Raw genomic sequence first — 71,527 nt, forward strand, 5'->3', positions numbered from 1 at the left:
ATGATTAATTTACCCTAATGTTATTTTAACATCAAATCAATTATCCTTGTCCAAATTCCTACTCTTCTACGCATGATTATGACTCATCAAATTAGGAAATTTAAATAAGTATCCTCAAAATGTTACAATTTTTGTGGATAAGTGATTTGAATTAATTTTAGTTTTTTTTTTTTTAATACTAGTGATGTTTAGAATATTTATTTAAGGACATAATTTGTGACATATATTGAGTTTTTTTTTTTATATATAAAACTAGCTAAAAATCTTCCACGCTTTGATAATTGGTTGAATATTTGATGTGACTAGTATTAACACCTGTGCTATGCACAGGACATAGAGTTTCAAATAATGAATACAAAATATAATAAATATATAGAAAATATAAATTCTAATCAATATGAAGATTTAAAAAAACAGAAATGTACTTATTTTGTCTAACTCTAAATGAAGAATTTACTACTCTCTAATGAATGAAATATCTATACAATTTTAATTTATAATTTAAATAGAGTAAAAATAATAAAAATTAATGACAAAAAGAAGATGTGTAACTATGTTCAAAGAATATGACTTAATTAGAATAAGATATACGTATAAAGAAAATATGTGTGAGTAAAAATATTTATTGATAGGGATAAGGTAGTCATTAATCCAAATAAAAAGTAAATCAAAATTTAATAGCTTAGTTAAAAAAAAAAAAAAATTGAAAAATTTCTGGAATATTAGACATATCCACATTAAATATATGAATAATTTAAATCATAAAAATTTAAAACTTCTTTGAGAAGTCAAGTTAAAAATGTTGTATTATCCAATAATCACACTTTAATTGATTATTTGTTTATTCTGTTTAACTTCATACCATAGCATAACTTGATATACATGACCAAAGACTAAATGAATTTTTAAAATTAGTAAGAATAAATTTCTTATTTCCTGCCACATATACGTATAAAAAGTAAATTGTTATTTAAAATAACGATAATATTTTATGCATCTTGGTTGTTTTGAATAATGTGACAATTTACACTACTATTTATATTAAGAAGTTATACAAACTTTATAAGTTAGATTTAATTTTAAATATATATAATTTCATCTAATTCCGTAATTATGTACACTAAATTTAAATGTAAATATATTTACATACTATATATCTTTAATATTAAATATAAATAATAAATTTAGTTTTAATATTGCATACAATAATTTTAATATATAAAGGATTATAAAAAAATTTAATAAATCAGTTATTGAATTAAAATAAATTTAATTTTAAAAATACAAATCTTGATAAATTTAACAAATTTATGAAATAAATTTAATTTTATTAAATTTAATAAATTTAATAATTGTTCCAAATCTTGATTGGGAAGCTAGCATTTAATTGGACCAATTTTCTATCCAATGGTTGTCATTTCTCTAAATGACCAAAATGGTAAACAATATAGCTTTATATTTTCCTTCCAAAAAGGGCAATATTGACTTTCCATCCAACTATCCCTTTTAGTAGTATAAATTTTTATTATTTTTTATAATAATACTATTATGTGAAATATTACTATTATAAAATAAAATTTATAAAAAACACAAAATAAATGACAAACTATTATAAAAAAAACAAAAAAACATGAAATTATATGCTAAAAAATAACAAAATATATACTAAAAATAACAAAAAGTGTGCACTTGGCAAATTTTGATAATCCAATAATCACATCTTAGTTGACTAATTATTTTTTATGTTTAATTTCGGACTATAGCACAATTTGATATGCATGGGCAAAGAAAAAATGTATTTTTAGTATAGGAAAAGATAAATTTTATTATTTCCCGCCATAATATACGTATAAAAAGCAAATTGTCACTAAAATAAATAATAACATGTTATCACATAAAATTTATACTACTCTTTATATTATAAGAAGTCATACAAATTTTATAAGTTAGATTTAATTTTAAATATTTAGAATTTAATCTAATTCTGTTTCTGATTTAATTTTAAGTATCTATAATTTCATCTATTTTCGTGATTTATTCTATAAGCTTAATAGTAGCGTTAAGTTAATTGAAGACATTAATTTGGTTTCAATTTTTTCATCATCATTATTATTTCAATACATGATAGTAATATATGTACACATTCCGATATTTTGAGAGTCTAAAAAAATGAGTTAAAATCTTAAACATCAATATATTATTTAATAGAATAAATAAAAGTCAATTCAATACAAACTAAATATATAAATTTAATGACATATCTAGAGTAATAGTACTATATAAATTGTTTGATAATCCCCTTGATAGCTTACAGCCTTACACCATATAATTGCATACAATTACACATGTAAACATTTATACAAAAAATATTATTTCACATAGACATAGAAGTATAAACGTAACATAACAAATTAACGTTAAAAAAATCTACTAATATAAAGAATTTTATTTAAATGTAAATCCACCAACCAACTAATAGCCTTATTTGAATTTTGGCCCATCAAGTATAAACCACTCTAAATTGAATTAAGCCCACTCAATATGAATAGACAACATTAAGCTAATTTAGGTTTTACAGTCTCTAAATGCGCCGATCATCTTCTGAAGTGAAACCACCAACATTAAGCTAATTTACAGTCGTCTTCTTCCTTCCTCTTGAATCACAGCCTTAGCCACCAACCACCACACGTCTCGCTTGTCACCATCCCTCAATTTCTCTCTGCACGTCTTATCGCCGCGCCTTCCTCACAGCCACGCCGCCACCCCTTCGTTGCCTTGGTTCAGCTTCGTCTCCGCCGGCGCATGATTGCCGCGGAGTCTCCACCGACTGCAATAAAAAACTCAGATAATTAGTACTTTTGAAATGCAGATTCAGGTGTGGGTATATATAACCGTGTAATCTTATTTGAGAAGCCACTATTGCTCAATAGGAGCTGCCTTTTTTCTATCCAATAGTTGCTATTTCTCAATATGACTAAAAGGATAAACAAAATAGCTATAAATTTTCCCTCCAAAAAGGACAAAAATGTCTTTTCAATAAACTGTCACTTTAGATTAATATAGATATATTATATGAGTATTAATGACTTAATAGTTTAAATAAAATATCAATTCAATTATTTATTTATTTAAAATTTTAATTTATTTCATATATATTAAAAAGTTATGCAGTTAAAATTTTCTCATTTTCTTTTATGAAAATTAGACCTCATTAACTCAATCCACTATATGCAACAAATTAATAAGTAGTATATTTTAAAGTATTCTACTGCTAACTTATTTCATGATACGGTAAATGCTTTAGAAAAAAATACTACTAAGCATTAACTATACAGATTTAAAATATTAAATGAATGAGTTAAAAATATGTAATTAACTAATTTTTTATTTTTGAAGTTCGACGTACGTTCTAAAAAAGATATTAAAGTTTGAAAAATAGGAAACTAAAATAAAATATTGAAATTCTTATAATGAAAATCATAATTTAAATTTGTACTATGATACCATATATTGTATCAAATTTAAATTTGTAATATGATATACTGGATTGAGTTAAGAATTCTAATATTTATTAATATAAAGATAAAATATTTAAATATATTGCCCTAAAATACTGAATAGATAATTTAAAAACATGTGATTATTTTTCACTATGGTTCGATTGTACCGTTCCATAAATTAAGAATTCATTGGAATTAATATTTTAAAGGATAAAGAATTTAAATCAAAAATATAAAATTTTATAAATCAATATCGTAAACTTATTTAGTATCAATATACTCCATCCGTCTCATGTTATTTGCTCTTTTTTTGGGCCCGTTCATAACTATTTGCACTATTCCTATTTCAAGTAAGTAAAATAAAATTGCAGTGGACGGACAAAAATTGTTTACAAATTTCCGCAAGAGAAAATATTAAATTTATGTTTTTTTAAATTTGTTAAAGCATTTGATTTTATAATATTTTAAAATTATTTATATTATTTTTTTTTCATATTAATGGAAAAATAGCTAAATTTGATAAACTTTTACTTAAACATTCATTAATTTATTTAACCAGCAAATTAAAAAAAATCAACTACGTATAAAAAATAAATCTTCGAACTTATATAGGAATGTATTTGAATATTAATGCATATCTTCCATATATATTTCTCATAATGAAGCCATCTTATTTATATCATACATAATTAATATCCCCTTAGTCAAATTATCCATTTTCAAGATGTAGGGGCAAAAAAGTACCTTTATAAAATACAAGTTTTATTAAAAGTAGAATATAATGTAATATTATGGCTTTGACATTATGTCTCCAAAACATTTTTGTTAATTAAACTAGTATTACTCCCGTGCTATGCATGGCTACTCATTATAGTTATATCAAATTATGAAATATTTATAAGAAATAGTACGAAACATTATACTAATATACGAATCTAAAATTATAAATGTATTAATAATAAATATATACAATAATACATTTGACAAAAGATAGCAAAATTATATCAAGATTTTAATGTTAGCAATAAAAAAAATTATAACTCATCAACTTTTTTCTAGTGGTTCTATTTGAAAATGTGGGTGAAATAAAAAATATAATATCTATATATCATTTTATTTTGATTAAATGTGTGTGAAATATTTTCTCTTTCCTTTTCTTACTTTATCAACTTTGTATTAAAACTTATGTCGCTTCAAAAATTCAGATTTTTATGACAGATAAAGTATATAAGAAAAAAATATTTAATATGTAACCTAATAAAACTACTTGCAAAAGGCACATATAGTAATAGGTATATAATATTTTATTTCTAAAAAAAGTAAATATCCCAAAATGTAACTTTAAAAGATCGAATTTAATATTACAAAAAATATTAAGATCTCTTTCCAAAATCTTTTCATTCCATCACCTCTTCTAAAACCTTTTCACTTCTCTCCATTATTACGCGAACCCACCAAAACCTTTTCACCTCCAAAACCTTTCATTTCTACTTCCCAAAATTAATACTAAACGTTTGATTAGTAGTGGAGTACCACTATTTAACTTCAAAACTTTTAATGGGTGATCAATTTATCTTCAAAAAAAGCTTTTTACTTCCACCTCTCATCAATTTATTTACGAAAACAGTTTCATTTCTACTTCTCATAATTATCACAAAAATAAATAAAACCTTTTCACTACCTTAATTGTAATTAAAAACATAAATGATTTAAATATTGAAATTTATAAAATAATATGGGTTAAATTTATATTACATATTTGATTGAAGTAAAAAAATTAATTATCATCATTATTATTGTGCATTAAATATTACTACTACACAACATTATTATCTATTATTTATAACTTTTGATACAATGGAATAGACTCGATCATGCAACAATATGAGTATAAATAATGATGCATAATTGTATAATACTACTATTATTAATAGAGATTTGATTCATTTATACTAAGGCCGTTATTAAACCTTGAAATTAAGTACATGTAAAATAATAAAATGTAAAACGCATTTTTACAAATTAATTAGTACTACTACAATCTTACCAATTACATTAACTAAATATTAAGGCCAACTTATTCGGTCCATGTCCTTGAATTTCAGCCACCTTTAACTCATAGAACGAATAATAAGTTCGCCTGTGAGTCTCTTCTTCCTCCACACCTCTAGAGTCTCTCTATCTTCTTCGACTTCTTTAGTTTCAGAGTTTTTCTTCTTCCCTTTTATCCAACGTAGGAAATATTTATAGGAAGATTCTATGTGCTCCACTACTCCACTAAACCAACTACATGGAAGTTACATATAATTACTATAATTTATAATTATGAAGTCTTTATTTCATTTTATTTTATTAAATATTTATAATGATAGTTTTGTAAATATCTCCAAAAAAATCCCTTTTTATATATTTATAGATTAAGCTAGCAGCATATACAATTAATTAATGGATATATATAGAATGTCTACACAATGAAGAATGATAGATGAATAAATTGAAACGGAGCCCGGATTATTTACTGCAATATAGATTTGGATAGTAAATCAGTATTAATCAAGATAGGGACACTGATTAATAGTACTCTTTAGAGACTTTAATTAATTAAATTCCTCTAATTTAACGGCAAAAGTCTATTAGGATAAGGTCTATCCAAATATTCCCGGGCCATTAGTGAAACAAATTAAAACTGTTATATTTGAAATAAGTTGTTGCGCGTTCAGCTTGAACAAGTACTATAACTACCCACAACTGCAATGATATTAGAATTGGTAGTAAGGTATCGAACCTACAAGAAACGGTAGTTCTCAATTACCATTCTCAACACTTAGGAATTTGGCAATGCTACTACCACGCTTTAAGACTTTAAGTTGAAACACACTACTTCAACTAAATTTAGACTTATTTTCTATTAGCTCACATAATCCATCGCATACATGTGCCACTTACAATAATGATTCGATGGATGGTCAACTTGCAAAGCTCACAGTATCTGTTCTAGATTATCACATCAAAATGGATAGAATTGACGATGCCAACTCATCTCTGAAAACCAACAATATTTTGTTACTATCTTGTTAATAATATTCTGTATATATATTCTTTAGTTAGTTAGTGTCTTTGTTTTAGTGATTGATAATATCTAGATCCTTCCTAAGCTATGTATAGCTAATTATGTAGTCCTTGTATACAGCGGCGTATACACGCTGGAACAAGGGTGTACAATTGTACCCCCAAAATTTTGTGTACTAATAAAATATTTATTCCTACTTTCACAAATCCATTGATGGCTAAGTGGTAAGTTGGGTCTACTTTCAAGCCAGAGGCCCGAGTTCAAAACCTCTCGAGACATGCTTAATTTTTCTTAAACTTTCTCTTCTCCAAATTAACTTTGTTTTAATCTATATTACCTCCAATTCAATTCTATTTTGTTCTCATTTCATATTTAAGTTTCATTAATTATTTTGTTTTTAACAAATACATTTATTAGTTTAACCCCTAACTTGCTCTTTTATAAGTTAATTTTGTATTCTTTCATTAGTTTCATATTCAATTTTCATTAACTATTTTTTAATAGATACTATGGCTAATATAAAGTATATTTTTGTCGTTTAAAAAAAAACTCCATATTTATAAAACTAACCTCCTCATTATATTCATATATATATATTATATATTGCTAATTAACAAAATATGGATATTTATATTTCAAACGTATGATTTACGTGATACTATAAAATAATTTATTTTTATTTAAAATAAAGTCTTTTAAAAATAAATAACGATAAAGATTTTATTTAAAAAAATAAATTACTGAAAAAACAAAACAACGAAACAAAAAAATTAGAAACATTTTGAAATTTAAGTTAATTATTTTTTTCACCCCCCAAATTGAAAATCCTGGATACGCCATCATCTTTTTGAGCAATACAACAATGAAATTTCTCCCATATTTCTTTCATATTTCCTTTCATTTTCAAACTCTAAATATGCACCAAATTATAAAACAGTCTAATGCGAAAATAAACTGGCCAAATGACCAGGTCTTAAAACAGTGAAGAACTACACTTAATGGTCACCTTTTGTAAAAGAGTAGAGGTCAAATATGGTCCCTATGACCGTTTTATCAATTTGGTCCTTAACACTATCATTTTGATTATTTGGTCCCTCACAAATAAACTCGGACCCGAATCGGTCCCCACTTAACAGAACCGTCAAAAAAAGACGGTGATTGCAATTTGACTATATTAAATTGCTAATGATAATTAATTATACCTAATTATAATTCTTAATTTCTATTAAATTACAAATTATTCATTTCATTTTGCAACGGATACTATCTTTTTTCCAATTTTGCTAATAGGAAAAGAATTATAATTAGGTATAATTAATTACCATTAGTAAATTAATATAGTCAAATTGCGGTCATCGTCTATTTTTTGACGGTTCTGTTAAGTGAGGACCGATTCGGATCCGAGTTTATTTGTGAGGGACCAAATAATCAAAAAGATAATGTTAAGGACCAAATTGATAAAACGGTCATATGTTAGGGACCATATTTGGCCTTTACTCTTTGTAAAATAACTAACTAACGATTCTGGACTCATGCAGAACAGAAGAAAAGAAACTAACTCCATTTTTCATAAACAAACTCGTGAATGCAAAAAGCGAAATAAAATTATGGTTACTTTAGAGCATCTCCAATGGTTGGCTAGCGACCGGCTAGCCGATTCGCGTCGCTGGCCGATCGGCTAGCCGAACCATTGGAGCCGGCTAGCCGGAAATCGGCGAGCCGATCGGCGTGGGCTGGCCGATGCGCTGGCCGCCATTGTGGCGGCCCGATCGGCTAGCGACCGGCCAGCGCCCGAATTTAATTTTTTTTTTATTTTTAAGAAACCTATATAAACGCGATTTTCGTTTCATTTTCCTTTGCACCACTTGTTTTAACGAGTTTTCTCTCTCTCTAACTTTCTGTACAAGAACATCATCGAGCGATGGATCACAACAACGAGTCCAGTCCAGTGACGAGTGGATCTCAGACTCCCACGGTACCTGTGGGATCTGGATGGGGCGGGCAGATGGGCCCAGGGCTTAACGTCCCTTGGGAGCAGTTGATGGGGATGATGGTCGGTGCGCCGGGGGGATTGCAGGGGGGGAACCATGGGGGTATGCCGGGCGGGGGGCAGGGGAGCGGCGGGTGGGGAGGTATGCCCCGGATGCAGCAGCAGATGCTGCAGCAGATGATGGGGATGATGTGGCAGGGAGGGATGCAGGGGTCACCGGGGGGGGGGGGGGGGACACGGTCTATCGTCCCTCTATGGATTTTTTGACGGCTTCGTCCCACACGTTGACCCCAGTGGAGACGCAGTTCACTGGCGATGACCTTTTGTCATTGCATGACATGGGGATCGATCTCGGCGATCCGGACACTCCCGTTCCAGCGGGGCGGGCCGCGGCGAAGAAGAAGAAGACGAGGGGGAAGGCCAAGGCGGTCGGCGACTCGTCGCAGCCCGTTGTTGACGACACCCCCAGCCGGAGGAAGTGGACGGAGGATGAGTACGCTGGGGTGGCCATGGGGTGGTTGGAGGTGTGCGACGATCCGCTGGTTGCGAACAACCAGCGGGTCGTCAACATGTGGGCGAAGATTAGAGCTGCCTACAGGAGGCATTGCCCGCACGGGAAGGACTTCAGCGGGGAGGAGGTCAGGAAGGGGTGGGAGCGCATCAGGGCCGCGGTCGGCCGTTTTTCGGCGTTGTACGCCAACGCCCTCCGTCAGCTCACTAGTGGGCAGAATGAGGAGGACGCCCGGAGGATAGCCGAGAGTCAGTTCCCCTTGGCGGGGACGTACAAGGAGTTCCACTTCTGGGAGTGCTTTTTGTTGCTGAAGGACTCCGAGAAGTTCCGTGCGGGGTGCGATGCTGAGTGGCCGAAGAAGCAGAGACTGAACTATACCGGCGACTACAGCGGCAGCAGCGGCGGATCCCACGACCTCCCCCCGGATGCTGAGGAGTTTTCATCCCCTCCTTCATTTGCTGGTCGCCCTCGCCCGATTGGACAGAAGCAGGCGCAACGGGCTGCGAGGGGCGGATCCCCCCTATCGCCCCGCGAGGTCCAGTCCTCCACCCTCCCACCCGCCGCCCCACTCGAGTACACTCTCCATTCGCGTATATGTGTCGTAAATTTAATTCCGTAATTTAATCGTAATTTTAATTCCGTAAATGTAGTACATTTTGAATTATTTTTATTGCGGCTGGCCTATGACTGACCTAAATCTGATGTGGCAGGTAGATTTTTTAGTGCTGCTGACGTGGCAGAAGAGAGAATGGCTAGCCTATTGCTGGCCTATTGCTGACCTATGTAGCATTGGAGATGCTCTTACTCGAACTACTTAATCACTTTTAGAAACTGAAAAAGTAATATGCAGCCACAGGCAAGTACTAAAATGTAAAAGTGGCAGACAATAAAACAAAATGCAATTAGAACCCTACTTTCTTCTTCCCCAAACAATTAACATAAAATTCCCCGCAAACTCCATTAACATCCATAGTTTCGAAAGCTTGAAAATAAGTTAAAATAGAATTTGCAACTAAGACGAAACCTATAATTACTAAATCTAACTAAAATTACTGGAGGCTCCAAAAACTTGTACGAACATTTTTACGTGCACAAAAGATGAACGAAAACAAATTAAATCTTTTCCAAATATATCTTTAAACCTAAATAAACTAAAATCTCAACACAAACACCAACAACTTCCACATGTGAGATTAACCTGTGGACTCACGCGATTTTTAACTAAAAATACGAACCAAGACTAAAACTGAAACATTTTATCTCGAAATCCATTTTGTCAATTTAGTTCTAAAACTGAAACTCAAATGTAAACATGAAAGTTAAATAGAAACCAACGAACTCATGCGAAGGAAAAAAAACATATAAAGATCGAACACAAACAAACACATTACCATTTTCTTCCAAAATATAGTTCCAATAACATCCAAAAGATCAAGACAATATCCTTAAGCTAACAAAAACCAGCCCACATAAGCAAAATAAACTAGGAATGGAATTTGAAACCCGAAAGCGAAATAAAACAAAGTGAAACAATTGTTTTTGGTGGCAACTCTCAATCCATGGTGATTGATGATTGTTTGAACTCTGAGTGATGAAAAGATGATTGTTCCCCTGCATGTTTCCAAGAGTGAAAGTCGAGAGAACAAAGTGAGTGAAGTGAACGTAAATGAACATTTCTCTTTCTTCCCTTAGTTTTTATAGGTCGGCTTGGGCAACTTCTTGATTCCTTGCTCCTATTGGATTACTTCTAGAAGTCAACTCCTTCTTGGATTCAGGTATGGCAACTCTGCCCTCGCCCAACGATGTGTGTAGACTTTGTCAATCAGGTGCTTCATTTTCTCCATCATTTAATCACTTCCATCTGTCATTCCCTTGTTCGTTCCAAGTTCCCATTCCTGCACACTTCAAATGCACATTATATCATGCAAAACAAGTGAATTATCCCACTATTCCAATGCAATAAACGGATCTTATCACCTAATCAAGCTCATTAAATACTCTTTAAATGTGGAGGATAGATCAACATAGTACATGTATATAGGTATACTGGATATGCAATTTACATGAAAATTCAGAGCTATACACGAAAATAAAATAATGGAATAAATCTATCTCCATATATGGGATGAGATTTTCGAGATGGAATCAAATTTTACAATGCTCAAACATTAGTTCTCCGAACTTCTTAGGTTGTCATATTTTCTTTTTCACATTTAGGATTTACGCCATATATTATTCAAACTCATGATTAAAAGTAATTGACTTGAAGATTTGAGGTCGAATCTAAGAGTGGCGGCAGTAGTAGACCCTACTCTATAAAAAGAATATCACATATTAAAGACATTCCGGAATCCATAGAAATGTGCATAGGATCCGTTTATATACCCATAGAAATAAGCCATATTTCATTTTTTGATATATACTACTATTCAACAATTACAAAGGTAAATGTAGAAATATATATATGAGGTGAATAAAAATGGGGATATGCATAGTGGAGTAGTGAATTTGTGTCCGTTTTACTGCAAAAAAATTAAATACATTCTCTTAATATATTTGAAAGTTGAAGATACTGTAATAGATAAGGTATAGTTTATACTGAAACAAATTTTTTATGTTTTGTGGAAATAAAAGTTTACACAAACAATAAAATATTAATAAAAAATTTAATATGCACAAAACATTACAACACTATACTTCGCCAATTAATAGCATCTATATCTATCTATATATAGCTAACCGTTGAACAAGAATAACTGACAACCCATAATCAAACATAAGTATAAGACCTATTACAAGAATAACTGACAACCCATAGTCAAACATAATAAGACCAATTCAACACCATCAACATAAAACACACTTCTCCAACAAACAAAATATCACAACAATCCTGAAAACTAGTACACTACATTTAATCTCTATTTCCCACTTGTCACGCAACCCAAACCTATATATATGATTCAAATATAGACATCCATAAAAAAAATTGGAAGAAAAAATGGTTGGACCAGGACAAGAAAATGCTAAAGGACATCCGCCAGCGGGGGATGGATACCAGGGCAGGCCGCGGCCAGTCTCGGCCACCCAACATACGCCCGAGGTGCTCCACCAGCAGAAGAAGCTACCCATGTGTCCGGCAAAGGCTGCAATAGGTGGCTTCGCGATTGTGGCCGGGATCGGCTACTTGACGCTCTATTCTAAGAAAAAGCCGGAGGCCTCCGCCCTTGACGTCGCCAAGGTCAGCTCCGGCACTGCCACCCCTCAAAACACTCGCCCCCGGAACTAGACCAACCGCGCCCGCGGTAACGGTTATGTTGTTAATGTTATGTTCATGTGTTTTTTGTTGTTGCAGTTGACAATGCTTGTTTAAATTATTGTTATGTGTTTTTTAAGGCCATGTGTGGGCCTTTATTCTAGTTTGATGACATTGAGTAAATCGTCAAAATGACTCATAGTCATGAATTCCACATATAGCTTTTCCTACAACTTTGGTGAGAAATCATTAATTAATTAATTAAATACATAAGCAGTCAATATTTAATTAATATATTATCACTTTTGGCAATTAATATCGCTGTAATAACAAGGGGTAAAAAAGTAATGTGAATTCTTAATATTATCTCACTAATCAAAATATGCTTAAAGAAAATTATTCGAAAAGAGGTGAAAATTATTCGAAAATACTATATAGTTATTTTTTGCTATTTTGGTCCATCCTCTACGAAATTATTGCACTTTTATAATTGAAACAATTTTTAACTCTACGAAATTATCTACTAACATTACTTTAACTATAATGTGTTATTATCTCCTTTATTTTACAATCTCTTGTTAAAATTATGTTGTTTAGTGTAACAGTCACACTAATACGAATATTAGTAAATTTTTAAAAGAGTAATACTAGTTATATTTTGAGTTGAGAAATGGACTAATGTGAGTGGAGAAATGACCTAGTAAAAAAGTACTAGTACTACTACATTTTTGCTAGGGCAAATAAAAAAATTTCATACAAGGTGGTCCAAAGAGAACAGTTATAAATAGACATTGATATTTTAATTTATAATTAACTATACTCTACAAATGCAATTTTTTAAAATTTATAATAATGAATAAATAAATTAAAAATACATGAGAATTTAAAACAAAATTACACAAAGGTATTGGTTTTTAAAATTTTTAACACAAATACTACCTCCTTTTTTAAAAATAGCAGCTCTTTCCTTTTAAGTCCGTTTCTTAAAAATAACAACTTTCAAACTTTCCATTTTAGAAAAATTTTACACACTTAATAAAGTGGACCTCATCATCCACTAACATTAATTTTATTACTCTCTCTCTCTCTCTCCCCCCTCTCTCTCTCTCTCTTATTTTACCAAATTGTGCATTAAAACCCGTATTGTTTCAAGCCTTCCTATTTTAAAAAAACGGAGGTATTATTAAGAAGAGTAAACTACATAAATGGTACACGATCTTTCACTTTCGCACATAAATGGTACTTAATCTTTATTTTATATCGTTTTGGGAACCTATAAATCACATTTTTGGTACCTGATGCAATTTTCACTCCAAAATACCCTCTAAACAAATTCATTTTCCATTTATGTCATAAAGGATATTTAGGGTATTGACAAAACTAGTACCAAAAGTGATATTATGATATCTGCTCTCATTCTCCTCACTCTTTATACTATTATTATTAATCAATATTAATATTATTATTTTAATATTATAAATTAATAATTCATTTATTTTCTAATATCATTTAAATATACTTAATCATAATTATACTTATAATTATATTTAATTACTATAATAATATTATTGTTATAAGAGTAAAAACTAGTACCCTCTCCGTCCCATAATAGATGGCATACATGGAAAACGGCACGTTATTTTAAGAGATGTTGTTTTGTGTGTTGAGTGGCGAGAGAAAATAGTATTTTTATATTAATGTGAGAGGGAACTTTTTTCAAAAAAAGAAATGTGACATCTTTTATGAGACAAACTAAAAAGGTTGTGACATCAACTATGGGACGGAGGGAGTAATAATTAATAAATAATTATTATTATTTTATATTAATTTAATAACTAATCAATATAGTCTTAATCAAAATTTAAAATTGTGAATTATATTCATAATGATAAAGAGTTGAATATTTTTAGTTAGGTGTTTCAACCCTAAAATGAGTATAAATAATTTAATTAAAAATATTCAATTAATTTAATTACTTTAAATAATTAATAATAAATGTTTTGTTATTGATTTATATCATGAATGCAATTAAATGTATTTATAAAACACTAAAAAGAAATAAGAAAAAGAAAGAAAAGAAAAAAGAGGAAATATAAACTAAGGAGAAAAAAGGAAAAAAGAAAAAGGAAAGAAGAAAGAAAAAATACTAAAAAGAAAAATGAAAAAAAAAAAGAATAAAACTAAAGAAGAAAAAAAGAAATAAAAAAAGAAGAAAAAATATTACATATTTGGTTCTATTTAATTGAAATATTTAAAAATACTATCATTCATTAAAAAAAAGAATTACTATAATTATTTTTGTTACGGAGTATCAAATGATATAAAATAAAGATGTACAGTGAAAGATCAAGTAGCATAGCAGATACCATTCATGTGGTTCACCCTGTTAAGAATGCAATTTTCAAATCACGAATCTCGATGCAAATCCCCAAATTGAAAAATAGAAATTCATCATCCTACTCTATCTCCAACAGAAGACTCAGTTTCAGAAGATGTGATCATACATACTCGACAAATTAAGCAAAACAGATGGAATTATCAACTCATTTCAGCGGTTCGAGTTTTCACTCATCATTTTCGCGTTCACATAATCATCACTGTGAGTTCTCCTCTACCGCATCCTGTATTTCTCCTCCCCCCCCCCCCCCCCCCTCTCTCTACATATACCCTGTTTATAGGATATGGATGTTGTGTGTGGGGATTAGAGTTTATGCATCGATGTTATGTAATGTATTTGTATTTTCTAGGCTTTCTAATTTTGTTTTGGGTAATTACTGATTTTGCAGTTGCAGGTAAGAAGGGTCAATCGGTATTTGTTGGGGCTTGCAGTGGAATGGTAATTAAATCACTCACGCGCTCTAGACACGATGAATCAGAGAGATACTCCGTATGAGTTTTTGTTATTGAAGTATGATTATGCTTCTGATTGCTCCTATTTTTGCTTGTTGACTTGTTTACACTGCCGTTGTTTATGTTTAACTAATCTAAAGTATACTTGCCGAGAAACAGGACTTGGGTATGGTGAATTTGATAAATCTTGATGGAACGTAATTGAAGAGTTGTATTAACTGATATTGCAAGTTTGGTTGTTTGAACGTAGTTGCAATCGTACAAATTTGAAACTGAATTCAAATATGTACTCCATATTTGTGCATGCGAAACTATTTTTTAAAGCTTTATAATTCATTTTGCTTACACTCAACTTTCCTGCTACCCATTTTCATCTTGTGAAGCGAAGAATGGAATTGAGAGAAGGCAGGAATAGTGTTAAGTATTGGTATTTGAGTTGATGAATGCAAACCCCTCTTAAAAACCTTGCTCTATGCATCGGAAAACTTCCACTTGATATACAGTGTCTATCGTACTTATCAGTGCTTAAGCCTTCTCATACAGACCCGTAGTTTAGAGAATAATCTAAAGTGGATTACTAAGATTTATCAATATAATGTAAAACATTGATGGTAAACTGAAATTTAGCAATTATAAGCATGTCTGCTTATAGGAACGTATATAGTGCTAATTTGTTCATAGAAATTAGATTTTAGCCTGGTTTATCAGGTCTAGATGATACACTTTGCATCCTGGAAAGTTTTTCTGCCAATCCGATACAATGACCATTCTGTTTCTGAACATTGATTTGAGCAGTTGGCTTCTTCTCATGGATTCCAGTTTAGCTGTGTTGTACTTAAACAGAACACTCAAAGATATTCAGAGACATGTGAGTGAACCTCCTTTATGCATTTAGAGTTAACCCTTGAAATGTTTTATTCAACTTGGTGTGTGTATTTGATTGCAAAGAGCAGATTTTATATTCTGAACTAGAATCGTTCAATATGAAATGCATTCTCAATAAATTTCACATTTAGAAAAGCGTGTGGGTTTCTCCCTGTACACTTCTCTCCTCTTCTCTGCCAGTTCCTTTATTTTCTTGCCGTTGGATGTTATTGCTTCCAAAACTGATCTGCCACATTTGATGGAGATTTTTTCCTTTGATCTATTATCTTATTCCAGTTAAGAGAACTTACCTAATGTTCTTATAAGGTCAATTTTGGAAGTTTTACTATATTGCTTTTAAGTACTATCTGCTAGGCTACATGTGATAATCTTAGTGCTATTAATTGCTCTTAATTGGTTTTCTTTTTGCTTATGTAGATGTCCACACACACGAAACAATATGTGGTTTGAGGAAAAAACATTATCCTTTTCAGAGCTTTTTGAGCCATGCAGACGAGCTGCACAGAACATATAATGGTTGTGGATGTCGTAGAAGGAGAAAAGTTTTAAGAGACTTGGTTGTTAGATCTGAACTTGCAGATGCCGGGACTGCTGGAGCTTCATATCCATCATCAGGTGTGCTTTTAGTCCGGTCTATTTCTTTTTAAGTTGGAAATCTTCTTAGTCCCACCACTCACTTTTCTTATCCTCATTGCAGAAATTTGGTTCAATTCAAAGCTAAGAGGAATTTGCTTCTATATTGTAACATCTCTTGCTGCCATCACTTTATTCGTGCCAATGGTTCTACAGCATCCATTTGTCCTAATGTTTGATCGATATAGAAGAAAAGCCCAGTATCTTATAGCTAAAGGCTGGGCCTTTTTGACAGTGTCTCCTTTCTTCAAGATTGAGTACGAGGGATTGGAAAATCTCCCTCGAACTGATACCCCCGCCATGTATGTGTCCAACCACCAAAGCTTTTTAGACATACATACTCTTCTGACTCTGGGGATAAGCTTTAAATTCATTAGCAAGACATCAATTTTTCTTTATCCAATTATTGGATGGGCTATGTTTCTACTGGGTGTTATCCCTTTAAGGCGCACAGACAGCAGAAGCCAATTGGTATGCGATACCTCCTTTGATATTATGTCATACTAAAGTAAGTTTGTTGTTCAATCATAGACTCGTATTCCAACTAGATAAACTAAGGAACATGAAATAGGTTTTTCCATCTAGTTAGGGGATTAACTTGTATATTGAATAGAAACTACTTTAAATGTAGGAATGCCTTAAGCAGTGCATTTCCCTGATCAAGAAGGGTGCATCGGTCTTTTTCTTCCCAGAGGGCACTCGAAGTAGAGATGGAAAATTGGGTACTTTTAAGGTATGTTTTTTTATTTTTTTTGCATATTAAATACTACTCCAGCATTTATTGCTGCTTAAATTAAGCTGCAAATTTTCTTTGATTGGTAGTCATAATTGTACCCCGATGTGGGTAGGATGTTGAGGTTTGTGCATCCTTTAAAGTCCCTTTCCTCTCGAGGGATGCTGACAGATGTTGATTTGAAATTGCATAAACACTGATAAATCATTAACTATTAGCCTTTTAAGAATCTCTTACCTCAATAAACATATTGAATACATGATGCAAGGAAACTTTGTCTAGTATGTTCAGAAAATCCAGACTGATTTAGTCAACATGTAGGGACGGTGTACCTGAGCAATATATGTTGGAATAACCTGTCACCTTTGCTTATGTGAACTCCCCACATACTACGCTGTATATTTCCATTCCATAAATTACTCTTGATCGATGGTTGATTAATTTGTAGAAAGGAGCGTTTACTATTGCTGCGAAGACTGGGGTACCTGTTGTTCCAATTACTCTGATTGGAACAGGCAAAATCATGCCTCCTGGAATGGAACGAGAAGTGAATCCAGGATCTGTGAAAGTTATCGTTCATCCATATATAGTAGGAAATAATCCGGATGAACTCTGCAAGAAGGCTAGAAATATTATTGCCCAGGAACTTATTCGTCAAGGCTAGGTGACCTTAACAATTTTGTCTCTCTCTCTCTAGAAAGTAAGATTTAGAGGAGCACTGAGATAATATGAGATGAGAGCTTTTGCTCATCTGCCTTCTGTTCCTGTGTATCTACTGGTTTTAGCTTGAGTCAAGAAATGAGTTCACTTTGCGATAACCTTTTTTAGTAGGTCCTTTGTGGAACTGTCTCACAGATTAGGAGTCGTCAAATGGTATGATCTAAGTAATACTTTTGCAAGTATTATTTGGATTTTTTTTGTTCCACGAGATTTTGTTTGTAATTTTTTACTTACATATTAAACCAAATGTTCGATTCTTTGTGGTTGTGGTTGTGGAAGTTGAGAATTCTGGTGGGGGCAGGGGCTGGTGGTGGAGAGTATCGGTGATGCTAGCAGGTGGTGGTTCTGGGGGAGGCATTGTTGAGCTTATTGTTTATTACTCTCAGTTTTATTCAAGATGACTACTTTCTGGGAGAGGAATGTCTGAAGACAAAGGTCTTGAGGTTAAGCGCTTCGTGTCGTGGTCTTTAAATTTTTATTCATTTACCCAGAAAAAAAAAAGAAAAAAAGAAGAGAGAGAAAAGATGTGGTTAAATATTTTTAATGAAAAGAGAAAACAAAAATTTATTCCAGAAGTAGAAACTGTCATCTTGAATGAGAATTTGTTTTTATTGGGTAATACTCCCTTCGTCACACATAATTTGACTTAGTATTCCAATTTGAGCCGTCCCACATAATTTAACAAACTTCACTTTTATCATTTTTGGTAGTGGATTCCATATTCCACTAATTCCAGAGGTCGCCAAACCGAATCGGCCCGGAACATTCACCGGCGGTTCGGAACCGTGAACCGGAACCGCGGTGACGGTTCGGAACCGGATAAGGTTCGGCGGTTTCGACGGGCCGGTTCAGATTCTCATGAAACGAAGAATCGTAACCGGCGGTTTGCCGGTTCCGGCAGGCTTTTTCAGGCGGCAGGCGTAGGGTGCAGAAATCGGCGACGAAACCAGCGGTTTGATCGGAAACCGGCCAGAAACCGTCGGTTCCGGAAGCTTTTTCAGGCGGTCAGGCGTAGGGTTGCAGAACGGGCAGAAACCGGCGACCAAACCGCCGGTTTAGTCGGAAACCGGCCAGAAACCGCCATTTCCGGCGGTAAACCGGCCGTTTTCAAAATTTTGAAATTTAATTTTTTTTTATTTTTTTTTTTATTTTTTTTTTATTAAATCTGATTTTTTCTCCTATAAATACCCCTTCTCCCCTTCATTTCTACTCACCCCATTCTTGTGTTAACAAAGATTTCTCTTTTCAATCTCACAATTTCTATCATCTCTATCTCCATTCTGTCTAATTGCTCAAGTTGTTTACTACTCCCTCCGTCCCATGTTACTTGCACTTTTGCTTTTCGGCACGTCACAAACTCCTTAAATTTTTTATAGTTTAAGTTAGAATTAATGCATTTAATTAATATGTTAGAGCACTCCCAATGCTCTCCCTAAAAACTCTCTTATTTCTCCCTAACTCCTGCCACATCAGCGCCACATCAACACCAAAATTTATCCCCAGTTTTTAGCCAACTTTTAGCCAACTGCTCCAATAGTTTCTCCCTTATTTCTCCCTTATTTCTCCCTAACTCAACATTTCATTTTTACATCATTACTAATTTAATTGTTTTATTTTTGTATATAATAAAGCTAGCTAATATATAAGACAAGACAAATAACAGTAATAAAGTTCGTTGTATTAAACACGAGTAAAAAATTACAACGACGAAAATTAAAAAAAAATAGGGGGGAAATTATTTTAAATTAATTATTAAATTTTAAATTTATAGGGGGGGAAATTAAAAAAAAAAAAAAAAAAACTATTTTTATCGCCGGATTATCGCCCACAGTGGTCGGCGATAATCCGGCGAATTTTTGGGATTCGGCGTTAATTCGGTAGAATTAACGCCGGATTATCGCCGATTCCTCCCCATTGCCGGTGAATTTTCGGCGATAATCGGCGATAAAACGCCGGATTTAACGCCGAGTGCATTGGGAGTGCTCTTAGTTTAAGTTAAGAGGTCCTTTATTAAGTGACGTCTCATTACACTTAAAATTCTAACTTAATTACACAAAAAAATCAATCTTAAATTTACGGCCTAAAATGAAAAGTGCGAGTAGCATGGGACGGAGGGAGTATAATATTTGTGCAAATTGTTCTTATAATTTACTTCAATTGTCTATCATAATAATATCATCCCTCACTACTCTAGTTATACTCTCTCTTTATTTTTTAATTTGAAAATAATGTCTTCATCTCGTCGTGGTGGTGATCGGGGCAAGGGAATTGCCCAAGACCAAGATCAAAGTGGTCGTCGGAAATCAAGGCGCCCTAGTCGTCGTGAGGTTATGGATGAGGTTTCCCGACAAACCGCTATGTGTTTGCAAGTAAGTTGTTCGAATATTAATTTTACAAATTCTTTTTAAATTCACAAGTCACAACTATATATAATATATAAATATATTCTTGTTTTTGGTACTATACATTATTTATACCGTTTGTATATAATATTTGTAGGCCGAAGAAGATCATAGGGCTGCCATGGTACTTAGCCACATGAGTGGCGGCGCCGGCGGCGAAGGTTACGAGTCTTATCACTCTTATAGCAACGTGAATTTATCATCCGACGACGACGATGGTAATGGTGGAACTGGAGGTGGAGGATCTGAACAATATCCTCCGACGAGCGCCGGACAAGTTGGTGAAAATGATGAAGCGGTTCCTCCTCCTGAAACTCAAACCGGTCGGGGTAAGACTAATAAGAAGGCGTTGAAATCGGATATTTTTATTAAACATTATAAAAAAGTCCCGGTACTAGATGCAACCACTCAACAAGAGACCAATGAATTTGTCGCATATTGTAACTATTGCGATAAATTCTACCCTTTTTTGTCGGTGGGGGCTATGGTACTCTCCATCGTCATTTAAAGGCAAAGCATCCGATCGAATATGGGACCGCCAAATCCCAAACCCAACTAAACTTCCCGTCCAGTGCGTCTGAAACAACAGGTACGCCTCTTTTTAAATATGGTCATAAAGTCGCTCAAGATGCTATGGTTAGATGGGTTGCAATGAAGCATTTGCCTTTCAATTTTTTTGATAACAAAAAATATGAAGTTACTATGCAAACCGCTTTTAATGTCGGTGCTAAGAATACCCGCAACTTCACATCAAAGATCTAACAACAGACAATTTTTTGAGAAGCAAAGAGAAGTAACCCGTTTTTTATCCACTTTGGGTCACAAAGTAAACATTTGCTCTGATGTGTGGACTGATGCTTTTCAAAGAAATTCTTATATGGGCATTACATGTCATTTTGTGGACAATAGTTGGACGTTGCACAAGCGTTTGATTGGTTTTAGATAATTTCCTACGCCACACACCGCACCCGCAATTGCTGCTTTAATTATTCAAGTTTTGAATGAATATAGATTGTGCAATAAGGTCTTTTCTGTTGGTTTTGATAATGCAACCGCTAACACTGCAAGTATTGCCGACTTAATTGCGGCTTGTGCCCTGGTTATAAATGGAAAGTATTTTCATCAAAGATGCATTTGTCATATTTTAAATTTATGTGTACAAGATGCTCTTTCTTTGTGGCAAAAGCATGTTGATTCTATTAGAACTGCCTTAAATTTAATCCATTGGAAGCCTCAGATTGGTAAGAATTGGAAGAAATATTGTCATCAAAAGAAAATCAGGTAAACAAATTTTTCTATTGATGTGTCTACTAGATGGAACTCCACATATGATTGTTTGAACTCTACTTTGGAGCATATAGATTATTTGATTGATTTTTTTAGGACTTATCCCGTTGATGATTTATATCTATCGCATGCATGTTGGGAGCAAAGCATGAGTTTGTTTAAATTGTTCAAAGGTTTCAAAAATGCGACTGTTGAGTTATCGGGTGTTTATTATTGCACATCTGTTCGTGTTTTAGAACATTGCATGTATATATCACTTGGTTTTAAGACGACTATGAAAAATTCCGTTACAAATCCTGAGTTGATGTGTGTTTTATATTATATGATTGACAAATGGCTTAAGTATTTCAGTGAGATTCCAACGGTGTTTTTGATTGCAAAGGTTTTGGATCCGAAATGGAAATTAGTCGGTACCTTGAAGATTTTAGAATTTTATTACAACAATTTGAGTTCTATTGACCTTCAACCACTTCAGTCTTTGCAATCGGACACTAATGAGGACTACAACATAAATTTGTCCGAAACATTCCAAATAAACCTCCCCAATCTCTCCGTCATCAAACATGCATTTGAGTTTGAGTTGTGAACTCTCTTTGCCGAATACGAAGCCAAGTACAACAGTACCCACCAAGTGAGACAACGACCCACCCCTCATCAACAACACAATTTTGGGTTCTTTCAAGTTGATGACCCCGATGTACAATCTCAATTGGCCGACCTATACGGTTACACCACCAGCGGCAGTTCGTCGGCAAGGACGGTAAGTGAGTTAGATTTATATTTTGACTCACGTTTTTCTTTGAATGAAGATGAAGGTCCCGTTTCCAACCAAATCGACGTCCTCGATTGGTGGGGAACACATGAGAAAGATTTTCCCATACTTGCATCAATGGCCAAAGAGATTTTTTCAATTCCGGCTTCCACTGTCGCCGTCGAGTCCGCTTTTAGTGTTGGAGGCAACGTCTTGGACGGATAGAAGAAGTAGACTATCCGGCCAAAATATGGAAGCAACCATGTTACTTGACGATTGGTGTTCGGCTGACATTAGAGACCAAGAGCTAGATTGGAACACCCAAGTACAAACCGACCAAGACTACTACCCCAACGAAGAAGAACAACAACAACAACAATGAGGTGGAGTGGGAGGTCTAACGCCGATTGCCGAATAGGTAAGTAAGGTAAGAGAACTACGTGGACTTTGATTCCTTAATGTAATTGGGCTCAAGTCCTTTTCCTTTATTTCTTTTTTTTCAATTGTTTCAACTTTAAAATATACAAATACAATTATATAATTGTATTTGTATATACTCTAATCGGTGAAGAAGACTTCTCTATAAGACTAAATCCAGGAGACTTTTGACAATTCTACCATGATTGTTGATGGTTAAATTAAACTCAACAATTAAGGTTGAATTGCTAAAAGTATCATCAATTTAGTTATCTAGAAACATCTCCTTCGCCGACTAAGAGTATATATATATATATACTATCTATTTACATTTATAATTTATTGTTTTTTACTTCAAGTTTTTTTATTTAAATTGTTATACAAGTTAACAAGCATGTATTATGTTATGTATTAAGTCTTTTGACTCTTTTGTAATTTCAATTTTCAACATTTGTATTTGTAATATCGACATATCGTTCAAATTTGTATTAATTTGTATCAATAAAATTCCAATTGTCCAACTCCAATGTCGACTTCTACTCTATTTGTCAATTGAATTGTCATTCTCGTTTTATTTATTTATTCGATAGTAAAAGACTACAACTACAAGGTGTAATTTGTAATTAGTACTATAAATGAATAAATTAAAAAAAAAACGAACTTGAACCGACGGTCCAAACCGGAACCGGCCCGGAACTGTCTGGAAACCGTCGGTCTTGAACCGGCTATGAACCGTGTACGAACCGGTTCAAGAACCGGAACCGCTGGAACCTAGGCGGGCCGGTTCAGGTTCGGCATTTTTTCAAACATGAACCGCCGGTTCCGAACTGGGAACCGGCAGTTCTTGAACCGTGGTGATCTCTAACTAATTCATTCTTACTCACATTTTATTATAAAACTAATGCTTTAAAAATAGGACCCAAATCCCACTAACTTTTTCAACTCACTTTCCATTAAATTTCTTAAAATTCGTGTCGGGTCAAAGTGTCCCAAATCATGTGAGCCGGGGGAGTATGTTAATAGAATTACACCTAAATACCAATGATTGGAGCTGAATTTTAATATTTGGACAGTTATATAAAATCTGAACCACTGCTCTCAATCAAATTGCTAACTGGTCCGATCGAGTGGAATTATTTATAAAATGATGCATAATTTAACCAATATTTTTTCTGCAATAAACTAAATTCAACAACTAATCATATTTAAGCAACACTACTGGTTTAATGATGCAAGAAAAAACAGTAAACAATAGTATTACATCATGGATATAATAATAGAATAATGGTAAATCTCAAAAAAACACGGGGGACAGACAATGTCATGTTGAAACTAGTTTAGATATTATTATTGGTTCACTATATAGGATCCTCTCATTAATTCACATATTGGCCATCAAATAAGTCGTGATACATCGAGGATTACTGGATTACAAACAAATTACTGGTATTAAATATTGTACCAATACCTTAATATTTCCGTCTAAATTCTGGAGATTATCGAAATGAGAAATCTAATTAAAAATGACTTCAAATAGAGCGTATATTACTATTTTCTGACTAAATCTTGGAATTAATTTAAAACAAAAATCCCTGTCAGTATCGAGGACATATGCGTCATTTTCTAAATTGTGCTCCTCCACTTCCTGCATTACTTTTGACTTCCTGCAATTCTTCTCTCTTCCCTACATCTCCCTCTCTCTCATGCTGCTGACAGAAACGCGGATTAATAGCTAAATATATTTGGAATTTTGCTGTGATTCTCTCCTTTTGATCTAGTTGTCAATACTTAGGCATCTGAATTCAATATCTCCTTCATTTGTTGCCTGTGATTTACTTTGCTTCTCTCCATCTCTCTCTCTGTTAATGAATTTCATTGTTAGATTCTTTACACTTGTGTTCTGCAATTTCCTCAAGACTTGATAAGGTTTCCGCAAATTTCGATGGTTTCCGAGCTGACTATATTCAGAAGATGAATTTACAGCTGTAGTCGATTTATCCTTTTCAGGTATGATGGAGAAGCAGTTATGTTTGTGTTGTAGGCTTAATTGAAACGCTTGTTATGTTAATCGGGAGAATTTGTGGGATACTGAATGTTGAGGTACTTAATACGCAGGGGACAAAAACTCTTAGGAGAATTGGCTGTAGGCGAAATTGATGTCCTTAGTGATATGGATTCTCTCGACCGAGACAAATTGTTTTCTTAGTTCAATTGGCTAGATTTCGGGAGTTTTCTTTATAGCAAACTTTGGGGGTGGAGTGTTTTGGAAATTGATTTTTTTTAATGAATTTTGTGATGGACATTTGTGTCGATTAGGAAGATTACCGGTGGTGGAATGTGGAGTCAGTTTTATAGTTTGGACTTCCTTGCGGTAACTGAGTTAAAAAACACTCCTCTGGTACGCGTATCTCTTAATTTGATCTTGGATTTGGGAAGATATGGAGTTGATGAGGGAATAGTAGTGCATTGTTGCATGCTCCAATCAGTTTTTGACTTTTTGGATTGTTAATCACATCAGGAGTTTTTTACTATCACACTGAGCTATTTCATTTAATTTATGGAGTAATGCTCGATTACGAAATGAGCTTGGTCATAATTGCCTTCTTATGTGCAATAGAAAAAAGTTAAAATGTTATTCATTCCTATAGCACATCAGAGTTTTTTGAGCATGTAATACCTTATTCAGACTTCTTGTGTCTATCTATTCTGCTTGCAGTCAAATTTGACTTAATTGTACAAAATGTTCGATTGTGGGCCGAAGACTCAATACATCACTGGGCAGCGGGACAAGTTTGTAAGGTATCCTATTCACTTGCTTATAGTATTATTCTTGAATTGTAAAAGTAATCTGATTTGCTGGCTTCATGTTAGACTGCTTATGCTAGAGATGCTTTCCTGAGAAAGTGGAGGTTTGAGTAAATTTTATCTTTAAATTTCTTGCAATGGTGGACGCTTCTTTCAATCATGAATGTACAATAACTACATGCTCTCATCAATGCACTTGGGACTAACTACTAGATGTTGTTTCACTGTCTTTTACCAGGCAAGTGTTTAAGAATGTTTTTTCTTTCTTATTTTTTATATCAGATTGGATGACTTGGATTCCAGAGCTTCATCCCCGTCTACTTCAGTTGCTGCAAACAAATGCGGCTTGAGTATCGATGGTTTGGGACGTGGTAATCATAGAACTCCTGCGCCATCAAAGTCCTTTAAGAGAGGAATGAAGAAAGGATCTCAAGGTCTAAAATCTATTGGTCGGTCCCTTGGTTTTGGTGTCTCTCGAGCAGTTTTCCCGGAGGACCTCAAGGTGTCAGAGAAGAGGATTTTTGACCCCCAAGACAAACTCCTAACCCTTTGGAACAAGCTTTTTGTGATGTCATGTATTCTGGGAGTATCTATTGATCCTCTGTTTTTCTTTCTCCCAGTTTTTAATAAATCAGAAAAATGTCTGGACATAGATAGGAAATTGGCCATCACGGCTACAACACTGCGCACAATTGTTGATGCTTTCTATCTTATTCACATGGTTCTCCAATTCCGGACTGCTTACATTGCCCCATCATCCCGTGTGTTTGGGCGAGGTGAACTTGTAATTGATCCTGGACAAATTGCTAAGCGGTACTTGAAGTGCTATTTCATCATTGATTTCCTTGCAGTGCTTCCCCTTCCACAGGTTAGAGATTGCATTCTTATTGTCTTTTGAATTGTGCTACCGTATCTTTTGTCTTAATCCTTCCTAAAACATAAAATGGCCTTTTATTTACTGATCAGTTGGTGGAATTTTGAACAGTTAGATTATACTAATTAGGTTTCAGAATAGCTATAATCTAACTAGAACAGAATGCCTTTGAAACACAATATTCTGAACAGTGCTACCAATGTGGGGTGATAATATACAATGTTTGCTGCTTTTCTTCGGCTTATTTCTCCTTTTAATTTTCCTAGTTTTTTTTAGTAAGACATCTTTTAATTAGATGCATGAATCGTATATGCTGGCTGTAGCTTTTTCAGCCATGGAATCAGGGGAGTATAAGATCTCCATTTATTTCTAAACATCATTTTCTTGGATATATGCAGATTGTTGTCTGGAGATTTCTGCAGAGGTCAAATGGATCAGATGTACTGGCTACAAAGCAAGCATTATTTTTCATCATTTTGCTCCAATATATTCCTAGATTCGCCCGAATTATGCCGCTCACTTCAGAACTAAAAAGAACTTCTGGTGTCTTTGCTGAAACTGCATGGGCTGGTGCAGTGTCCTACTTGCTGCTGTACATGCTTGCCAGTCACGTAAGCATTCTTATAAACCGTTGTATGGCATCTCATATAACCATCTGGTGTGATGGGCTTTAATGTTTCTAATTAAGTCATTCTTGCAGCAATACACACCATCTGGTGTGATGGCTTTAATGTTTCTAATTAAGTCATTCTTGCAGCAATACAATGTTATGATTTCCAAAATATCCGTCTTGGACATCCATATTTTTGAACTTTGCATTAGGATGTAGTGACTCCTCAAGCACGAAACTTTAGACTGGTTATCATGGCCTAGCATCCACGAAGATTTTTAGTCTCACCATGTGATGTTATGTTCATAATCTGCAGTGCATATAACTGTCTCCTCCTTGTTGCCTGTCAGTGAGTGCCCACTTGAGTCTGGATCCAATCCAAAACGAGAACTGTGATTCTCCAAAGTGTTATTCTGCATGATTTTTTTGGAGATGTTCTATTCTTTGCACAGGATACATTTAATTCTTTAACGATCAATTGTTACGATATATTTTTACATCGGATTCGGGTCTGTTTAATCTCAATATCATCCATGGATTGTGGAAATCTAGCACATTTGGCGAAGATTTGTCTGAAATTACTGCTCTTAACATTTGCTACAAGTCTAATTGGTCGAAATCTTTTGCTCTCTATATTCTAATATAGTTATATTCAACAAGCCTACCATTCTCCTACAGAATTAACTGTATACAGACCAATCATGCTATGCTGGTAATGGTATACACAATATGATAGATTCTGTCTTTTCATGGGAAATAGTAATAAGAGAACATATTCTGTCTTGTATTCTTTGCAGATAGTCGGGGCTTTCTGGTACCTGTTATCTGTGGAGCGTAATGATACATGCTGGCAAAAAGCTTGCAAACGTAAAGAAAACAACTGTACCACTGATTTCTTATATTGTGGAAATCAAGATATGGCTAATTATAATATCTGGAGGAACATTAGTGAGGGAGTTTTGAGCTCAGCGTGCCCTGTGGGTGATGAAACCAATCCCCCATTTGATTTTGGTATTTTCAGGCAGGCTTTGGCTTCTGAGATAGTTTCATCGAGAAAGTTCTTATCAAAATATTGTTACTGTTTATGGTGGGGGCTGCAGAATCTGAGGTAAACAAACTTCTTTATCAGGTCACCTGATTATATATGTGAATGGTATAACCCATCATCTTCAAGTACATCAAAGTTATACTGACACATCATTTTTGCATTTTCACACTTGATTTTATTACCATTTTACTTTCTTTTTCACTACTACCATTTCGGGATTAATGTTGGGTCACCACTACATGCTTATCAGATATGGAACATCTAGAGGGCCTTTGTAATTAACAATTTGGCTTTACCAATTAAGAGTTTTCTTACTCTTCTGCCTACTCTTCTTTCCAATAAGTTGCTTGAAGCTTTTCTACATGCACCCTGCGCATGTCACTGATAATATTATGTCATGGATATTTGAAATCAAAATAATACGGTCAGATAATCAAGGTATCCTCAAATGTGGTGCTTAAGCAATTTAAAGACATGAATCTTCGTCTTACCTGCAGTACTCTTGGACAAGGACTACAAACCAGCACTTACCCTGGAGAGTCTATATTCAGCATTGCACTAGCCATCTTCGGACTCATTCTTTTTGCACTTTTGATTGGGAATATGCAGGTAAATGGCGATATGTTACAAATGCGAGTATTTTCCTCACCCTCCTCTGTCCAACTTGTTATTGATGTAACAATCTTCTTCTTCTCCTTGGTGTTAAGTGAAATAACACATAACTCCCTCCATCCCATTACTCATGATACATATTCCTTTTTGGGTTGTCCCGTATAACATGACATTTTTCTTTATAAGACACCTTTGTTACTCACATGACTTTAAATAATATATATTCCTCACATTACTTTTCAACTCCTAAATACCTCTGCCTAAATGAAATGTTTTATAAATAATGGGACAGTGGGAATAGTAATTTAGGACATTTGTATGCCGAATTATGAAAACAGATTTAATATCCATGAGTGTCTTTAAGTCCAAGTGGAGGTTATACGATCCTCTGCTGTTTGTGAGTCTTTATTATTGGGTATCTATCATTATTGACTCTTTATTCACTGTACCATTAAAAAATAATAATTTTGTAATCTGTAGATTCTGCACAATGCAAATCTTAGATATGTAAATGTCTCAACTTTTTAGCTGCTTTGCTCTTTCCACAGACATACCTTCAGTCACTCACAATCCGCCTTGAAGAGATGAGAGTTAAAAGGCGTGACTCGGAGCAATGGATGCATCATCGCTTGCTCCCACCAGACCTCAGAGAGCGGGTTAGACGCTATGATCAGTACAAGTGGTTGGAGACACGTGGTGTGGACGAGCATAGCTTGGTCGAGAGTTTACCAAAAGATCTCAGAAGAGACATAAAACGCCATCTTTGTTTGGCATTAGTCAAGAGGGTAAGCTTCTTATTAAAAGTTGCTTCTAAGTGCCTTAGAGTTCTGTAGCTATAAATACTGCCACAATTTTCACAGGTCCCACTGTTTGAGAATATGGATGAGAGATTGCTTGATGCCATCTGTGAGAGGCTGAAACCTTGTCTATACACCGAAAGCACTTACATCGTACGTGAGGGCGATCCAGTCGACGAGATGATATTTCTCATACGCGGCCGCCTCGAGAGCGTTACCACTGATGGTGGAAGAAGTGGGTTTTTCAACCGTAGTTTACTCAAAGAAGGAGATTTCTGTGGCGAGGAGCTTCTGACGTGGGCGCTGGATCCGAAGTCCGGTTCCAACCTGCCGTCCTCCACTCGGACTGTGAAGGCGCTGACCGAAGTGGAGGCTTTCGCACTGACGGCCGACGAGCTGAAATTCGTCGCCAGTCAATTCAGAAGGCTCCACAGCCGACAGGTCCAGCACACCTTCCGTTTCTACTCTCAGCAGTGGCGTACATGGGCAGCCTGCTTCATTCAAGCAGCATGGCGACGCTACTCCAAGAGGAAACTTCTCGAGCTGCAGAGAAAGAAGGAAGAAGAGGAGGCAGGATTAGCCGGGGCGAGCAGCAATGCTGGCAGTGGCTCATACAGCATCGGTGCCACTTTCTTGGCTACCAAGTTCGCTGCAAACGCAATGCGTGGGGTCCACAGAAATCGGAACCTCAAGAGCGCCCGGGAGTTGGTCAAGTTACAAAAGCCACCGGAGCCTGATTTTACTGCCGATGCAGATTAGGTGTGATTTTCTAAGTAAGGTTTTTTTAAAATCGGACTCCTACAGCAATATTAGGGAGTTCCCAAGTGTGTATTTTGTACACTACAATATTTTACTGCTATTGTGAGATGACAAAATTATGTTTACATCAACCATTTCTTAAGGAATGTGTAATTTTATCATTTAGGTAACAAACCGATGCGAATTATTTAGGGAACTCAAAATGCATGGGCTTGAGCCCGTCCATGCAGAATGAGACAGTTGCAAACCACGATGCAGGCCGTCGTCTAGCTGGGCTGGCTAGCACTCATGCCACTCTGGGCCGGCTCGCATATTTAAACAGAACATGTATAAACTTAATTTAGTTTGCAATTAATAACGAAATTCGTTAATAGGAAAAAATATGACTATATACTGCGGCTTTTCATTATGGCTCTGCAGTTTCGACTGCAAATTCTCTGGATCTTACATCTTTTACTCAAATCAATCTTGCTAAAGTATCCACGTAATAAAACTACAAGAATTGCTCCAAAATCATCCAAAAATGAATACACAAACCGAGAATAATATTACAGATTCAATCAACACAGCTAGTATGAAAAACAATGTCGTCAAACTATAATCACTATAATATGAGAAGCCAGAAGAAAGTGATCTAGTCTATCTTGACCGATGAGTAGATGAGTCTCGTGAACCAGAAGCAGGCGTAGAAACCAATCGTACCAGTCAACACGAAGAACGCATATGAACCAATCAACATATAGCCAAAGTACAGGATGCCCGAGACAGGTTTTGTTATGTTGAGCTTTGTGAAGAAGTAGAACGCCGCATAGAGGAATAGGTATAAAGCTGAGGAACCTGACGTAAGGTAAGATCTCCACCACCACAAGTAGTCCTCGCTGCACAGTTGGAAATAGCATAGCACGACAGTGATCTCAGCACAGGTCACAATCAAGATGAGGAACACGAGGAAAAGGAAACCAAAAATGTAGTAAAACTGCTGCAGCCATATAGAGGTCAGGATGAAGAACAGCTCGATGAATACTGCACCAAACGGGAGGATGCCTCCAATTAAGATAGAGAAGAATGGGTTCATGTACCAGGCCTGCTCGGGTATCTGCCTTGGAATTTTATTGGTTTTCACTGGAGCCTCAATGGCTGGCTTTCTAAAGCCTATGTAGCTACCTACAAACACAAGTGGAACTGAAATTCCAAACCACATGAGCACCAATACAAACATAGTACCAAATGGCACAGCTCCTGAGGATTTCTCGCCCCAAATCAGCGTATTCAGAACGAAGAAAATAGCAAAGACAATTCCAGGGAACATAAAAGCCGTTTGCAGAGTAATTTTCTTCCACTCTGCTCCTTTGAACATCTTGTAGAGACGGGCAGAGGTATATCCTGCAAAAATTCCCATTAACACCCAAAGAAGAAGCATCGCTGTCATCAGCCCTCCTCGGTTAGAGGGGGATAGGAAGCCCAGTGCTGCAAAAATCATTGTCACCAGTATCATCCCGAGAAACTGAACCCCAGTACCAACATAAACACAGAGCAAATCTGATTTCGTTGGAGGCCTGAAAACATCTCCATGAACTAATTTCCACCCAGTCTCTTCTTGAGCTTCTTCTTGAGTCTCCAACTGGTTGTACCTAGAGATGTCACGATAAAGAGTCCGCAGCATAATCATAGCCACCATTCCCGAGAGAAAGAGAACAATCATCAAAGAATTGACAATAGAGAACCAATGGATTTGATCATCAGCCATGTAAAGATAGGTATCCCATCTAGAAGCCCACTTGACTTCACTTTCCTATAACAAGGAGCACGCGAAGCAATGCATCAGGCAATCAATTCCTACTTACCGGCAAAGGAGTATTCCATCCACAGCGAGAAAGAAAGGTTTACCTGAAACTCCACATCATAAGTAAATATGATTTCCTTATCGTCAACCACATGTGGAGTGTTGGAGTTAGTTACTGTGTGTTTTGCATGAGGATCACATGTTGTCAGTCGTGTTTTACTGTCATCCCATTTACCATCATATCCATGCTTAATACTGAACACAATCCAAGATTAATAATGTTAGAAAATAAGCAGAAAGATACTGTAACCTTGAAAATCAGTAATATATTACCTAAAATGTTGGGCTTCAAAACCCACAATTCTTGCAGCATCAGTTTCTTCATCCTTATGATACCTCACTGTAAATGCCAAGTGATTGTAGATAAAATACCTCTCATCTTTACTCTGGTAATACAGGGAAAATACAAGAAATCAAAATCTAACTTGCCATTTGAAAAGGAAGTTCTACTTAACAAAATCGATCTATACTTACTCCAGCATATTGTGCTTTAAAACCAACTGGAAAACCATGCTGATAAACCAGGGCACCCGTATCAGGTCTTGTAAAAGGTACAACAAGGGGGAGATTATCCAAAATCCTACAAAAGAAACCCCAGAAACCGATAGTTATTTTGTATGACGTGATATGGAATGACAAAAAAATCTTTGAAGATTGACTTACATGTTCACTCGATATTCATCATCAATCTTTTCTTTGAACTCTTTTACGTCTTTGTCGTTAAGTGTAACACGACAAACGACATTGCACATCTTTGGTTCTCGCATTTTAAACTACACGAATGAAATCAATAAGTAGTTGAATCACAAAAAAATAACTAAACGATAGGATTACACTTGGAATGAATAAAATACAATAATTTCAAAAGAGGCCAAAAGAAACACAAACCTCATAAGGAGAGTTCTCAATGCGATCACCACGAAGGACTTCCCCAAGATTCTCAGCACTGTCTTCAATTTTCTTTGGTTTACAGTAAGGAAGGGAATAGTAGGCATAAGGAAGTTGAGTTTTTACAGAGGCCAATTTATTCACTTTCACCTTCAGAAGATCGCCCTGCACAAAAGAGAAACCACATCATACAAATTACACTATATCAAAAGGCAAAAGTATTAGTTAGATAGTATAGTATAGGGGTGTGATCAATTGCTAACTTTCTTAAGTTGCTAACTTGTTAACTCATCAATGCACTGTAATAAAAATGTCAACACGATGACATTAAAATGTCAACACATATTTTTGTTGAACTTCAATATAATATAATGTGTTGATATTTTGATGTAACCATGTTGACATTTTTAATACACTATATTAGCAGAGTTAGCAATTTAAATAATTAGCATCTCGTATTATGTATAGTATATAAGGAAATGTTCAGTAACATGGTGCAGGAATATATGATGGTTAATATGCCACACGTCACATAGGTTGTTTAAATTATCAAGGTACGCCATAACTGGAATAATAGTGATTGGAAAATAGTGACTGGGAGAGGGTTAGTTGTCAGTAGAAGGTGAGGCAGAAGAGAGAGAACTTTTAATAAATATCCTTGTTCATTTCCAGCTATATTAGTGCACTCTGTCCAACTGCAATAAATCGTAGGAAATTCTTGCACTTCAACATATCTAACTAATACTCCGTATGATTGAGTCTGTTAAACCCCAACTACATGAAATGCTTCTAGTACTAATGGATGTTTATAGACACTTCATAGCGACTCTAAATCAAATAAAACACCCCAAGTTTTGAATCAGAACGCATCAGCACATAATCATAAAAAATAACAAACGATGAGCTTCTTTATTACAAATAAGAGGATCTAAATCCTAACGCGCTTAATCAACCAAAACCTAACTCTACAGTAATCTAGCAGAACTGAATCAGAAAAAAACTCACAATTCTTCACACGCCAATCATCTCTCTATCTCTACTCTCAATTTATAAGTACTCCTACATCATAATTCATAACTATACATGGATATCGAAGTATCATCAACACCAAAAAATCAAACACAAACGGGCAATTAACGGAATTAAGTGACCTTCTGAAAATCCTGGGGAGCGACGCCGGGGAGGTAGAAGGACTGGGCGGCGTTGAGGAGGAGCGCGAAGCACATCCTAATCAAAATCGCGTCCACCCCCATCTTTCTCTCAAAATCTCAGATAGCCCAGATCCACTGCGCCTCCTCAGCAAATAAATCTCTCTCAAGGATTGAATTGCACGGCAGCAACCAAAATGAGAATCCAATTGTTGAGAGAGATTACACTCTGTGTGGCTCACAGCCGTTGGATTCAGATCTAAAGGGTGATATTATTCCAGACAAATTAATAACATTGAGATTTTATCTTAATTAATTGAATTGTTTTTTTAATTATGACGTGTATTAGTGTTGTCGTCTTACCATCTGTTTAGTGACTATAGTCAGCCTGCAGTCTTGGTTTATAAATAACTTTCACTATTATGATCGTAATTTTTTGTGAATTACGATCAGGCCCGCCACTCCAAGCCGCACTGCAATCAGGCCCGGCCTCCGACTGCGAGCGGGGGTGGCGAACGAGCCACAGATCCGACTTCACCCACCCCCAATGCCGCCCGACCCCGCCCAAGCATCAGACACGGCACGGCTGTTACCAGAGTAACCTTGACATTGAATATTGAAGAGCTACAAATATAATAATGAGATACTTAAGGGGAACAAAAGATTTTATGCTCACATTCAGAAAATCTAATCAATTAAAGATGATTGAATTTTCCAATTCAGATTATGTTGGATGTGTTGACTCTAGGAAATCAACTTTTGATTACATTTTTCTTATGATTGGAGAGTCATGTCATGCAAAAGAGTAAATTAAAGTTTTAATTCACCATCTATCATGAAGACTGAATTTGTAGCTTGCTTTGAAGCATTAATAGTTGCAAAAAAAAAATAAAATTCAGACCCTAGTATTGTCTCCTCAATATCCGAGCCCTTGAAATTGTATTATGATAATAGTGCAGCCGTATCTTTATCTAAGAATGACATGTATTCAAAATGAGTTAACAGACATGGTTTTCAAGTTTCTTATCGTGAAAGATGAAGTTCGGGACAAAGGATATTTATAGAATATATAAGCACACAGCTTATAGTTTCTGATCCATTGACTAAGGCCTTACCACCTAAGACTAAGTTAACTGAATTGGTCTTAGATATGGAAATGTCTAATTTTTATGTTTCAATGTTGGTTCAGAAACTTATGCTATAGATATTTTGAATTCAATAAATGTTGTTATACTTTTCTTGCTTAAACTTATTATTGATATGCATACATACGTTTTTAGTATTAATGCAGAAGGTCTCGAAATAAGACAATTATGTGTGTTGTGTCAATTAAAGATTAATTTAGTGCGGTTATTGGTGATGTGGTACATGGAAGGAACTGTATCGACTAAATGATATACGTCCGCTATGACCCATATCAGTAGTTTCTCTAATATGATACTTATGTTTGCCAATGATGAAAGTATTTGTAAAGTCGAATATTATGCACCCCTTATGTTTATTTTTTTGTTTTACCGTGGCTCCGTCAAGTGTGGTAAGTGGGAGATCGAAAACTATGTGTCTCACATGTTCGTCAAGTGAGAGAATATAAGTTTTATGTCTCACATATGTGACAAGTGATAGAATCCTATGTATAATTGGATTTTAAATATATAACACATTAACTTGGTATAAGACATTTTTTTTCCTAATTAATTAGCTATCAATTGAATATATTGATTTAAATGGGGCGTTTCGTAAATAGTCATTAGTCGTTGACTAATATATAGTACTCCGCCCATCTGCGAATAGGAGTCTCATTTCCTTCCGGCACGGATTTTAAGAAATGTTAAGAAAAGTATGTGGAAGAACGTTAGTGGAAAATGCCCACTTGTATATACTATTACTTATAAATGATATGTGAGTGGAAGGAGTTAGTAGAATGTGACTTTACCATTTATGATAATTATGAACCGAGACTCCTATTCGCAGACGGACCCTAAACTCATATTCGTGGACGATTGCAATATATATGTTCTATTATATTTTAATGTCTTGATTAGCATTAATTTAGTCAAGAATATATATATGGTTATGATTGCTATGTATTTGACATTAATTATGTCATTGACTAATAAATCAAATCAAATTATTGTGATTAATTATTTAATTTGATTTTGGTATTATTCGGTAAAAATGAAATGTCCTAATTAAATAGTCACTTTAATGAAAAGACATTAATTGTTTATTGTATTAGGGTTTGTCCTCTCTTTAATTTGCCTATAAATAAAGTGTGATGCTCTCATCAAATCACACATATTACAGAATACACATAAAGGAGGGAGAGAGAGAAACAAATCCTTATAGTTGGAGTTGTGCCACTACATCGAAGAAAGTTCAAGGAAGTCTTCTTTTTCTTCCCCAATAGCTTCCGCTATAGATCATCAAGATAAGTTTCGATCCATTATGTTTATGGTTAATTACGTTAAATACATGATATTCAAAGATCTTGCATTATTTATATTCAATTATGTATTCTTGAATATATGACGATAAATAATTTTCAGTAACCAATGCATAAAATGTGTCTTATCAGATATCGTTGATGCTCTACCGTGTAGAACATTGTTGAAGATATTAGAGTGGTTGAGCATGGTGATATCGTTGTTAGATCTGGAGATCCCAAAATATCTATGCGAAATCCATAGACGATAGCCATCAACCGTCTCAAGCACAATCATTTTGTGAGTGTCTTTGTGACCGCTTATGCATGCCTCCCTTCATGCCGTGAGACAATTATTTAATTTTTAATGTATGCAGTCAATACTGTCAAGAATTTCAAGAAAATTAAAAATACTAGCTTACAAAGAAAAAATGAATTATAGCTGACTTTTAACGTTTATTTTTTGGTTCTTATCGTGGATGCTAGAGAAGTATTGAGTATTTTTATCCATATCATCCCGTTACGGAGTAATTGTGCTACACTTCTTGAAAATAAGGTCTTAGCTCTAGGCGTCCGAGCTGACATTATTTTCGACCACTTTATGTCAGTTACTTTTGTGTACTTAATATACACTCCTTCATAGCTTCTGCCCTATCTATAATAACAAGACAAAATTCAGTCCACAATCAATATTCCCCATCCAAATATCAACCACTTATTATGTTATACACAAATTATACATAATGGAAAGAGACAATGTAATGTCATGATTGGACTTTACCATGACATATTTCTGGGTCTTTTCAGTCAAAAAGAAGAATTTATATCTTTGCTACCAATTTATTTATTTATTATTTTTTTTTACAAGTATCCTAATTTTTTATTTTTATTTATATCTTGGTTGGGTGGATTGATTTAATTTGTAAACACAGGCAGTCATAACTCATTAAGTCATAACCGTATGTCAATATAGTAGTATTAGATTTAGACATCAAATTACTCTCCTTCCTCTACTTTTATAGTTCACTTTATGTTGGCACGAACTTTTAGAAAAATAAAATAAATGAATTTAAAAAATTGAATAAAATGTGGATCTCATTTTTATATATAAGTATTTATTTAATAAAATATAAGTGAAATGAGTTAATGGAACGTATGACTTACTTATTATTTATAGATAAAAAAAATTAAGTAAACAATAAATGGAGGAAGAACTAATATGACAAAAGATGACAAAAAATAGGGGAGGGAGGGAGCACTATATATGTACTCAGTACTCCCTCCATTCCATAGTAATAGAGTTATTTTGTCATTTTGGTACGTTCCATAGTAATAGAGTCGTTTCCATTTTTAGTAAAAGTCAACACATTTTTCCATACTTACTTTACTTTCTCTTACTTTTTTCTCTCTTAATCTTTCTACCTTTTTCATTTTCCACTTTATTCTCCCTTTACTTAACTCACCTAACACAATTTTTCTTAAAAGAAACGCCTCCTTTACTATGTAACGGAGGGAGTATTAATTAATTTAATCTAATTTCGGTCATGGTTCCAACTAGGCCTGTCAAATTGGATACCCGCGGATACCCGATCCGAAATTTTCGGGTACCCGATCCCGAAATTCCAAAAATCCAATACCCGATACCCGACCCGAATTTGATTTCGGGTACCCGGATACCCGACTCGGGTATCCAGTCCCGAAAAATCGGGTATCCAGTCCCAATTGTGATTTTGAATTTATTTTATTTTACTTTTGAAAATTAACTACAAACTTTTAGAATTTATTTAATATTATTTTAATTCAAATTTAATACAAAGTTGAAGTACTAGTATTCAAGTAAAAATAACTACAAACTTTTAGAAATACAAAATTCTTATAGTAGCTCGAATTTAAGAGAAAATAACTACAAATTTTTAGAAATACAAAATTCTTGTAGTAGTTCGAATTTAAAAGAAAATAACTAAAAACATTGAAAAATACAAAATTCATAAGTTATAACCATATTAACATCTTTTATCCATCCACAATAAGTCAATAACCGTCAAAATTCATAAGTTCAAACATTCATCCTTTATAAATACACAATTCAATAATTCATAAGAATCAAGATCTAACAATAATATCATCAAAAATTCAAAATATCACAAGTCAATGAAATTAAAATATAATTAAAAAAATTAAATTACATATCTTATATGCTAACTATTAAGTATTAATTAAATTATATTTAATTATAATAAAAATATAATTTATTAATTTTAGAAAATAAATCGGATAAATCGGGTAATTCGGGTATACCCGATCGGATATCGGGTAACCCGATACCCGATAATCCAAAATTCTCACTACCGATCCCGATCCGCTATCCGAAAAATCGGATTTCGGGTATCCAATTATCCGACTTTTTCGGGTTTGGATATCGGGTATCCAATACCCGATATCCATTTTGACAGGCCTAGTTCCAACTATTTATACTTCTGCAAACTAGTGGATGTTGTGGATCTCATTTTTATATATCAATATTTATTTAATAAAATATGAGTGAAATGAATTAATGGGACGTGACCTACTTATTATTTATAGGTAAAAAAATAAGTAAATAATAAATGGAGGAAGGACAAAAATGACAAAAGATGACAAAAAATAGGGGAAGGAGGGAGCACTATATACATACTTAACATTAATTAATTTAATATAATTTCAGTTATGGTTCCAGCTATTTATACATCCGCCGTCTCATGCTGGTGGATGCAAGTAGCTTGGGACAGAGGAAGTATATATATTATCTAATTTGTTGCGAATGCGTTTATGGTTCACCAAATCATTGTGTTATTGATCTAACGCACGCCACATGGCTCCTGCCATTATAATTGAACAAAAGTCGAAAAAGTGAAAATAATAATTTTAAGAGTTTATAAGAAATTTAACTATAGTCTTCAAGTTGAATTAGTGTATCCATCTTTCCAGAAGACAGAATATGCTTGAGCCAGTGCTCACGGATTGATGTTGAAAATAATTTGATTTCAACATCAATTTATTTTACTCCATTTATCTCTTACTTTTTTTTCTTACTTTATGCTGCTTTTTTTCCTACTTTGTTTTACAATTTAATTTACAAAGCACCACCATCTTACTTTATTCTTGGGCTAAAACGGCTCATTTAGATTGGACAGAGATAGTACTTAAATTTCACTGCTTCTCGACTATCCTACTTTGATTACATGTTTCTTTTAAATATATCCACGAATCATTTCCTTATTATTACTAGAACCTTTTATTTTCTTAATCCACCTCATATCAATGAAATACAAAATTTTGGCCAATACAAATCTACACTCCATTTAAAATAAATCCACAAAAAAATCATACCTGGCTTTCGTTGTCTTTCACTAGAAACTTGCATTTAATAGAGCATTTCTGACGATTCACAATGATAATATCAATGGTAAGAAATACACAAATTGATGTCTTCTGTAGATCAAATTTAACTCTTGACAATGGATTCTTAGTACATTCAAACACTTATTTCATTACTAAATAAATTTTAGAATTGGTCCTAATGTAAATTTGAATAGTTAACATCCAGTGCAAAATCATTTTCATGGGAGAAATGTCGAATCTGGTACAAGGATCGAAGAGGGAGTGAGAAAATGACAAAAACAAAGTTCGAGCAAAGATTCCATTATTCCAATAGGCAAAACCTAACCAGCGAGTTGTTGAGTTTGCACACCTTGTAATCCCAACAAGCCGTTGGAATGCAGACGGACTCTAGATGAGCGTCAACGAGTCGATAAGTTTCGCACACCTTGCAAACCTAGTGAGTTGGACTCTAGGATTTTGAATTATTTTTGTGAGACCTTCTCCATTCTATCTCCTCCATCTATAAATAGGGTTTTTTAGTTGCTTTTGACATGAAGAGTTAGTTTTAGAAATTAGTGTTGAGGGTGTTCCTCCTCTTGTTAATATTGGGTGAGATAAATGGTCAAAAATCCATAGTCCGGCTATAGTTGCCTTGTGGCTTAGTCCAGGGTTAATCACTTGGTAGAAGTACGCTCTGGTGTGATGTGACTAATGGTAGAGCTTAACGTAAATGATTATATAGATGAAAGTAGTCAATGATTGTCATTATTTGTTTAGCGGAGGTCCTTGATATTCAAGAGTTCATTTATTCTCCCACTATTTCTTTCATTCATATATCTCTCATTAATTCTACATTTTGTTTAATTTTTTATAATGTAACCCTATCATTTTTATTTTAATGTTGTTTTACAAGAACAAATCTTGAGTTAATTTTTATTGATTAGGAGATTATCATGCTCTATATCTTGATGATAATGATATATCTCTACTTGTAGTTAGTCACAATTATGATTGATTTCCTCCATCAAATAATAATATCTATCCATGCTTGATTGCCTTCTTTATCTGACAATGTTACTATTTCAACACAATTCACACTACATAACACACAAGCCTTGAAACTCGAAAACACACACCCACACACACACCATTTTGGGCCCCTCATTTTGTGCGTCTCTATCTCCCTTTTTTGTTTTTGCATAGTTTATTTGTCTCCAAATATTTGCGATTTTCCTTCCATTGCACTTTTGAAGTAGTACTCCACCAAAACATGTCAACTTCATCTTCATCCCCCTCCACTCAAGGAGGAGACAGCGACTATGAAGGCCCCTCATCTTCCCGAAGTAGAATGAGATCAAGCAATGGAGTCTGGCCCGAGCCATTCCTCGAAGCTCTCGCATTCCAAGTTGCCGTTGATGCCTCTCGCACCATTGGCCGCCTTGCCGCTGCTCAAGCTCTCTCCAACATCTTCCAGGTACCATATATAGCTTCATTGTGTATATCATGTTTATTTATTTATATAGTACTACTATATATATATAGTTCTTCATTTTTCTCATCTAATGTGCTTGTGTGAAAGGGAGAGAATGTGGAAAAATTGGAAGTTGGAAAGTAGTATAGTGACAAAGCATTAGAAAAAATGGTTAATATAAATATACCCTATTATGTTGTAAGGTCTAGATGTGTAAGTAAAAAAAAAAAACAAGACAAAATTCCCATTTTTGGATATTAAAAGGATGGTTTGGAGGTTTGTTTTACTTCCTTGGCAGAAGCAGCCCCCACCCAGCCTTTAGAGGTTTTTGAGCTCATTTGACCAAATTCCAAATCCAACAAAAGATTGAATCTGCAAAAGATATTTTCCTTTTGTTGGTGCAATATCTATTGGGTAAGATGGAGAAGTTTGAATTTTATTAAAAGTAACAAAAAAAATGCATGGTGTGTCAGATCTCAGATAGCTGTGAAATTGAACTAAAGCTCCACTGTTTTTTATGCTGTAGTGTACTTAGCTAAGCTAGCTTATCTTCTTAACCTGAATGATCACATTTAAGAGGAAGGAAGGGGTGTCAGTTTTTTATTGGGAAATTACAAGTAAGAGACATATCCAAAGCTGTATGGGACAGCTCGAATAATACAAGACATGCATTTCCCTAGTACCCTACTTTATTTAGTCTGCTCCCATGACAACTCTTCTTCTCTCTCTCTCCTCCTCCTCCTAGCCCTTTGCTTTACACGGCTTTACCGGTGTGTTTTTATTTCAAGAATTTATGAATGAACATATATATATAGATTCTGTCTGTGTGTGTCATTTTGCAGTTGGATTCGCATATTGTTTGTTTGTTTGTTTTCTCTCTCACGCAGACATTGAACGAGAAACACACAGTAGAAGTCGTCTAGGTTGTCAGCTGGTTGTAATAGTTATTGATAAAGTGATTCTTGTATCTCACTGCAGTTTCCATGCACAGTTTTCATTTAATATTTAAATTCAGCTTTTTCAATGCAGTAGTGAGAGAGGGCATGCCTGCATATAAATTCTTGGATTTCTGCCCATCACTCTTTTTCTGCTCCCCCTCATTTCATTTTTATTTCTCCAATTTTTATTAATTTGTCTGGATCCAAGCATGGGTTCAAAAAGAGAGCTACTTTCCAATGCCGGCATCCATTTTCAGGACTTGAGCTTTCAATTTTAATACTCCTATTTATAATTAGGCCACTATTTAGATATAGGGATTAAGGGGAGTGTTATATTGCTAACTCAATGCTTAATTGCTAACTACAACTCAATGATAACCATTACATATTCAAATTAAAGGCCTAGATCATCAACCATAAAGTGTCAATACGATCAACAAAAACGTCAATAAGGCTATAGGATTAATTCTAATAAATATCAATAGGGGTATTAATGTCAAGTTAGTTATAACTAACTTTTAAAAGAAATCCCAAAACTTTAAATTCATATAACATATATCAAATTAAAGATAATTTTATAAGGATTCTAACGATATACTACATGCATATGTTCCGACGTCAAAATTTGAAAAAAATTTAATTTTTTTTTTAATTTTTCGTATTTTTTACGAACAGATTTATGTCAATACACCTCACATAATATGTCAATATTATGCTTGTAAAATGTCAATATGAAATTGTGTTGACATTATTATGTCTTCGTGTTGATGTATTTCATACACTGTATTGACATTATATTTCTAAACCCTAAATTTGATACTTGCTATTATCTTTTTAATATTAAAAAATAAAAAACGAAATTACACATGGCAAATTGTAGATCACAAGATTTCTAAAATCTTATGGTCTTAAATTAGTTGTAGTTAGCAACTAAGGGATGAGTTAGCAATTGATCACTCCCCTAGGGATTAATTAGTAGGGTAATTTCCAAAATGAATATTGACATTTCAATTCAAATGACAAATTAGAAAGAAAATTGGAGGTCATCATAATAATAATAATGACAGGTGTGCTCCACGTGGCGAGCCATATCGCGGTCGGATCTTCTGTGGCAAAACCTGGCGCGAAGCATCTGGAGCGCCGGCGAGCTCCTTGCGCGCGAGTCGTGGCGGGAGGAGTACATCTACCGCCACCGTACCTCCGTTAACTTCCGTTCGCGGAGGTACGAGCACGCCACGCTCCACTTCATCCCGACGGACAACAACAACAACGACGACGACGGCCTCAGCTGCCGCCGCCTCGCCCTCTCCGATCACCACCTCGCCGCGGGGTTCTCCGACGGCGCCGTCCACCTCTTCCACATCCCCACCCGCCTCCACCTCTCCACCTTCTACCCGCAGCACCGCGACCGCCTCGGCCGCTTCTCCAGCGCCGTCTCCGGGATCATCCTCTCCGACGCCCGCCTCGTCTTCGCCACCCTCGACGGCGACATCCACATGGCCGCCGTCAACACCGCCGCCCCGCTGCGCCGGGCCCACTTGGGCGACGTCGTCAACGACGGCGCCCTCGTCGACTTCGCCGGCTGCCACCGCTGGTGGGTCGGTCTCTACGCCGGTAGGATTTTTCTTTTCTTATTTTTTTTATTTAATAAATTATCGTAAATCTGAAACCTTTGACTTCAGACATTATTTACAACTTTGCCACTGGAACAACTCATACAGACTAGTTTTTATAATCTGTAGGTGTTCCAGGGCGAGCATTTCACATATGGAATGGGGAAACAGAGGAGCTGCTTTTCATCGGTGGCACGATGACCGATCCGGAGGCGGTGATGGGGTGGCATCTGCTGACTGAGATGACCGGAATCATAGGCCGGATCCGGGTGGTGAGAGGGGACATGGCGGTGGCGTGTACCGGGCTTAGGGCTATGGTGTTCCACTTGCTAAACCAAGGGGTGGTGGTGTGGGAGGAGGAGTTTCGGAGGGGGATCAATATTGTGGGCACCTTTGATGCCTACGGCGACACGGCCATGATACCGGATGCGCGGCGCGTGGCGGCCGTGCGTCGGGTGGGTGGCATGGAGGAGGTGTGTAGGTTCACAATGAGAGAGGGGGTTTCATTTGGGTGCATGAATGGTGGGTATGGAGTGACATGGGGTGGAGGGGTGATTAGGGTTTGGGAGATTGAGCATGGTCACTATTTGTATAATTTTAGAGAGAGAATTGAAGATTGCAATGCCCTAATTGCAGATGAGAGGTTTGTGGCTGCATGCAGTGATGATGCTACCATTCATTTGTGGGATTTTGGGGCTCAATAATGGAGTATTTTTAAAGAATAGGGCTTCATAATTTTTCCATGCATCAAAATGTTAGGGTTTTTAGCTTAGTTGGCGTAGGGAAATTGATATTCACTTTGTGTGGGACCCTCGATTTTCTATAAGTCATTTTCTGTGATTTAGGGTTTTAGGGAGAGAATGAAGTAGTTCTAATTTGGATATTTGCTGATTCCATTAACCTCCAAAAAAATGTGATCTTTTGTATCTTCTACTCATTATTTATTGAATGTAGAGACATCTCACCTTTAATTCGGTTGTAAAACTCTATGTTAAATTGCTAGTAGTATATTTTTTAGTCAAGAAATTTCATTCCAAAATATCACATGGATCATGGCAAACTCCGACAAAATAACGGCTCCAAAAAGTTACTCCCTCCATCATTAATTAGTCAATACAAAATTTTACTACTATAAGTTAGTTGGTTAATATATTTAATTCGAAAAATAAAAGTTACTCCCTCCATCATTAATTAGTCGATACAAAATTTTACAGTTAGTTGGTTAATATATTTAATTCGAAAAATAAAATATAGATGTAAATATTAAATAATGAGATAAAAATAATTGGATGTTTAATTGGAATATTAGAGTTGTTAGGTGTATTAAATGGAGAGAGAGTTTTATTTCCATAAACACAAATGTGTATTCTTATTTGAAAAAAATTAAAATGAAAATAATGTCTTCTTAGTTGGGCGAAAAAAATACTTATTTAATTTATATTTATCATAAGAGTAAATGTCAATTTTGGTCCTAAATATATGTTCAAAATACCAACTTGGTCCAAAACATTCACTTTTTGAAAAACGAGTCCTAAACATTTGAAATCGTTAACGAAGTGGTCCTAATTTGACAGAACCGTTAATTTCTGACGGTCAGCACCCAATTAACGATTTTTTGACTTAATTAGTATAATGATGCACAATAATTCAATAAAATAAAATTAAAATATTAAAAAAAAATAGAAATTCTCACATCTCTCTTCCTCTCCTTCCTCTCTCATCGGCGACACTCAATTCATCACTCTCCCTCATCAATTCTAAAGGGTTGGTTACCTCTTGCAAAATCAACTCCTCCATCTCCACATCCAATTCTCATTCCCACCCGTGTTTTAAAAACCGGTTTGGACCGGCCGGTCGGACCAGTTCGGCAGCAAACCGGTGACCTCTCCGGTCTGATTCACCATATAAAACCAGTTGAGCATTGAACCATTTTGGACCGGGTGAACCGGCCGATTGGACCGAAAATTGGAAACCGGGAACCGGTCAAACCGGTTACCAAATTTTTTTATTTTTAGAAATGAATTAAAAATCAATTTAAAAAAAATTTACACTGCACTTTCATTTCATATTAACCCATACTTGTATTGGGCCTATGAATTTATAAAAACTAGCTTAAAAATCATTTGTGTCTTTCTTTTATAGAAGTATTCCACAAGATTGTTCTTTCATTTTTCAATGTGGGATGAAAAGCTTATTTTATAGTCATCTTTTACAATCTTTTGCCTTTACTTTTTCAATGTGGGATGTAGTTTGTTTTGTTAATATGTACTATTTCATATTTTTATCAACTATCAACTATATACTAATTGTATATTTATAATTAAAGGCTATATACATATTTTATATCATAACTAAATTAATAAATCTTAATTAACTTTCAAATAAAGTTTTAATTACTAATGCTTAGATTGAAAATAAAATAACAAGAATATATAATGGGAGAAGTGTTCGTAACATGAAAATTAATACATAGTATAATAAACATATGAATATGTATTTTTACATTACTAGTATTACTCGTTAACAATTGGTATATATATGTTTTATCTATGCGTATATATCTCTATATTATTTAAAATTAAATTATATATTGCATTAATGCTTGTTTATTTACATGTTTTGAAACCAAGTGTTTTATAATAAATATGTACTTAATTATATACTCATATATATATAAATGCTACAGTAAAACGGTTTGACCGATGGTTCGACCGGTTGGACTAGTTGAACCGTGAACCAGTAGCCTCGCCGGTTCGCTAGCCAGTTCGGTTTTTAAAACATTGTTCCCACCCCATCAAAATCCAAGAATTCACCTACGATACTAGGGCTCCGGCGCCCAGGGATGCGAGGTGTGGGGAATATGGTGTCGGCGAAATGCGTGAGGTCGTGCAGAGAGAGGAGGTTGTCGATGAAGGAGGTGGCAAGGTGTTTGGGTGAGCTGCTGAATTCGTGGAATGGATTATCGAATCCTTGCATCATGGGGAAGGTTGTGAAAATCGTTGAAACGCCATTCAAGAATCAACAACTAGAGTTGGGGGTTCGAAGCAATTTGATGGAATCAATGGTTTAGGCCTACAACTACAAATCTCAGATTTTAGAATTGATGAGGGAGAGTGATGTATTGGGTGTTGCCGGAGAGAGAGGGGGAGAGGAAGAGAGATGTGAGAGAGATTTTATTTTAGAAATTTTTTTAAATTTAATTTAATTTAATTTTAATTAATTACTAATCTGGTAAAAAATTTTGCTAATTCACGGTTGACCGTCAGAAAATTGACGGAATCGTCAAAAAATGACCAAATCGACAACGTTTTCGTATGTTTAGGACCAAACCGACAACATTTTCATATGTTATGGACCCGTTTTTCAAAAAGTGAATGTTTTGGATCAAATTGATATTTTGAGCATATGTTTAGGACCAAAATTGACCTTTACTCTTATCATAATTATCCACATAAAGATTAAATCTATTAGTTTACAATTTGGATGAATAATATCAAATAAATATTTTTTTTAATACGTTAATTTCACAGTCTAATACTACCTCCGTCCACCAATAAATATTTCATTTTGTCATTTTCGTCTGTCCACCAATAAATGTCTCATTTACTTTTTACTATTCTTGATAATGAACTTTACATTTCACTAACTTTATCTCACTTATATTTCATTATGAAATATAAGCATAATTACCATTTTTGGCCGTCCACAAAAAGTTTTCAACAAATAATAACCCTACGCATCATTTCACTAACGCTACTTCTCACTTACTTTTTCTCATTCTCTCTTACTTATTTCGTTTGTCTCTTACTTTACCAATTCTACATTAAAACCCGTGCCATACACAAATTGCTCTATTTTTTATGGACGGAGGGAGTATACAAAAATAAGATCCACTTTCTACTAACATTTTTAGTCACTACAGAGTATATTTCTTAAAATTTATGTCAATGTCAAATGTAGACTTGTAATAATGGATGGAGGGAGCTTGTGTTAACCTCTACTATGTTTTTTACCACGGCAGAGGATCTATTTCCACTATGCAAGTGCAGATTATTTATTAAAAAGGGCGAACTACAAAACCTAGTACCCAGAAAATTGAGTTTGCACCTTTTTAGTACCAAATATTTACAAAATCAATTTTCAGTAAAAAATTCCATAAATCCCAACTTCAGTCCTGATTTTTACTATTCTACCCTTCCACCCTTGAAGGGTGTATTTGTCCATTTAGCTATTTGAGGAGGGCACCAAACTTGTGATTTTTTAATATTTATGTACTTCTATTGTGATTTTTTAAGGACCAAAAATATTTGTAGTATTATTAATTTTTTGTATACTTTTATAAAAATAAAATATTTAAATCTTTGTTCTGTCGTCTGAAAATTAAACTATTTAAATATTTGTAGTATTATTTAAATTATTGCATTACAATCGTGAAATTAATAGTATGTATTCGTAGTATTATTTAGACAATATTGAACAGTTTTTTTTAAAGCATTCGTTTTTACTTTAATGCTTGATTGTGACAATAATTTAAATAAAGTTATTTAAATAAAATAAACTACCACTCAATTCAATTTAAGTCAAAATAAATTACAACTTGATTTTTGAAAAAAAATCGGTATCTAAAAAATTATAATTTATTGTTGCAATCCAACATTAAACTAAAAATGAGTGATTAAAAAAAATCATTTAATATTTTCTAAATAATACTCCTTCCGTCATATCTCAAGTGATTGACTGCTTTTCGGCACGTGTTTAAGGAAAATGATACTAATAAATAGTTAAAGTGGAGAAAAAATAAAGTAAGAGAGATAATAATGTAGATGGTTTACATTATTCTCTCTTTTACTTACTTTCTCTCCACTTTAACTGTTTATTATCATGTTCTAAAAATAAAGCCAAAAAGAAATCAATCACTTGAGATGAGACAGAGGGAGTACTACAAATACATATTAATTTCCCGATTGTAATGCAATAATTTAAATAATACTACCAAGATTTAAATAATTCATGTTTAGATAACAGTACAAAGATTTATATAATTTTTTTTGAGATAATATACAATTATTTATTTAAATCACAAATATCTTTTGTCATTAAAAATCATAACAGAAGCACATAAACATTCAAAAATCACAACAGAAGTACATAACCATTCAAAAATCACAAGTTTGGTGCCCTCCTCAAATAGCTAAATGGACAGATACATCCCTCAAGGGCTGAAGGGTTGAATAGCAAAAATTGGGACGAATTTGGGATTTATAGAAATTTTTACCTAAAAATGATATTCTATAAATATTGGATATTAAAAAGGTGCCAACCTCATTTTTTGGTACTAGTTTTGTAGTTCACTCTTAAAAAAATTAAATTGAAATAAGACATTCAATGGTGAAAATTCTAAGGTGATAGAATATATGACATTTAATGGCAAACCAAAGAAGTTTTATTATTTGTCACATACTCACATACTTGAGAAATTATTTCCATCTTTCCATGGTTTATCTAAAAACAAGACAAAATAGTTTCATTTTTCCATTTCCAGGTGTCCACAAAAATTTTGTTCATTTAAAACTAGAAAATTTCGTCAAATTATTAAGTTATCTATTTTTGCTCTTTTCTCTCATATATTTATCCTCGTTTTCTCATTATCTAGCATAATTTTCCACATTTTTTCATTCTCTCCTTTACCACTACCTCATTTAAGCCCGTACGTTTACTTGTAATGAATAAAGAGAGTATATATTACTATTCCATAATTCTAAGAAGTTATTTTTTTTTTAGTTAACTTATCTCTAATAAATTTTTTTAAGAGAATTACTATATCACATTATTATTGTAAATGAAAATAAAGATATTTTGAAATAGAGACGTTAAAAATAACATCATTGTCGGTACATGATGCAGTACAAATTTTGTGAGTCTTAAACTTCACAGTAGTACTTCATAATCATAGGTACTCTCTGCCCCTAAAATCATTAAACTATTAGGTTATCTTCAATTTACATTAATACCAGGAAAAAATTAAGTTAATTATATTGGCTTCACGATAGATTCACACATGTACGACCGCATTAACATATTCTACAGATTCCATCATTTATTCATTCCCCACATTGAAGGCACATTGAACTGGAAAAGGTTTTAAAAGATAAAAAATTAAAATAACACCCTTCAATTCAATCTTCATGCTCAAATACAAGGATTCAAATAACAACCATTTTCACAGAATTCGACTCCTTCTTTCAATTATTATGTGGTGCTGTCAATACAGAAAATGTTCAGAACAATGCAAAACAAGAACATGAGAAGAACTTCACACCATTTCAATCAAAATCTTCTGCACAAATTATTTCACAAAAATAAGAGCTTAGCTTTGATCTTGAGTAGGTGTCTCCGTCAGCCTCACTGAGCGTGGAAGCATAAACTCAGCAAATATAGGATAGTGGGACGAAGGGTAGTAGCCATCGACGTTGTCACTCACCACCTCACACGAGACGGGGATCAACGACCTGCCTCTGAAGAGAATCCAGTCAACGTGCAGGTCTTGAGTCTGGCGATCCCAGCACAGACAAAGAGCTCGAAATATCAGCTTCAAGAATTCAAGAGCTCCCTGTTTATCACCTAATAGAATAGAAAAATGAAGAACATAAGCTTAGAGAAACCAAGTTTCTCAGAGTATAAATGATAATATTAGATTGTGATAATGTGCACCTTTGAATCCATGGTAAGTGCGAATTAGGGAAACATTTTTCCTCACACGAGCATTGGGCCAAGCGTCCCTCATATCACCAACGACACCATGTTCCCTGCAGCACAAGTAGTGTACACATGGGAATCATGCGAAGTCAAAGCAACACCATGGAAGTGCAACCCACACTATCAAATCTCGACTTAAACTACAAGGTGCAGACATTAAGGCATGCAGTGGCCGTGCCCAAAGACAAAATGCATCATCAAAGGATGATGAAACATCAAGCAAGAAAAAAATTGGCCACAATTAATGGGTAAATGAAGGTTCCATGTAGCTATACGTTGTTTGAGAGATAGATGTCTCGCGCCTAATTTTATTGGTAAATTTTTGTGTACATCTGAATATGGTGCATCCTCCATTAGGAATTACTATTAATCTCTAATGAAGGGTCTATTTTATTTGGTAACATTTTCGTGGAAGAAGCTACACGTCGTCCCAAGCATAAATGGAAGAGAAAATTAGTGCTTGTGTGAGTAACCCTTGCAAAACCTAAAAGTAGTACCTGGATCTTCCAAGAAGAAAACGGCCTGTAGTTGATTCCTTTTGTGTGTTGAACCCTCCACAGTACAAAACAGGCAAGTTCGGAGGCAATGAAGCAATGTGCTGCCAGGTGAGTAAAGCACCGCGTCTGCGAGCGCGAGGACTAAATTCATCCATGTTGGTATTCACAATCTGAAACGAAAAGCCCGGTGGCTCGACACCTTTAAGCTGGAATGTGTACACAATTAGTCAAGGTAAACAACGCATCAAACATTAGTCAACATTTCTGAAATCTAAGATGGCCTTATGAAAAAGCTGAAGGATATAGCCCATGTAGATATACACGGCTCCGTAGAACCCCATGACATGCTCCCGGGAACTGAAGGTGACTCGGACAACCAAAAGGTTCCACCTTCTAGAACCTCGACCTGCATCATGTAGCACAATAAGCAATTTATTTGGCAGCTAGGTAGACATATGAGACAGCACCAAAATGAGGACTTGTAGAAGAATAAAGTGTTTCACCTTTTCCTTTTCGTAAAAGATTGTACAGTGGTGATCAGAAGTATCTTCAGGTCCTTTTCTTGAAATTCCAAATTGTGCATAACCTTTTCAGCATAAGTAAATAACTTGCATTAAGCTTTTAGTTTCAGAACAATAATGTGAAACTGCTGAAAATCAACTATGGTACAGAGCAATTTCATTAGAAATACAGGTAAATGTATGAACATATAGGTACAAGAGGACAAAGCCTGTATCAAGTATCCAAAAATACTCTCCATGAGAATGATCATTCCCGGGCAAGGGCGGATCTACATAAGCTTTAGGTGGGGCATTTGCTCCTCCTCATACTTTTTACTACATGTATATTTTTTGTCATTAAATTTTATTCTTTTAATCTCTCACTAAATGCCCCTCCTCAAGTTCTTAAAATTTCTCCGTATAAAAATTTGCCCCCTTCCCTACAAATTCCTAGCTTCGCCCCTGTTCCCGGGAGAAAGGAAAAGTTCTACTTTCACATATTCATTGGGTTAATATCGGCCCGCAATAGACCAATGGCAGTATTCCAAAATGTCGACTTATTTCCAAAGCAAATAGAGGGAGTTACTTCTGAAGTATAGGAAGATCCCAGAGATAAAGTTTCTGTGATTTTACAATCAACACTCTTTCAAATTAATAATGGAGTATCTCTCTGTCCTGAAAATAGTTTGTTGTATGCAATATATTTGATTCTTCTTGAATTTCAAGTCGAACATGTAAGACATGTATGATCTGATTTGCGGTCCCGTAATCAATTGATTATTGATGTAAGAGAATAGGCAAAAAACTCTCACACACTTAGAACGGTACCATACTATGGAGTATTTAAGTAGTCAAGGGGATGCTTTGCAAAGTAGGTAAGGGCAAAACTCTAAACCAGTGTAGAATGTATATACATAATATATTGTTATCTTGACATATCAATATATAAGATGATTAAGATCCACACCTATATGGTATGATTTTGGAGCTATTTTTCATGAAGCAGCGTGAAAGGTGATACACAATCTTCTGCAATACAAAATTCACTGGCTAATACCAAACCACACGCAACTATAAAATCAGAGTAATCTCCAAGGCAATGCAAACATACTTCCATATGCCACTGTGCAAATCATACGTCACAAGGCTATAATCAAGCTGGAACAGAGTTCCTTCAGAGGCACAATAAGTCAAGTTAGCAATTCTTCAGTGCTGCTAGTATCCCAAGCAAGAACTACCATTATTTAACTAGGTATATAAATTAGATCACCAATGCTTGTCATGTAATCTAAGATCACTCCATTATTTACACATATTAGAAAGAGAGATATCCCTTTCCATCATAAATTAGTATATAAAAGTTATTTATCAAGAACAAATATTAGATGTGCAGACTTAACTACTTCCAACAGATTGAACAAAACTGGGAAATCACAATCACAATCAATTGCATTATTTATCAAGAAATATACCAGGCAAGCATTGTTGCAGGTAGTCCAATTGTGACTTCACCCCTGTAAAACACAAAATGGTCAGAACTCTTGCCAAAGCAGATAAAACCCTACTGGTAAATCCAGATCAATCATGTCAAGAAACACACAATCCCCAAAGACCAAGATTCTAGACCTTGCTGTGTGCAGAGGATGATGGGAGAATAGCTAGTGATGACTGTAACGCACAAATCTTTCCTCTTATCCCATGAATTAGGGCTGTCCTCGGCCTGATCTTCCAGGAGATTAAAGGTCATTACAGTCAATGAAACACTCATCTTTCTTGTTTGCTACGCTTTTTTACTTCATCTTTGACTCAGAATCAACTCGATCACAGAAGAATGAGATATATTTCAGAAACTTTGCAGAAATTACTGCTTGCTTTTCGGGAATTGAAATGGAAATCAACAGATTAATTGGAGTGGGAATTGAAACAATGCGGAAAGTGGAAACGGACATTTCACACAGGGTCATACAAACGGGCCGGTGTCGGGACGGCACGTGAGGCTTTCAAGACAGGCACGTGAGTATTTAAGTCATCAAATTTATTTTTCTTATTTTCTCTATTTTTATGTATTTTGTAGAGCGTATTATTTTTGTTATTTTCTCTATTTAATCTATATACTAGAAGTACTATATTAATTGTTTAGGTAATTTATTCAGTCTACTTCGATTTGTGTACATTTCCTTTTAAATTTTATTTTTATACTTATATCTCACAAAGCATATTCGGGATTTTGGACTAATATTGTTTTGATTTTCTAGAATTATTATGATCGTATTTCATGCTGTTTAGTTTATAGGTGAACGTGCAAATACATATGTACTACTACTATTTATTTCAATGAATAGGTCCAAGGTCAACCAATTTGTTTGTCCATGTATCATGTATCGCAGGTTACTTGATTATCTGTGATTTTGTGTTACGGATTGTTTGGAACCATATATTGAGTTGTTTGCCTATGTATCACACATTGTTTGCATATATATTGCAAATTGCTTGCTTAAATTGTCATTTTAACTATGATGTCACCATATTGCTCTGATTTCATATGCTATTGCTTGGAATCTTATGTTGAGTTGCATACCTATGTATCGCAGATTGTTTACCTATATATCGTAGATTGCATGTTACGTTGTTGTCACGTTGTCACTTTAAGAGTGGTGTCACTCTAACGCACCCCGAATATATCTACTCCCTCCGTCCCACATAATTTGGGACACTTTGACCCGACATGGGTTTTAAGAAATCTATTGGAAGGTGAGTTGAAAAAAGTTGGTGGGATGTGGGTCCTACTTTTAGAGTATTGGTTTTATAATAAAATGTGAGCAGGAATGAGTTAGTGGAATATGAGGTCCACTATAAAAAATGGTAAAAATGAAGTGTGTCAAATTATGTGGGACGACCCAAAATAGAATATTGGGTCAAATTATATGGGACGGAGGGAGTATTATTCTATAAACATATTAGTTATGAAAAGCAATGTCACATCTAGTTAAGAATACTAGTAGTATTAAATTAGAATTGATTATTTCCTAATTAGAGCTGATTTTCTTAACAATAATGTCACTAAAATACTGGAGTATCTTCCTCCGAGAAAATGGAATATCTTTTTTAGTACACATGAGAAAAGGTGGAAGAATGAATTGTATACTTTGGAGTTTGGACTCAAAATTTTACCACGGTTGGCTTTTTTTCTCTCATAAAGGAGGAGACCAACAATATACTAGGCGTGATTAGGTAAGCAAGTATATCTGCATTTTTACTCAATAAATATATCATGGTTCACTTCATTAACGCATTCTGCCATCTCCTAAATGAAATGAAACACACACATTCTGCCAACTCTAAGTTGCAAATTCATTAACAAATTATGATCAATCAGATTACAAGCCACCATTTTATTACTCAATTAATCTCATTCACAAACATGATAGAAGTTGTGCAAAATAGACGATAGATACTAGGCCCGACCAAACCTATGGTGCGTTGTAGAGAATAAAAACCAGCTCACATAAAATCAGTAACCACTTAAAATTAGGCAAGAAAAGGAGTATAGTCCATGAAAAACAACCCCCAATCACATTTCCCACACATCCTTTATTACACATGCTAAGGCATGCTAAATACCCCAATATTCATCCATCATTACTCAGTCGCCTCCTAGGACGAGTTCTTCAGCACCCACTCGACCAGTGTGGATATGCCAAACCCTGTCGCCCCCTTCTTTTTGTCGCTATAAACAGGCCCAGCCATGTCTATATGCATCCACTGCACCTTCTCGTCGACAAACTACAAACACACCATTGTTCATCAGATTACATAGCTACAATGAGAATTGAGTTTAAAATGGCTGATGCTTTTACCTGCTTCAAGAAGAGAGCTGCAGTGATGGACCCGCCTTGGCGGCCGCCAGTATTTACCATATCAGCCACACCTGATTTCATAGATTCCCAATAGCTTTCTTCCAAAGGCATTCTCCAAAGTTTTTCCCCACCAGCCTCTGAGGCGCCTACTACCTCTTTCGCCAACTCATCACTAGGGGTAAATACACCTGTTTTCATGTACTTGTTTGTAAAATGATACGACCAATACTATCGACTTAATACATCATTGTCAATTTGCTTGCTTCTGGATCTCAAATGGGATTTTGCCCCCAATTCATACCAACTTAAGTCAAATGCACCTACCAGCAATAGAAGGTCCAAGAGCAACAATGCAGGCCCCTGTCAGTGTAGCAAGATCAACGATCTGCATATACAAAAAAAGTCTTTCAGAAGTCTACTTCAAAGTGACCCAAGAAACAGTATTTTAGTTTTATTTCTTATGTACATGGGATATTTGTTCCTTTCTATCCCTATTTCATTCTCATAGCAACAGAATTCGTCTTTTTGGATTAAATAAATTGATAAATTTAGCCTTCTTCAAGAATATTAGAACTCAAAGTGAATACATAGGCTATTTCTGAAGAATACACTCTTCAGCCAACAAATTTATAGACTAGCTAATTTCTGGTTGTAATTTCATGTCAGGGTTTTTTCACTCCTTGAGAACAATGCCTCATAAAATTGAAGATGCCAAAGAGCATTAAAACTAAGAGAATGTAATTTGCAAAATAGACAGCTTGGCTTACCTTCCCAACTCCTTGATTGCAAGCATACACCAAAGCATCTGCAAGCGTAAGTCTGCCTTCTGCATCTGTATTGTTTACCTAACATCAAATAACATATGATATCATGAAAAGGCACAAATATCATTCCATACAATTATACAAATATATATGATCACACAAAACTGACAATTTATGGCTTTCAGTTTAGTATTATTTTTCATTTTTAGGATGATTGGTACTAATGTATCAGTTAACTTCAGTTCTAGCTGAAGGCCTTCCATTGGAGAGAGTGATGATTTCTCCCGGTCTCCTATCCCAAACTGATTGTAGTAGAAAAGCTATTTTAGGGAGAATAAATACCTCAATTGTCTTTCCGTTTGAGGCTGTGATGATGTCTCCGGGTCTCATACCCGTTCCACTTATCATATTCTCACAAGCAGCAACTATGAAGTGAACCTGTGTGCACATAAAAATTATTGGATTCACTTCTAGTCCCATGTTGAAATTGTGGAGTAATGACATAAGATTGAATAAAGTGGTGACAACTTAAACACATGACAAGGAGGCAGGCAACACATCCCGCCAGAAAGAAAAATATCCACCTCTACTCCGGCAGGCTTGATTTGGCCAAGAGCTTTTGCTGCACCAAGTACTGCTGCTGCACCCCCCATGTCGACTTTCATGAGTTCAATGGAACATCCGGGTCCAGTCTTGATGTTGTAGCCCCCACTGAAATGTAGACAAGAATTCAAGAATAATAAGATCATCTTCACCAAAAATATTGATTAAATGGACATAAAAAAGGCTCTCTTATGACCTGTCAAAGGTCAAGCCTTTTCCAACTAAGGCCAGCTTGTTTTTTACTTCTCCATTTGGTGGCTTGTAGCATAAATGGATGAAGTGAGGAGGATTAGTCGATGCTGCAGCAACACCTAAGTAGGAACCCATTTTCAACTCTATGCATTGCTCCACATTCAATATCTTTGCTGACAATACATCACTGTGCTCCGAAGCAATCTTCTCGGCTTCCCCGGCAAGCACTCCTGCAATGTATTGAAATCAAGAACGCGCAAGATAAAAAGTTACTACTACACAAACACAATCAAGTAGTAATATGACATAAAGCTATTAAGGCAGTCAGACACTACAGACCAACCTGGAGTGAGAACATTAGCTGGAGCATTTACAAGTTGCTTCCCTAGGATGACGCCGGAACAAACATCTCCGGCATATTTGAGTTTCTTTTCAATCTCAGGTCCGGTACCAAGACCAATGATATCCACCGACTTGAGAGTCGCCTGCTTTGGCTCTGACTTGAACCTAATATCATCGAAGGTGCCCAACACAGCTCCTGCACAATTCAAAAATCAAACCAAAGTCACATTCATATAAGCAAAACAATAATAGTACTAATAATTTAACAGCCAACAAGTGAAGTTTACCTGATGCTATAGCTGAAGCACTGGTGAGCTTCAATTCTGCAGGGATCCCTTCAGGGGAAGCAAGAGTAATGGCAACATTGGTCGCGCGAGCAGACTTGGCAGCCGCAGCAGTGGCCTCGCCAAGGATGCGATACGTTGATGTTGCTGATGCACCTGAGCCGAGTCCAATCAAGCCAACTCTCTTGGCACCAAGACCAGGAAGTCGAAGAACAGTCGACTGGCCAGTCTTTCCAGTGAACTCTTCCTCAGCTGAAGCTTCAGACAACAATCCTTGTAATTTGGAATCTAGTTTCTGAAGAAGTGAGTTCTTGAACTTGGAGTTGTCGTCTCGAACTAAGTCCTTCTCTGTGACACCCACAGCTAGTAAATCCCCCTTCCATTCTACCAAATCAGCATCTTTTGCAGCAAATGAGATCTAAAATCATTCAAATAAACAAATTAGTCTACTTATTAATCCAGCAATCGATCAATCAACCACACTCTTAATTACATAAACATGCAATACAATTAAGAAAACAAGCAGAAAAACATATACTTGCACAATCATCACTCTGAAAACAATCCAACAAATCATTCCGTTTCAGCCGATTTGAATCGTGACAGGTGATCCAAATGAAAATTTCAATCTTTTGCAAACACATAATCCAAAATTGTCACCGAGAAAAAAAAATCAATTTGTTCATGTTGAAAAAGCATGGATTGAAAAGAAGTCCTGGAGAAATGAGAAAAAAAAAAAAAAAAAAAACAGTGAAGTGATGATGGGATTGGGAGTCATAGAAACCTTTGGAGGGTCGATCTTGTTGGGCTGGGTGAGGCCAAGAGTGGCGCGAGCAATTGAGTGCGCCATGCGCTTTGAAGAGAAGGGCGTCAAGGTCAATTTGACGAAAATGGAGGAAGAAGGATCGGCGGCAGTGAGAAGAGTTAAGGAAACGGAAGATACTAGTCTCAGAGTGACCATTGTGGCGTTATATATACATACAGATATACATATATATTTTGATACATACAATGTGAACACGTCAGTAGAGCCGGGCCAGAATGGGCCGAGCTCCATTTTCTTTTGCTTATATTCTTTTCGGTAAATTTCTCAGTTTTTTTTTAGTTGTCATATTTATTTATACTTTTAATAAAATTAGGTAGTTAGGTCTGCTTAAATGGTAAGTATGATTTCTAACCGAACCTGATGACGCCCAATATTGATAATCGAAACGAAAGCTATTTTGCAAACGATTAGTCTTCTAAATGGTCGATTACTCGATTTACCAATTGTAACCGGAGTACTAAAACTATAAACATACAATTTGTTTTTCTAAGAGGATTAACAATAGTTCAATCTACCTCTATCACACTCTCTCGTCCAGCAATAGAAGTCCCATTTTTCCGTTTTTGTCCGTCCGGCAATAGGAGTACCGGTTCTACTTACTATACTTGGACAATTTAATTACCCTCCCCTTCTCAATAATTTACTATATTGCCATTAAAAAACACCCCCCTCCCAAAATTAACTTCTCTCTCTCACTCTATCGATCACTAAAAATCAACAATCCTCTCTCTCTCTCGGTCGCTCACCAAAATTCGCTCTGTCTGTGGAAACCCTAATTCCACGCCGCCTCCTCTTCCTCCTCCCAATCGCCGCCTCCTCCTCTTCCCCACTCTAGCCTAAATGGATTATGTACCCTCTGAAACTCTATCCCCCATCTATGGGCTAGATTCGGCCGATTCGATGTCCACCATAGTTCCTGAAACTCCGATGGTGGAAGTCCCTTCGTGGACCGATTCTTAGCCCTCTATGTTCCTTGAAACCCCAAATCTGGAAGCTATACTCTATTCGGGGCTTATCGTCCCTGATACGCCGGGTTATGAGAGTCCTGACTCCACTGTGGTACCTGAAACTCCGCAGGTGAAGAGGCGGAGGCGTCCTGTTGAGGAAGAGGAGTGGTTCAAGGAGTTCCTCCTGATTCTCTTGCCCGGCATGAAAGATCTCCTCTAATATTGTGAGTTCTGTAAGAATCACCCCCTATCTAGGGTTCGGAGATTCTGACTTGGTATGTATTTAGGGTTACAGTATTTTTTTATGTTGATTTAGCCACCCCCTTTTGGGTTAGGAGGCTTAATCTTGCCCTATATGCTGGAATTAGTAATGTTTGACTGATGGTCCCACTGGAATTTGTTATTGGTTGCTGGAATTTGTGCATTCTACTGCTATATGCTGAAATTTCTGATGTTTGGCCGATTAATCCAATTGTGGTGCTTATTTGTATGCTGAAATGGCTCTGAAGGATGTTTATGATGGTTTATTGTTGATATACTTGGTGCAATCTGTTGTTGGTTGGTGCTGTGGTGAATTGTGGTGCTTATATTGTGTGAAAAGCCACCCCTTGATTAGGTTTGGAGGCTTTTATTGCTTCCCTATGCTGAAATTTTTCTGAGGGATGTTTATGATGGTTTATTGTTGCTATACTTGCTGCAATATGTTGTTGGTTGGTGCTGTGGTGAATTGTGGTGCTTATATTGTGTGAAAAGCCACCCCTTGATTAGGTTTGGAGGCTTTTATTGCTTCCCTATGCTGAAATTTTTCTGAGGGATGTTTATGATGGTTTATTGTTGCTATACTTGCTGCAATCTGTTGTTGGTTGGTGCTATGGTGAATTGTGGTGCTTATATTATGTGAAAAGCCACCCCTTGATTAGGTTTGGAGGCTTGTGTCCATTCCCTATGATGAAATTTTTCTGAGGGTCTTATAGCATCATTCTGCATATGTGCATCACATTAGGTTTGTACTATTCTATACACCAAAAAAACAAAAACATCAGACCCTAACCCAAAAAATAATAGGGGGCTGACCAACACACCAAAAAAATCAGACTACCCTATTCCATAAACACTATGGTCTGACCAACACACCAAAAAGATCAGCCCACCCTATTTCATAACCATCACTTTGGCTTACTTAGAAGCCAAATGCATTTGACAGAGGGCCAATATCATGCATTGACCCATCATTGTTCTCTGGCATTTGTAAGTAATGCAGCACCTCTCTCACAATATCCTCCTCCACTTCCAGCACTTTGGGCAGTCCAACAGTTCTTTGTAGCCTATCCTTGTTGATGTGTGGAACTTTGTAGCCATTTCCACCTCTGCATTGTAGGATTTCAGTGAGGCAAGCCTGCAAGCTTAGGAAAACTTTATTGAGAGTTTGTGGTGAAAGCTCTGCAAAAGAGCTACACACATTTCCCACAAGTTCATCCACAGTGCTGCATGGTTTCTCATACTGCAGTGACTGAATTGCTCTAAAAAAATCCCAAGTCTAAGATGTTAGTGTCAGGGGAATTAGGTGGTAGACAAATCAGTTGGATTTTAAATCCATCTGAGTTGGCAACAGTCTGAAATTCTGGATCCATAGCTGTTATGTGTGGGGTTGCATTATCTTGCTGAATGTAGATGTCTTTGCTTGCCCAAATTGGCCACTTAGCCTTAATTGCAGGTATAATCTGGCATGAATAACAATAACATAGCTAAATGATGATCTTTGTTCAGTTTTTAAGATCTGATCGAATGGAAAAAGTTGCATACCTTGTTGATAAGGCAGTCTCTCATCACTACCTTTGTGACTAAACGTATTGGCTTGGTTTCCATGACCCTCTGGGTCTGTTCTTTGACTTCCTCTGTGCTGGCAGTACTTCAGTGAAGGGAAATATTCCCACCTTACCATCATAAGTTTTCTGCCCATCCATACCAAAATGTGGTCTACTGACAGCACACATAAACATAACTTTGGTGATGAATCTCTTGGATTTGCATGACCTATATGGCTCATCCTCATCCGGCAAGAGGTAGTACCTGTCTGATGCCTTGGTCATATAGAACCATTTTTCATCTATATGCACTACATTGTGCATGCTCTGATATTGAACTCTATCTTGAGTAATTTGTGGCTGAAGTTGACTAAGACTCCATCTAACTCTTGCTAGCTTATTCATATTGGTGAGGGTAGGTTTGATTGCATTTGTATGTGGCCTTAATTTACCTTGCTTCACCCACTGACCTACTGTGCTCTTGCTAACATTCACTATGACAGCCATTTTTCTCAATGAAGCTCTCTCAAGAGTAGATAAGTTTCTAACCTTTTCTTCATCAAGTTGTAATATGTCAGCATGATGGTATCCTTTAATCTTTCCTTCCATGCTTGCAGGTTCTCCCCTTTGCATCTGCTCCTTGGCTGCCTTCCATAGCCTGTACACGATCTTCCTACTGACCTCAAATGTCTCTGCTACCTCCATTACAGCCCCTCTTGCAAGCACTCCATCATGGTTGTGCTTGAGTAGAAACTGCACCACATTGTTCTTGATGTTGCTGTTCAAGTGTTTGGTTTGCCTCTGCCAATTATCCATCCCTATGATGAATTTTCTCTGAGGGATTTAAATTTATATAAACTAAGGGAGTTTTTTTTGGAGTTTCTCAGATTTTGGGGTTGATAAGAGTGTCTTAAATGAGTGTAGGTGGTGTATTTATAGCTGATGTTTGAAGTTGTACTTTTTGGAGTTCAAATTTCCCTCAAACTTTTTGTAGAGGGAAATTTGAACATTTCAGTTCACTCCTTGTATTTTTAGCACTTTTAGAATTGTATTTTGAACAGATTTGAAGTGAATGTGATGAATTAGCATTTGAAAGCATTCTGTTAATATTTGTGTAATTTTTAAATTCAGTTTTTTCTTTCTGTCCGTGAAACTCAAGATATAAAAATGGTTATTCTTATTAATATTATTGAAACTCAGCAGTAACTCAACAAAATTTTTTTGGCAGCTTCTTTAATTTTGGTAGAATAAGCCAAATTTGGCACCTTCATCTCATACCAATGAAACTTCCAGCATGGAAGAAAATATTTTAACACAATTGAGGTGGGTCCCGAATTCCACTATCACACACCATTTATTACACACTCCAAAACTTTCTTAAAACCCGTGCCTTGGAGAAATGGGACTACTATTGCTGGACAGAGGGAGTAACTTATATCTTGTCCTATTAATTAATGGGGATCAATAGGGGCCATACAAGTTGTCATTATATTATGTCTAAACCAAAATGAAAGGACTATAAAACCATCAATGGTCATTTCGACTCTGAATATCTGGACTACGGTGAAGATATTTAGGGTATATAGGTAACAGATGGGGGCCACCTTTGGGAAGGAAGTGTGCGGTGCAACGTCTCGTAGGTGTTAGGCAATTGAAACTAAAAAAAATATATTACAACTATTACACATTGGTGTATAAAGAGAAGTGAAATTACTATGTAAGTCTAATGTGTCACTCCTATCACCAATTGATTTTAGGATGGAACACATGGATTTTTATCATGGTACCAGAGCGGGTCACCGACTGTGGGTTAAATTTAACTGATCTAGGCCGAAACTGAAAAAATAACTGACTCATCAGTATATCTGGACTTCAAATTTGGGCCAAGTGGTCTAACCGATAAAAAAAATTGGGCCAGTTGTCCAATCGATCAGAAAAAAGTCCAACTCCTCCAAGGTTCACCTTGAAGGGTTTGAGGGAGGGTGTTGGCAATTGAAACTAAAAAAATACTTCATCCGGTCCCTCATAGTTGAGTCATTTTTCCATTTCGAGAAGTTCCCTTATAGTTGAGTCATTTCCATATATGGAGTAATTTTTTTCTCTTTCTTAATTTACTCTCTCTTACTTTATTCTTTCTACTTTATTCACTTTTTACTTTATTCTTTCTACCTTTTTCTCTTTCTTACTTTTTTTTATCTATTTATTTAACGCACTCAACATTCCTTTCTTAAACTTCATGCCGAAAAGTTTCGCTTCAACTATGAGGGAACGGAGGGAGTATATTACAACTATTCCACATCGGTGTACAAAGAGAACTGAAATTACTATATAAGTCTAATGTGCCACTCCTCCTATCACCAATTGATTTTAAGATGGAACCTATGAATTTCTATCAGCGGGAATGCGGGCGGTGTGTGCCGCCTGTTGGAGGCGCGACGCTGCACCAACTAGGTGGGGGTGTGGGTAAGGGTACAAATTTTTAATTCTTCAATTCAAATTTTAAACTCTATAAACATAACCACATTTTCATACATTCAACTATTTCTCATTGCTTCTCTTATTGATATGTTTGTTGAGTCCAGGCCACTAATTTAAAGGAAGATACAAGATACAATTGCTCGATAGGGAGCTGTTGCTGTTGCATGTATTCCATGACTAAGTCCATATAATTGCTCAATTGGGAGCAGCTGCTGCTGCACGTATTCCATGACTAAGTCCATACATTCGACTATTGTGCTCGAAGCAATTGCTGACCAACGTCTGCGGATCTAGTATCCATACTTTGGTGTCACTATGTCGAATAATATCTTCAACGTCTTGAACGAATTGCCTTCAAAGAGGTATGCGCGGCAGAGAGCACCAACAGAGTTGGCAACTATTGTGTTTTTGCCTTACCACTATGTAAATAAATATATTGAGCATGATATGTTGATGGTAATACTTGCAAATTAAAATAAGTAAATTTAATTTTTATGAATGCATGATACTATTTTAAAAGTAAGAAAAGAGTTTTTTTATTTGAGGGGTCTTTATTATATGAGTATTTAAAAAAAATAGTTGCATGGTTTCTCACAAGTTGTCATGTACATAGGTCATGTGTATTTTGATCGGGTTCTAATCAAATAGACAATATCAACTTATCAAGACGATTTTTGAAGTTTATATACATAATAAATGGTTGTCATCTTAAATAGTGAAAGCAGGATAGATCAGCTATATATCTAATGTGTATTTTTAAAAATAAAATATACTAATATGTGTTAATATCTCCGGTTCAATAAATAAAACTTTTAGATATTAATGTGAATAAATTTCTTGTTCGAAAGTACGGTATACTTTCTCCGTCCGTCATTTGGATTCTTATTTATGGGCGACACGAGTTTTAAGAAATGTTAAGAAAAATGGGTGAAAAAAAATTAGTGGAATATGTGTCCTACTTGTATATATTAGTTTTAAATGAAATATGAGTAAAATGAATTAGTGAAAGGTGGAGATCCTATTACCATTTATAGTAAAAGTTAATCTGAACTCCTATTTACGGACGGACTAAAATGAAAAAACGGGACTCCTATTCGTGCGATCATATACTATTGCGTACACGTGGCTTAATGCAAGTGAAATTGGTGACATCACTTTAATTGTAAATAAGTACAGTACATGTTTCTTAATTATATCAGCATACAACTAACGTAGATGGACCTTTTGGCTTTTGTCCTTGTTAATTTAGATTAGCTATAAAGATTTCGGCTTTATTTGATTCATTAGTTATAGTTAAAGGATGTCGGACTATGGATTCATTGTCAGCATAATCTAGTTAGTTATTGTCTTTAGATACGTTCAATTTTTATTTATTGCTCTACTAATTGTGTGCTTAAAGATAATTTAGTATTCGAACTGCCTATTGCATCATGAATGTTGTGTTTAATCCCATTTCACATATATGCATGCATATGCATTATACTAGTAATATATAGAAAGGATGTAGAACAATATTTTACTACTCCCTCCGTCCTACAAAATATATCACACTTTCCTTTTTAGTTTGTCTCACAAAAGATGTCACATTTCCTTTTTGGAAACAGTTTTCTCTCACATAAATATAAAAATTATATTTTCTCTTTTCATTTAACACACAAAATAAAACATCCTAAAATTTCATACCGTTCCATAAGTGTCACATCTTTTGTGGGACGGAGTATCATTTTTCAAGAACCACCAATCTGCTACCGCACTATTTAATTTTGCTACATTTTGTCGCTTTATATGGAAGATATATTCATATTGGAATGGCCTGAAAATTATAAAGAAAATGTCAAACTATTTGAGGATAAATGGCATGAAACTAGCAACATATTAGTGGATAATACCAGACGGCCGCTATTACTATACAATAAAATTATTGATGCTTATCATTTCTTAGGTAGTGTGGCGTATGAAACTTGCCTTCCTTTCTGCATATTTATTACAGTATATTCTTTAATAATTTTGGCGTAGCAGCTCCGAAATGATTAATGTAGTTACATTTATGGATTTGAAATCTCATTTATATCAGCTCCTTCAATACAAGCTCATATCTTACTAGTAGTTCTTAGAAGAGACATAGATTTCAAGCCAAACCCATTATTGACTAATCAATCTAGTAGCCTCACTGCTTTTCTCTTTGATCTTACTGCATCTAAGAGAATTTCACAAGTCCATTAAAATTATTAAGCACCTAAATTTGTTTCTTACCAATATGCCTATCAACGATCTAAGTCTTAGTACAAAAATACTACAGCTTTGTAACTAAATCAACATATTACAGGATTGTAGGAGTAACTAATACCATCCATATCCATGCTCTTTGGCAAGAATTAAAAATACTACAACATTGTAATTAAAAATTACATAATTAAAATCCTAAAAATTAAAAATTACATAATTAAATTCATAAAATTAAAAAAACCCACTACTCGTGGCCGAACTTCGCCCAAATGTGTTGGATTATGTCTTCTTGTAGCTCAATGTGGGTTTTGGTATCACACATTGTGTGTCTTGTTTTGATCCTCTCGCGCACCGTCGTATGCACACCTCGGCGTGGGAGAGACCTTGCAGTTGAGCTTCCGGCTTCAACCTCGTCGTAAAAGTTAGCCACCATCGGTCCTTCATCAGCTATAATCATGTTGTGCAAGATAACACACGTGTACATGATGTTGGCAATATTCTTTGTGTACCACAGCCGAGCCAGGTTCTTCACAATGTTGAATCGGGCTTGGGGGACCCCAAAAGCTCTTTCGACGTCTTTCCGAGCAGCCTCTTGACGCTGCGCATGAAGAACCCGTTTCGGGTCTTGCGGATTGTTGAGCGTCTTCACGAAAGTCGGCCACCTTGAGTAGATACCGGTGAGATAGTACCCATGTGGTATGGATTTCCGTTGACGGTGAAGTCGATCACCGGTGCTACACCATTCAAAACATCATTAAAGAGGGGTGAATAATAGAGCACGTTCACGTCGTTGTTGGATCCGACAACACCGAAATATGCATGCTAAATCCATAGGCGGTAGTCGGCGACCGCTTCAAGGATACGCGCCGCCTTTGTAGCCGCTTAAGTATTGCCCCCTCCAAGCATTCGGGCAATTCTTCCACCTTCAATGCATGCTGTCAAGCATACCGGAAAATCCGTGGACTATTTCGTGAAGATGAAGCAACTGTTTACAATCTTTGGTGGTGGGTGCCCGAAGGAATTCCTCACCTAAAGCAGAACGAACGCCGGCGCAAAAATTTTTGAAGTAGGATTCCAGTTGACTCACCCACATGCAAATACTCATGGAAGAGGTCAACTGTTTACCCGGTAGGAAGTTGTCGGAGGGCACAAGTACACTTCTGCAACGCCGAGTGAATTTTCCGACCGGTTGCGTCTCTACGTGATTGGAAGTATTCAACACGGGCGGACAATGTGTTGACAATACGCATAATCAACCGTTTTGACATGCGGAAACAGCGCCGGAAGTAATCTGCCGGAAATCGCGGCTCGTCGAAAAAATAGTCGGCAAGGAGCCTTTCGTGGGCTCTCTCCCTGTCACGAGGGAGGTAGCGACGAATTGATCTCCTTGGTCGAGGAGGAGGGGTGGGGACAGCGGCAGCAACATAGGCTTCATATGCGGCATGATATTGCTGATAGTATTCTTGTTCTTCGCGATCCGCTTCCGCAATGATATCGTTCATATCCATTTTTGAATTTAGAGAGTGTTTTAGTGAGAGAGAAAGATTTAGGTGAGTTGTATGAAAAAATATGAGTGAGAGAGAATTTGATGTGAAAAATGGATGATGAATGTGTGTATTTATAGAGGATTTTGGGATTACAATTTTTTTAAAAAAACTGTAATAAAACGGCTATATTTTTGGGAATCCGATTTTTTTTCAAAAATTTTTTGGTATTATTTTCAAATTTTTTTAAATAAAGAAAAGAAAATATCCAACGGAATTGCCGTTGGCCAATCAAAAACCGCCACGTCACCCTGCTCATCGGCATGGCGGTGGTCGATGGATCGAGCAGGGTCGTGCCGTTGGTAAGAGCACTGCGGCAAGTAGGTGCTCGCCGCGCCGTCGGCACGACGCTTGCTCGATGTATCAAGCACCTATGCAGGTGCTCTAAGAATTAATAGGAATCTAATAAAATCAAAGACTTCTCAAGCTACGTGAAGGATTCGATTCATTAAGTAAGACAATGATTTTACATAACTTACTCCCATTAATATAATCATAGTACATGCTACAACTACAATCAACCTATTATATTACTACTCAGTTCTGCATATAGAAATCACTACATTGGCTGGAACAATCGTAACACTACAACAAATATAGCATACGAGGATGAAAAATATGAGGAAAAGTGAAAAAAAAGAAGAAAACGGAAGTGTCCTCAAATGACAAAACATCCACATGGTCTATATGCCCATGAAAGACCTTAGGTGGTATTCTCTTAGTGAACGCATCTGCAATCATCAAATCTGTTCTTATATGCTCTATAGAAATTTGTCTACTTAGAACCATTTCTTTTACAACTAGGAATTTTATCTCAATATGCTTTGACTTAGCAGAGCTCATATTATTGTTGGAGTACTATACTGCAGAGTTATTGTCACAATACAACTTAAGTGGTCTTTCAACTCCTTGAATAATACGCGGTCCAGTGACAAAATTTCGCAGCAATAACCCATGACAAGATCCCTCATAACAAGCTACGAACTCTGCTGCCATGGTGGAAGGTGCCACAAGTGTCTGCTTAGCACTTCTCCATGAAATGGCTCCTGAAGCTCGCGGTTTTTCTGTTGTGCTAAGTACTGTGTGCACAGAAAGGAATAACAAGTCTCCTAGGTCCAGCGAATCCACTAGATCACAAGGTCTAGGAACTCACGGATCGTTGGAAGATCTCGGCCGTCGGACACACATGATATTGCTTCAAAAACCCTCAACCACTTATACTAAAAATTAGCACAGGGAAGTAGGGATCGATCCCACATAGATGAATGCGTAATTAAACATGCTCAAGGATTTGGGACTATTTTTGGGTTGGCTGCTGCCACGTAATTTTGGGTTGAGGAAATTAAACTAACTTGAGTGAAATTTGCTACGCTAACAGCTAGATCTAGGCATAACAGAAATCATGCATGTAAACTGGAAAACGAGACATTCACTAGATCTAAGAAACTATTTCTAAATTACCTAGACCTGAGAAATAAACTGACGGTGGGGACCATTTGCTGAAAAGGTAAAGTACGGACGAAAAGCTGGAAAACAACTAACTAAAGTACTAACTAACAGCGACATCATCTTCTCCAATCGATTTGCATAAAAATTCAGTAAAAACAGAGATGGAACGTGAATTGGAAATGAAGCAGACTGGATTTAAAGAAATTTAACGAAGAACAATTAAAATCTAAGCAGATCTACGGCTACTAGACGGAGTAAATTGAAAAGAGAGCAAAAGAGTTCAAAATTCATGCACAACTTGATTCCCCTGTTCAGATCCAACCTCGGATGCTAAATCCACTCCGGATCCAAGCATCCGACACAAACTCCGACCAAAAGTATATCCATAGCTTCAGATTCAACAAACAACCACCGATCAACACCAACAATTCAGATCCACAACCTCTTCCCCAGATCAAGCACAGAATTATCCAAAACAGAGATTAACATTTAGCTGCCGAAATAAAACTTCAAACGAAAACCCAAAATCATAAATCAACACAAGATAACACCAACATGACAAAAACTAAATGCATAGATGACCGATAAATAGCAACAACCAAATCCACTTCCAAAACAATGAAGTTCGACGGAATAAAAGTGCGAAAAGCTGAATGAAAAGTAGATTGTTTCTTCGCCCTCCGAGAGGACGGTGTTACACTGACTTTCGCCGAAGATGAACCCCTTAGAAAACCATAAGCTATCCCAGAATTCCCATTTTCCAAGTGTGTGTGTGAGTGTGTGAGTGTGTGAGCTAAGAGCAAAAATCATATATGGCGTGTGATGCATACTCCTTTATTTATAGGCGTCGAAGTGGGTCCAGCGAGGTATGAATAGTCTTTGTTGCCCTAAGCTATTGACTTCCTTCTTCTAGCTATCCTTTTCCCCTCAGTTCTGCTCACTTTTCTTCATTTTCCTCTGCTAGTCCATTGTCTCCAGCTTTCCCTGGATCTAGCGTCTCCTTCACACACCTGGCTTAAAACTGCGTTAGACCCAGCAAAATAAAGTGTTTTCTCACCACATAACCGATGCATGAAATTAGTCTTATCAAACTGCTCACACTTAAACCATACTTGTCCTCAAGTATAAAGACAAGAAAAAGAATAAGGCGGATTTCAAAGCACGTTTTCCCCTGACCGACTCCTTAGACTCTAAACAGACTCCTAGACCTAGACACAACTAAGGCACAGATAACAAACACTTAAAAATAAAAACACATAGACACTTTTAGGCAACCGTCCCCACAAGATTAAGGTTAATTCAACAGGCTGCACTTCTCCAGATTAGCCCCTTCCCTTCCTCTACCTAATCAATCTGTCAGTTCGTCAAGATAGCCTTTTACTTCCCCAATTGTTGGATTCACTTGATCACTCATTCCTCACCAGGGATGTTAGGATCGATTCTCTCATAAGTTATTGCCATACCACTGAAGCGTCGGGTTATGAGAGTTTTCTCCTTTTATACTTCTTTTTCCCCTTTTTTTTACTAGGTCAGGTTACTATTGTTTCCTGCCCTTAGACATATTCCCTCTGGACTTCGTCCAGCTTATACCCCCTTTCTATTTTTTTTAATTTTTTTTCCAGCATTTTTTTCTCTGGACTTTGTCCAGCTTATTCCTCCATTTCCCTCTTCTCTCCTCTGGACTTCGTCCAACTTATAACTCCTTTACCTGGACTTCGTCCAGCTTATACCTTCATAACCCAATTCCCCCTTTTTTTTTCTCCGTCATGACTCTTCTCCCTAAGCATTCAGTGGCGGCCCCTTTACATGTGTTAGCTCAAAGTTATTTAAGGTTTATAACTCACTCTTATAGTGGGGCTTCACAACTAAGTAAGCTAAGACATCCTCTATCGTTCTCACTTCGTCCAGATTGACTTGGCTTATTAACGGAAAAGGCTTCTAAGTTGAAATACATCATATCTTCAATTACTTTCACTAAGGAGATCATGCCATATTATATTCACCAGCTCATGCAACGCAAACAAAACCTAGACCTAACGACTCATAACATGCTGACAACTACACGCATTGACTCCCCTCCCCCTCCCACTTCACTCAAGCTTGTCCCCAAGCCATCGTTGTGAAGGGCGGAAAGGGTAGTCAATTCAACACACAATAAACAATTTATACAAATAAAAACTTCTCACATTTAGACCGAGTATCGGGCTAAGTGGGAGAAGACTCAAATAAAACAAAACATATAAACTTCTCGCACTTAGACCGAG

At 35.6% G+C, this 71,527-nt stretch overlaps 7 protein-coding genes across 12 annotated transcripts; 3 read left to right on the forward strand and 4 right to left on the reverse strand.

Annotated features, from left to right (window-relative positions):
- The first annotated feature begins 14,673 nt into the window (after window positions 1-14,673).
- Window positions 14,674-18,405, forward strand: LOC125192077 (1-acyl-sn-glycerol-3-phosphate acyltransferase BAT2, chloroplastic-like). Of its 4 annotated transcripts, none has more exons than XM_048089528.2 (7): window positions 14,674-14,926; window positions 15,114-15,214; window positions 15,973-16,045; window positions 16,480-16,677; window positions 16,760-17,166; window positions 17,327-17,428; window positions 17,877-18,405. In XM_048089528.2, the coding sequence occupies exons 1-7, from the start codon at window positions 14,857-14,859 to the stop codon at window positions 18,090-18,092; spliced, it is 1,167 nt and encodes a 388-aa protein (XP_047945485.1). In that variant the 5' UTR covers window positions 14,674-14,856; the 3' UTR covers window positions 18,093-18,405. The 4 variants fall into 4 exon arrangements, with proteins under 4 accessions (XP_047945485.1, XP_047945487.1, XP_047945486.1 ...); XM_048089530.2 differs by having other exon boundaries at window positions 15,114-15,163; XM_048089529.2 differs by having other exon boundaries at window positions 15,120-15,214.
- Window positions 18,406-24,657: 6,252 nt separating this feature from the next.
- Window positions 24,658-30,652, forward strand: LOC125194075 (putative cyclic nucleotide-gated ion channel 5). Of its 3 annotated transcripts, none has more exons than XM_048092084.2 (9): window positions 24,658-25,012; window positions 25,322-25,403; window positions 25,722-25,804; window positions 26,093-26,678; window positions 27,083-27,295; window positions 28,092-28,402; window positions 28,840-28,951; window positions 29,503-29,739; window positions 29,815-30,652. In XM_048092084.2, the coding sequence occupies exons 3-9, from the start codon at window positions 25,746-25,748 to the stop codon at window positions 30,508-30,510; spliced, it is 2,214 nt and encodes a 737-aa protein (XP_047948041.1). In that variant the 5' UTR covers window positions 24,658-25,012; window positions 25,322-25,403; window positions 25,722-25,745; the 3' UTR covers window positions 30,511-30,652. The 3 variants fall into 3 exon arrangements, with proteins under 3 accessions (XP_047948041.1, XP_088912571.1, XP_047948040.1); XM_089056445.1 differs by having other exon boundaries at window positions 25,326-25,403; XM_048092083.2 differs by lacking the exon at window positions 25,322-25,403.
- A 326-nt stretch (window positions 30,653-30,978) lies between these two features.
- On the reverse strand, window positions 30,979-34,591 carry LOC125194331 (transmembrane 9 superfamily member 8-like). The gene is made up of 7 exons (XM_048092499.2): window positions 34,393-34,591; window positions 33,242-33,406; window positions 33,017-33,126; window positions 32,828-32,933; window positions 32,627-32,739; window positions 32,398-32,548; window positions 30,979-32,302 (listed from the first exon to the last, which is right to left on the reverse strand). Exons 1-7 carry the CDS (start codon window positions 34,492-34,494, stop codon window positions 31,145-31,147), a joined length of 1,905 nt encoding a protein of 634 aa, XP_047948456.2. The 5' UTR covers window positions 34,495-34,591; the 3' UTR covers window positions 30,979-31,144.
- A 6,850-nt stretch (window positions 34,592-41,441) lies between these two features.
- Window positions 41,442-45,163, forward strand: LOC125192091 (transcriptional regulator STERILE APETALA-like). Its single transcript, XM_048089546.2, has 3 exons — window positions 41,442-41,645; window positions 43,648-44,194; window positions 44,323-45,163. Exons 1-3 carry the CDS (start codon window positions 41,442-41,444, stop codon window positions 44,895-44,897), a joined length of 1,326 nt encoding a protein of 441 aa, XP_047945503.1. The 3' UTR covers window positions 44,898-45,163.
- Window positions 45,164-50,349: 5,186 nt separating this feature from the next.
- On the reverse strand, window positions 50,350-53,886 carry LOC125192640 (uncharacterized). Its single transcript, XM_089069954.1, has 7 exons — window positions 53,573-53,886; window positions 53,419-53,460; window positions 51,950-52,032; window positions 51,750-51,852; window positions 51,447-51,660; window positions 50,905-50,999; window positions 50,350-50,814 (listed from the first exon to the last, which is right to left on the reverse strand). The coding sequence occupies exons 1-7, from the start codon at window positions 53,712-53,714 to the stop codon at window positions 50,561-50,563; spliced, it is 933 nt and encodes a 310-aa protein (XP_088926080.1). The 5' UTR covers window positions 53,715-53,886; the 3' UTR covers window positions 50,350-50,560.
- Window positions 53,887-55,447: 1,561 nt separating this feature from the next.
- On the reverse strand, window positions 55,448-58,964 carry LOC125195826 (neutral leucine aminopeptidase, chloroplastic-like). Its single transcript, XM_048094079.1, has 10 exons — window positions 58,773-58,964; window positions 57,992-58,406; window positions 57,706-57,900; window positions 57,367-57,592; window positions 57,152-57,278; window positions 56,910-57,005; window positions 56,571-56,648; window positions 56,128-56,188; window positions 55,804-55,991; window positions 55,448-55,729 (listed from the first exon to the last, which is right to left on the reverse strand). The coding sequence occupies exons 1-10, from the start codon at window positions 58,947-58,949 to the stop codon at window positions 55,601-55,603; spliced, it is 1,692 nt and encodes a 563-aa protein (XP_047950036.1). The 5' UTR covers window positions 58,950-58,964; the 3' UTR covers window positions 55,448-55,600.
- Window positions 58,965-61,602: 2,638 nt separating this feature from the next.
- On the reverse strand, window positions 61,603-62,382 carry LOC125195071 (uncharacterized). Its single transcript, XM_048093274.1, has one exon. It carries the CDS (start codon window positions 62,380-62,382, stop codon window positions 61,603-61,605), a length of 780 nt encoding a protein of 259 aa, XP_047949231.1.
- Window positions 62,383-71,527: the final 9,145 nt, after the last annotated feature.

The sequence above is a fragment of the Salvia hispanica genome, chromosome 4, assembly GCF_029641045.1.
Source record: "Salvia hispanica isolate PSC_SH4W2 chromosome 4, Shi_PSC_v1, whole genome shotgun sequence".
In the NCBI taxonomy this organism is placed as follows: Eukaryota; Viridiplantae; Streptophyta; class Magnoliopsida; order Lamiales; family Lamiaceae; genus Salvia; species Salvia hispanica.

Bases quoted from the DNA above. Each gene is read 5' to 3' on its own strand.
- LOC125192077 (XM_048089528.2), top strand. From the start codon at position 14,857: ATGGAATTATCAACTCATTTCAGCGGTTCGAGTTTTCACTCATCATTT. The intron at 15,215-15,972 runs GTATGAGTTTTT...TGATTTGAGCAG, and splicing joins ATGAATCAGAGAGATACTCC to TTGGCTTCTTCTCATGGATT. The intron at 16,046-16,479 runs GTGAGTGAACCT...TTGCTTATGTAG, and splicing joins TCAAAGATATTCAGAGACAT to ATGTCCACACACACGAAACA.
- LOC125194075 (XM_048092084.2), top strand. From the start codon at position 25,746: ATGTTCGATTGTGGGCCGAAGACTCAATACATCACTGGGCAGCGGGAC. The intron at 25,805-26,092 runs GTATCCTATTCA...TTTTTATATCAG, and splicing joins CAGCGGGACAAGTTTGTAAG to ATTGGATGACTTGGATTCCA. The intron at 27,296-28,091 runs GTAAGCATTCTT...TATTCTTTGCAG, and splicing joins TGTACATGCTTGCCAGTCAC to ATAGTCGGGGCTTTCTGGTA.
- LOC125194331 (XM_048092499.2), bottom strand. From the start codon at position 34,494: ATGGGGGTGGACGCGATTTTGATTAGGATGTGCTTCGCGCTCCTCCTC. The intron at 32,934-33,016 runs GTAAGTCAATCT...TTTCTTTTGTAG, and splicing joins GATGAATATCGAGTGAACAT to GATTTTGGATAATCTCCCCC. The intron at 32,740-32,827 runs GTAAGTATAGAT...CTGTATTACCAG, and splicing joins TTAAAGCACAATATGCTGGA to AGTAAAGATGAGAGGTATTT.
- LOC125192091 (XM_048089546.2), top strand. From the start codon at position 41,442: ATGTCAACTTCATCTTCATCCCCCTCCACTCAAGGAGGAGACAGCGAC. The intron at 41,646-43,647 runs GTACCATATATA...TAATAATGACAG, and splicing joins CTCTCTCCAACATCTTCCAG to GTGTGCTCCACGTGGCGAGC. The intron at 44,195-44,322 runs GTAGGATTTTTC...TATAATCTGTAG, and splicing joins GTGGGTCGGTCTCTACGCCG to GTGTTCCAGGGCGAGCATTT.
- LOC125192640 (XM_089069954.1), bottom strand. From the start codon at position 53,714: ATGAGTGTTTCATTGACTGTAATGACCTTTAATCTCCTGGAAGATCAG. The intron at 53,461-53,572 runs GTCTAGAATCTT...TGTGTTTTACAG, and splicing joins CATCCTCTGCACACAGCAAG to GGGTGAAGTCACAATTGGAC. The intron at 51,661-51,749 runs TATCCTTCAGCT...TAATTGTGTACA, and splicing joins GTGTATATCTACATGGGCTA to CATTCCAGCTTAAAGGTGTC.
- LOC125195826 (XM_048094079.1), bottom strand. From the start codon at position 58,949: ATGGTCACTCTGAGACTAGTATCTTCCGTTTCCTTAACTCTTCTCACT. The intron at 55,992-56,127 runs GTAGGTGCATTT...ACATGAAAACAG, and splicing joins TCTTGGACCTTCTATTGCTG to GTGTATTTACCCCTAGTGAT. The intron at 55,730-55,803 runs GTAAAAGCATCA...GTGTGTTTGTAG, and splicing joins CAGCTCTCTTCTTGAAGCAG to TTTGTCGACGAGAAGGTGCA.
- LOC125195071 (XM_048093274.1), bottom strand. From the start codon at position 62,382: ATGGATAATTGGCAGAGGCAAACCAAACACTTGAACAGCAACATCAAG.